Genomic DNA, 72,089 nt, shown 5'->3' on the forward strand with positions numbered 1-72,089 from the left:
GCTGTGAGAAATTTATTTGAAATCCCCATAAAGGCAAACCAACCTGTTGGGTTTTACAATCAGTATGTCCATTCCACAAGCTGTACTGGTTTGATCATTCCTTTGTTTTTCAGTCTCCTGCCTCTACATTTGCAAGTAAGGCTAATGGCACTGGGCGGGCCTTGCAGAATCAAGGAATTGCTTCCTGGTCAACATGTAAGGTGGCCTTGCTTTCTTTGATAGTCATGTGACCTTCCTGCAAAACTTCCGGGTATTTAACTAGGACTTCACTCAGGCAGCCAATTTCAAATCGAAACATATGGAGCCAATCAAGTTGATTCTTTTTCAATTTCACCCTATCAGGCTTCAGCCAAAGCCTTTTACTACAATCACTGATAACTGAGCCAGCTGCTTTTCACAAGAGATCAGAAACGAAGCTGTCCCCTTAATCTGTGAAGGTTTTCTGGTATAGATTCTCAGTCTTAACAAACGTAAGGGATGAAGGCCAGAGTAAATTTTGTTAAACGTAACTCAAAGTGGAGCTGGAGGAACATGGTCGTGACATGGTGGCTCAGTCATTAATACCGTTGCCTTGCCTCACAGCACAGGGGACCTGGGTTCAATTCCACCCTTGGATGACTGTCTGTGTGGAGTTTGCACATTCTCCCTGTGTCGGTGTGGGTTTCCTCTGAGTACTCTGGTTTCCTCTCACAGTCCAAAGATGTGCAGGCTAGGTGGATTGGCCAGGCTAAATTGCCCATAGTGTTCAGGAATGTGTAGATTCGGTGGGGGATAGGGCAATGAGTCTGGGTGATGCTCTGAGGGTTGGTGTGTGCTTGTTGGGATTCTATGAACACAGCAAGCCAGGCAGCCTCAGAGGAGCAGGAAAGTTGACATTTCAGGTCAGAGCCCTTTGTTGAAGATTGGTTCTGCAATCACTGATGCAGCTTTGCTGGCATCAATCGCCATTAGAACTGGGGACCATTTAACCAGATGTTTATTTTGATTAGTTCTGATTTGGATGTTGCCAAGCAATTTAACTGTTCCAAGACAGATTTAATTGGGCTTTTCAGGGTGTGAATTCCCCTGGGTTCCAGCTTATGAAATCTCTTACTCAATTCAGGCCCAGTGCAACTCTTTTGCTGTCTTGGATCCGCAAACCAGCAGCAACTACATTGGCTTGCTGTCCCGGTTCCTGAAGAAAATTTGAACTGTTTGGCCAATGCAGGCTTTGATTTGAGGTTTTGCGGTCGGCTGACCAAGGGTCCCACCGTGCAGGATATGTCCTGAGTGAGGCTTTGCGATTACATTCACTCAGGTGGTGTGCCCCAAGTTCAGTCAGCGTGGTGTGAGTGTTCACTTCTATTGGTGTACCCTGTAACTCATGCTCCACTTGCCACATTTTCTGTTGAGAAAACCAATTGTACTGCCTATTTGAAGTCCAGTTGGGCTTCAGCTAGTAGGTGCTTTTGCGTGGTTACATCACTAATCCCATCCTCAACGTTCATGGAACAATTCCACAGACACCGGTATCCTGTCACCAAGTCACCCTTTACTTGCATGTGCATAGCCCTTGACACCGGTCTGGCTTTTTCAGAGCCAGCTCTGCGAGTGAACAGAATGTCTGACACTCCTGTTTCTATCTGTCAATCAGGGCTCCCTGATTGGACCAGATTAACAGCCCCAATCAAGGAATTCGTATTCTATGGGGTCTACTAACTGAGCTGTTTCTAATCACTGTATGATCTTCCATTCCTGAGGTAACTGCCAATGGATCTGCCTTGCTGAGGTTTTGTTCTTCAGGGGAATGTGCTGCACTTCTTTGTCATCTGTCATTGATGATTAGGCAGACATGAAGCTTAGAAGGAAATCAAATACGAAGAGGAACATTGTGATTCATCATTTTTCTCAATGTCTACCACTCAGTCTTCATCTAATTTCTTGGTCACTTATTCAAAACAAATTCAATAAAAATTGTAAGACACGATTTCCTCATTGACAATGTCATGCTGACTACCCCTAATCTGTCCTTGCCTTTTGAAATGTATGCAGATTCTATCCGTGTCTAACAACGTACCCACCACTATAATAAAATGTGAGGCTGGATGAACACAGCAGGCCCAGCAGCATCTCAGGAGCACAAAAGCTGACGTTTCGGGCCTAGACCCTTTGTCAGAGAGGGGGATGGGGTGAGGCTTCTGGAATAAATAGGGAGAGAGGGGGAGGCGGACCGAAGATGGAGAGTAAAGAAGATAGGTGGAGAGAGTATAGGTGGGGAGGTAGGGAGGGGATAGGTCAGTCCAGGGAAGACGGACAGGTCAAGGAGGTGGGATGAGGTTAATAGATAGGAGATGGAGGTGCGGCTTGGGGTGGGAGGAAGGGATGGGTGAGAGGAAGAACAGGTTAGGGAGGCAGACTGGTTTTGGGATGCAGTGGGTGGAGTGGAAGAGCTGGGCTGGTTGTGTGGTGCAGTGGGGGGAGGGGACGAACTGGGCTGGTTTTGGGATGCGGTGGGGGAAGGGGAGATTTTGAAGCTGGTGAAGTCCACATTGACACCATTGGGCTGCAGGGTTCCCAAGCGGAATATGAGTTGCTGTTTCTGCAACCTTCGGGTGGCATCATTGTGGCAGTGCAGGAGGCCCATGATGGACATGTCATCTAAAGAATGGGAGGGGGAGTTGAAATGGTTTGCGACTGGGAGGTGCAGTTGTTTATTGCGAACCGAGCGGAGGTGTTCTGCAAAGGGGTCCCCAAGTCTCCACTTGGTTTCCCCAATGTAGAGGAAGCCACACCGGGTACAGTGGATGCAGTATACCACATTGGCTGATGTGCAGGTGAACCTCTGCTTAATGTGGAAAGTCATCTTGGGGCCTGGGATAGGGGTGAGGGAGGAGGTGTGGGGGCAAGTGTAGCATTTCCTGTGGTTGCAGGGGAAGGTGCCGGGTGTGGTGGGGTTGGAGGGCAGTGTGGAGCGAACAAGGGAGTCACGGAGAGAGTGGTCTCTCCGGAAAGCAGACAGGGGTGGGGATGGAAAAATGTCTTTGGTGGTGGGGTCACTAGACAGATAATTAAGTGTAGGAAGGCCCACTTTCCCGCCTAACCAACTGAGACCCTTAAGTAGCCTCTGTAATGGCCATTCAAGGGTACTAGCTGACCACTGTTGGGATTAACCCAGTGAGAAGCTTGCATATTATTAGGAGGCATGCGCTATAGTTGTTCCCTTGCAGACAGTTTATCATCTTAGCGGAGGGTGTGCACGGAACTCTTGATCCATGACAATCATTGTCTGATGAAGGGATTAGAAATATAGCTGGTAGCTGTGCAAAGCTCCAACCAACAATACCTACTCCTCTGCAATGACATTACTTACCTTTCTCTTAGTTCACTCTGCAAACCCTGGACTCTGAGTGGGTGTATTTCCAGCAGCAGCCATGTCTTCTCCCTGACATGTCAACCGAACAGCTACAGACCTCTGGTTGGTCAGCAGCTCCCTTCAAGTGAAACCTCTGTCCCCATGCATCAGATTTCAGGGGGAGTTCACTGGTGGCCTTGCCACTGCGTGATTGGGTTGTGATTTGGCAAGCATTCCCTGGAAGAGGCAGTATTAGTGTCTTGATAATAAAATGTGAGGCTGGATGAACACAGCAGGCCAAGCAGCATCTCAGGAGCACAAGTATGAGTGTCTTACCAGCTTTCCTGCAGCAGCTGCTAAAATCCCTGATGCCTTAACAAGTTTTGACTCATACTATGGAAGCAAACAAAACTTAAAAATGAGGAATGGAAAGAAGATTTCCAAATTGAATAAAACCCTTTGAATAATAACTTTGTCAATGGTTTACAAAATAATTATCAACTATGAATTGTAAATGCAGTATTTAATTAGAATGCTTTCAGATACAAATGTCAAAACAAGCTGAACTGCAATTGTATGGTAATTGCATAAAATGGTATTAAAAGCAGATACAAAAGAGGAGCATGCCTTAAACTAAATTTGTTTTATTTTTCAACCTATTGAAAAAGGGTAGCTTGATTCAGAACAAAGAATTCTTGCACATTGAGTGTATTTTGTTACAGTTGTCATTGCAATAACTATTCCATCTATCTTATAATGTAGTATCGTATCTGAGCAGTTGGTAACCACAGGGGAACTGGCAGAGGTTAAGTGAGTGATATGGGAGGTAAGCATGTCAGCTTTAGCGCAATATTAACCCTGAAAATACAGAATTATCGGAGGAAGGTCTATCAGTGACAACAGATTTCAATTCATGTCAATATGTTCAGTTAGCAGCATTCTTGGCTCTTCAGCCAGAAGGATTTGAGAATATAATGCAAGCGGCACCTCAGGACAGTAGTGAGGGAGAACTGTAATTGGTAAGGCTGGTATCTTTTCTCGCTGGAACATAGGAGATTGAAGGGTGGCCTTATCGAGGTTTATAAAATCATGAAGGGTATAGATAAGCTAAATGGCAGGTGCCTTTTCCCTAGGGTTGTGGATTTCAAGGCTAGGGGGCATTTGTTTAAGATGAAAGGAGAAATATTTTTAAAAATAGCACGGGGCAACTTTTTTTGCACAGAGATTGGTTCATATGTGGAATGAACTGCCAGCAGAAGTGCTGGATGTGTGTACAGTTACAGTATTTAAAGAAACATTTGGATAATGCATGAATATGTAATGTTTGGAAGGTTATGGGCCAAGCACAGGCAAGTGGGACTAGTGTACTTTGGGATTATGGCCGGCATGGGCTGGTTAGAATGAATGGTCTGTTTCCATGCTGTACGACTCTAAAATACAGTAAGTACTTCACGGCACATGTTGAGAAATCCCTGTGCCCCCATTCCCATCCCCAGATATATTCCTGACTTCACTCTCAAGTCTTTACCCTATCGAGGAAGACAGAGAATAAGGAAAGCAGCAAGCTTCCAAAGGAATTTTCTCTCTACCCCAACTTCAGGGATTGACAGTTTTTCCAACCAACAATTTATCCTTGCCTGGTGCCCAAATGTCAGATTCATCAGGAAAGGATGTGAGATATCTTCAAAGTGGCTACTGAATGTAGTACAGAATTTCCAAAACATTGAGGTCACAAGGTCAGATTCCGGAGTCACGTCCTTCAAAGCAGCAATGGCTCCTGTGGAGTTTGCTCTGACTTCCAAAAACTGTGAGATACCTTTAATTTTTTTTCCCCTCATTGATGGTGGGTGTGACCCAATGGACAGTTCTCTGAGCCCTACTGTTGCGGCAAATTAAGAAGCCTTAAAAGCCTAAAAACGGGCAGACATTTGAGGGCTTTCTTTAGAGATCCCGATCTTTACATCAACTCCCCCAGTGCTGATTCTTCTCCATGTCCTCCCTCTCAATAACTGAAGTTTCCACATCTCCCAGCAATCAAAGCTCAGCCAACCACTCAAAATCTGTCACACCTTCCCAAATCATCACCTTGTGAAATCTGAGGCATTAAAAATGGGGTCACACTGCAAAAAAGCTCCAGTCTAATGGATCAAAGCAAGAAGGTTAGTTTTCAGACGGTTCGTCACCATTCTAGGTAACATCATCAGTGAGCCTCCGATGAAGTGCTGGTGTTATGTCCCGCTTTCTATTTATCTGTTTAGGTTTCCTTGGGTTGGTGATGTCATTTTCTGCATTGGTGATGCCATTTCCTGTTCTTTTTCTCAGAGGATGGTAGATTGATTTGGAACCAATGTGTTTGTTGATGGAGTTCCGGTTGGAATGCCATGCTTCTAGGAATTCTTGTGCGTGTCTCTGTTCGGCTTGTCCTTGGATGGATGTGTTGTCCCAATCAAAGTGGTGTCCTTCCTCATCTGTATGCAAGGATACTAGTGATAGTGGGTCATGTCGTTTTGTGGATAGTTGATGTTCATGTATCCTGGTGGCTAGCTTTCTGCCTGTTTGTTCAATGTAAGTGAGCAATATCACATCCAGAACCTCAACCTGAGCTACAAATCTTCTCAAAACTCGCTAGGATCAAAGCAATTTACACAAAATGAAGAACTTTGAAATATACTCAGTGTTGTAAGACGGAGGCAAATGTGGTAAAGGTGCAGGATGTGATTGGCTCTGTAGGAGAGTTGAAATAGATGTTGATCCTGAGATGGTTACCTGAGATGGTTACCAGAGATGGAGGCAGAGATGATCCAGGAAGGGGAGGGAGGTATCGGAGATGATCCAGGTAAAGTTGAGATTGGCTTGATAAATGTTAGTAAAGTAGATGAACTATTCAAACTCCACATAGGAGAATGAGAGAGTGCTGATGCAGTCATCAATGTAGCAGAGGAAGTTGTGGGGGCACAGTACCAGTATACCAGTGGAAGAGGGACTGTTCAGTGTATCCCACGAAGAGGCAGGCATAGCTCGGACCCATACTGGTACACCTAGTCACCCCTTTGGTTTGTAGAAAGTGCAAGGACTTAAAGGAAAAGTTGTTAAGGGTAAAGTCAAGTTCCGTTAAACGGATGAGAATGTCAGTGGAGGGGGACTGGTTGGGCTGACAGGAGAGGAAGAAACGGAGGGTTTTTAGGCCAACTGCTGAAGGTCTTGGAATGAGATGGGTGACGTGGGTAGAAACACTGTAAATAATTCAACGCTAACAGTCCATGAGCACCTGGCCACACTGGGTTCGCACTCCTCTCAAGGGGTTGGTCTCCCCCACTCTGGGTTCAACTTTGCCCCTGCTGCAGCCTCGGGCTGCCTGATTCTGCTGCTTTGAAGCCTGCTCCTGCTCTCACCACCAGACGCCTCAGGCTGCCTGTCCCTATTTGCACTGCCACTGCTTCGGCTGCTGATCCCGCTGATGTTGCCTTATATCGCTGTCACCACCAAAAAGAAGATGAAGACAAAAGAGATAAGAAAGAAAAGGTGAAAGAATAATGAGGCTGTCCCAGTGTTGAGGAGGGGTTGGTCTCAGGAGCCCTGAATGCTACCTACTCTGCCACTGTCACCAGCAAGGTCTAAGGTGAGAGGGGAATGATTGTAAAAGGATCTGACGGGTAACGTTTTCACACAGAGAGTGCTGCGTGTGTGGAACAAGCTGCCAGATGAAGTGGTGGAAGCTGGTACAATTACAACATTTAAAACGCACCTCGATGGGTATATGAATAGGACAGATTTTCAGAGATATGGACCAAGTGCTGGTAAATGGGACTAGGTCAGATTGGAATGTCTGGTCTGCATGGATGAGTTGGATTGAAGGGTCTGTTTCCATAGATAATGCAGCATATGGATACCAGGTACATTATGACTCTAGCATCCTTTGTGACTTTCTTCATAAGGAAGGCTGTTCTCAATGGCACGTTTGCAATTTACACCTACTTAAATCACCTGCCTATCATGTCCAGGTGGTACCTCTGTATTTTGGGAAACAATCTTTGGAGCAGATAGTGGCAATTTGTGGAAATTGCCCTGAAGTGGCGTATGGTCAGCGCTGAATTTTACATTGTCCCTTGGAAGTAGATATTGATGAAAATGTTCACAAACAAAGACAATGGCCAGGCACTCTTTGTCCATCTGAGTGCAATGGTTCGATTTGTGTCAATTCCCCAAAACCAGATGTAACACATTGTCCTTGCTGCATTAGGATTGCACCAAGTCCTGTCCCACTAGTAGTGAGATGTGGAATCTTGATACCAAGTGCAGTCTCTCCCCATCATATGTGCAGTTCAACTCTTTCAAGTATGGGCATGGCAGAAAGCAAACTGAGCATCAGAGAGCAGGTTATTGTTGAGCAAGTGTTGTTTGATAGCTATGTCACTTTGTTAAGGATTGAGAGTAGACTGAAAAAGGCAGTGATTGGCCCATGGTTTGATCTGTGCTGTGGTTTGTCAGCTGGCTTCCAGTATGCCAATTGCCAAGGGACTTGGCAAGTTCCGGAGCAGAAGTCTTCAGTCGCATTGTTTGTATGATGTCAGGGCCGATAGCTTTTATTTTATCCAGCACTTTCACCATATTTTGATATAATGTATATTGAGATCTTCAGAGAATTGAATCCTTTTCAGACATTTTCTGCTCTGTGGAATGTTTTAATGCCAGGTGAGTGGGACATACATTAAACCCATCAGCATATTCAGTGTAATTGAGAAGGGAAGATGTGAAATTAATTTGATTCTTAAAATTCTCCATTTGATACATGTAAATAGAGCAATCCAAAAGAAACTGTTCTGCAATAACACTTCCCTGACTTGGGGGAAGAATATTTTTACTAATGAGCTCAGTAACAAAGGAATATTTTAAAATAACAATTATTATAATATATAATTATTAATATTATTTCAGCAACATCTGAGAATCCATCAACTACAGCATTCAGTCACTGTACTGATGTTTGGTTTGGATCATTTTTGGACCCGAATGCACTTGTCACCACTCTCTGTGCATTCTGTGCAATGTCATGCAGCACAGCATTCAGCAGTTTGTAGGTCATAAGGAATGATGACCCTGCTCCAAAGATGGGACCAACCACTGGGACGATGTAAAGGGCGAGCTCGGTTGTTGAGACGGTGACAGCAACAACTCCCCAGGCCTATCTGTTCATGACATTGGGAGTTATTTCTCCCACGACCACGGGAGTTGTTACCACTGCTTTCAGATCCTCCACAGGTTTCCCTGCCCTTTTGGCCAGTCTTTGAAGAGAAAAATCATTCAGACCCAGACAGTGACAGAAATGTATTATTCCTCCAGTCAGTATACCTAAGTCACTAGCAAGGGAGACTCCAGGAATTGGCACTGTCCCGATTTCACCAGAAAGCGTCGCCAACATCCAGACTGTTTCTTTAGCTCTTTCCTCTTCTTCTCCGCAATGTCCAAGTTTAAGTTTGGAAGGGCCAGTACGTGGGCACACTTTTCTTTATATGTGGAAGGTCATCTTCAAGAGCTTTATCTAAGAGTCTAAAATCATACCAATCCAGTTCAAAGTTTGAAATCAGAAACACTCTGGGTGAAGGGATCCCTGCCTCTTGCAGCTTGCTGACATAGTTATTTCTGATCTTCACCAGTTCTTCCTCTTCATTAACTCTCATCCCTCTCCTCATTGCAGCAAGATCCATATCAATTTTAGAATGAACGAAATAGAAATTCTTCCCTAGCCGTTTGATCTCTTTGGCAAGTATTACATCATTTTCTGTGAATCGACTGTCTGAGATAATGATGAAGAAATCATATTTTTTAAATTTCATTTCTTTCAGGTATTCATTCACTGGGAAACGTATGGTTCCAATTCCTGGTAGATCCCAGAAACAAACATTTGGCAGGTTGGGATGTTTGTATCTGGTTGGCTCCATTGTGCACATGACGGAACTAACTTCAGCTGCTCCTTCATCATTGAACTGAAGTCCTCTCATCGCATTGATGAAGGAAGATTTCCCTGCACCTGTTTTTCCTGTCACTGCAACATTAAGTTCTGTCTTGTCCAGTTCAGTTGCTTTCTGCTGTAACACTGTTTTAGCCTTTTCCACTCCACCCGTTTCATAATCAGACTTCAGTTTGTTAAGCTCTTCCTCAGTGAAGAATGAAGAGTTTGAAGATTCCACTGTTTGATTTTCCAAACAATTTGAAGCTTCAGCTTCTTGATCTCTGGAAGAAAATAAGTTTAAAATAATCCTTTCTTGAACTTTCAGAGCCTCCCAACACACTTAATTTCTCATTGATTGTTAAAATGTAATCATTGTTTTAAATATAGTTGAGTGTGATGCCCAGTTTGTACACAAGGTCTTACCATGAGCAAAGAGGTGAATGGCTATCATCCTACTTACTGATGGACCTCTTGTGTTTAGATTCATAGTTACCACATTTGAAAAAAATCATATCCTTTATGTCTCTGTCTCTAGACAGTAGAAACCAAATGTTTATCACCACACCCCAAGTTTTCCTTCACTAGTCTCTGAATCACCTTCCTTCAGTCTATCTAAGCCCTCCCAAGGGGCTGGTTCTCAATTGATGTTAGTGAGGTTCAAGTATTTTGATGGCTCAAGTAAAGTGACAATTTGTTAAGGCGCAAACTAAGGTCCTTGGCTGTTGAAGATACATCTTCCTGTTTAAGGATTGAAGAAAGAGAGAGTTTAATAGAATTCAGGAGCTGTATGAATGCCAGTATACGTTCTTTATGAGCAACATTGAGCAAATATAATATGTTGCATTGATAGTTTGTATTCTAGTAGCAGAAGCTGAAGAAACACTTCAGTTTAGGCATGGCAAGACAGCTTGCTCACATGTTGTGTGGGTCCTGTTGCATATGAGAAGACATGGATGCTGCCACGGACATAGCCAACCATATGTGCATGTGATGTAACCAGCCACAGAAACCCGAGCTCTGGGTTTTGCAGGTTGATTGGCAGCTAATGTCACTATGATGTATCTGTGAGGCTGAGAACAAGGGTGGGTAGCATGTTCAGAGAGGCAGTTACACTGCAGACAGAAAGGAAATGGGTGTTTATCAAAAAGTCCAAGAGAACCAGGAAGAGAACCTTAAAGTTCCACTTGCTAATTGGTATTCTAGCTTGGTGAGGGCACTGCCTCCTTAGAGAACTGCAGTCAGCACCAAGTTCATGGAAGGGGAACAGGGAGCTGAGAAGGAGGTCAGATTTGACAGAAGTGAAATGGTAAAAAATTAGAAAAGTCAAAGGCAAAATTAGAAGACAAGTAGCAAAGGTGAGCACCAAATAGGATCAGAATAAAGAATAATTAAAACAAAGTCTGAATTAAAGCTACTGCATCTGAATGCTTGCTGTGCAGTATTCACAAAAATGTTAATAATTTTACTGTACAATTTGAGGTAAATGGATATGATTTAATTTATATTACAGAGATGTGCTTCACGGTGACTGAACTCAAAAGATGAATATTCAAGGATATTTAGGATTTAGTAAGGACAAGCAAAAGTTTTTGCTAAGAAATGAAATCAGTAAATTACTAAGAAAAGATCTTAGATCAAAGGAGCAAAATGTAAAATCAGTTTGGGTGCATAACAGTGAACATTGGTGGGAGTTGTTTATTGGCCACCATAAGACATAAGATGATAAGGTATAGGAGCTGAATTAGGCCATTAGGATTGCTCCATCATTCAACCATGGCTGATACATTTGTCAACCCTACTCTCATGCTTTCTCCCTGTAACCCTTGATCCTTTGACGAATCAAAAACCTATCTGCATCTTAGATACACCTTATATTTTGGCCTCCGCAGCCTCCTGTGGCAATGAGTTCCACAGATTCCCTCCCTCTGGTTGAAGAAATTCCTCCTCATCTTCGTTTCTCTTTACTTATTCACAGGATGAAGGTATTGCTGGCCAGGCAATATTTATTGCCTAGCAGGCTGTTAAGAGTCAACCACATTGCTGTGGGTCCAGAGTCACATGTAGGCCAGACTAGGTAAGGATGGCAGTTTCCTTCCCTAAAGGATATTAGTGACCAGATGGGTTTTTCCAGACAATCGACAATGGATTCATTATCATCATTGAACTCTTAACTCCATATTTTGATTGAATTCAAATTTCACCATCTGCCAATTACAACCAAAGATTCCCACAGGGTCTCTGGGTTAACTGTCCAGCGATAGTAAAACTAAGCCATCTGCCTCCCCAGTTCTAAGGGGAAGTCCCTTCACTCTGAGGCTCTGCCCTCAGGTCCTAGTCTTTCTTAGTAGTAGAAACATCTTCTCCATATCTATCCAGGTTTCTCAGCATTCTGTAAATTTCAATGAGATTCCTGCGTCCTCTTTCAAATCTCCATGGAGTGCAGACCATGAGTCCTCAACCGTTCCTCGTATGATAAGTTCTTCAATCCAGGGATTATTCTTGTGAATTGCTTCTGAAGTCCCTCTAGGGCCAATATATCCTTCCTTAGATTTAGGGCACAAAACTGCTCACCATCTTCAAAATGCAGTCTGATCAGAGTCTTATACAGCCTCAGCAGTACATCCCTGCTCCAGACATCTTGCAATGATTGCTAATATTGCATTTGCCTTCCTAACTGCCAACTGACCCTGCATGTTAAACTTATGAGTATCCTGGAATAGGTTGCCTCAGGATTTCTGGAGCTGTTCCCCATTTAGAAAATTGTCAATGCATCTGTTCTTCCTACCAAAGTGCATAACCTAACTCTCCCACATTGTATTTCATCTGTTACTCTCCTGGCTTTTAAAAGTCCTTCTGTAGTCTTCTGCCCCCTCAATCACGACCTGTCCCTCAGCCTTTGTGTTATCTACAAACTCAGCAATAGTGTTCTTTCTTCCAGATTGTTAATGTAAAAGTGCAAATAGTTGTGGTCCCAACATTGAGACTTACAGAACTCCACTAGTCACCAGCTGCCATTCAAAAGAGACCCCTTTATCCCTATTCTCTCAATCTGCCTGTCAGACAGTCCTCTCTCCACGGCAGCACCTTGTCCCTAACACCTCGGGCTTTTATCTCACTTAGCAACCTCCTGCACAGCATCTTATTCAAAGGCTTATCAAATAGATCATATCCACTGTCTCTCGTTTATCTAACTTGTTCAATACCTCCTCAAATAATTCTAACAGATTTGTCAGATATGACTTCCTCTTGATGAAATCATGCTGACTCAGCCCTATTTTATCACGCCCTTCCAAGTGCTCTGCAATATCATCCTTAATAATGGACTCAAAATATTACCAATGACCAAGGTCTGGCTAACGAGCCTATCGTTTCCTGACTTCTGCTTCCCTCCCTTCTTAAAAATGTGCGTTACATTTAGCTATTTTCCAGTCTTCTTGGACCCATCCTGACTCCTGTCACTCCTGAAATATCACCACCAATGCCTTTACAATCTCCACAGTTAACACATTCAGAGCTCTGGGGGCATAGTCCATGAATTCAGGTGATATGTCCACCTTCAGACCTTTGAGCTTCCCCAGCTTCCTTAGTGATGGCTGCTAAACTTAGCTCTGACTCCTGACTGTCTTGAAGTTCTTGAATGCTGCTGGTGTCTTTCACCATGAAGACTGGTGTAAAGCACCCATTCAGGTTCCCCAGTATTTCCTGTTCCCTATTATGATTTCTCTAGTCTCGTTTTTGAGCAATCCATTATCAACTTTTGCCACTCTCATCTTTTATATAACTCAAGACTCTTGCAATTTTCTTCAGTATTACTGGCTAACTTACCCACATTTTTCATCCTCTGTCTCTTTTACCTACCCGCTTGACTTATTGCTTTTTTTCAGACATCCTCTGTTGGTTATTAAAAGTTTTCCAATCCTCTGGCTTCCTGCTCATTTTCATCACGTTGTGCACTTTTTCTTTTGCTTTTATACAGTACTGATTTTCCCTTGTTTTGTTCACCCTTTAGTATTTTTCTTCTTCCTTGGAATGAATTTCTGTTGTTCTCCAAAATTACCCTCAGAAACTCCTGTCATTGCTGCTCCAACGTCTTCCCTGCTCAACCTCCCCTTTTAATTAACTCTGGCCAGCTCCTCCATTATGTCTTTGTAGTTAGCTTTGCTCAATTGTAATTCTGTTATATCTGATTCCAACTCTGTCTCTCAAACTAAAGGGTAAATTGTATTACATTACGCTCACTGCTCCTGAGACCATAAGACCATAAGACATAAGAAGTGGAATTAAGGCCATTCGGCCCATCAAGTCCACTCTGCCATTTAAATCATGGCCGATGGGCATTTCAACTCCACTCCCCTGCACTCTCCCCGTAGCCCTTGATTCCTTCTGAGATCAAGAATTTGTCGATCTCTGCCTTGAAGGCATCCAACATTCCGGCCTCCACTGCGCTATGCGGCAATGAATTCCACAAGCCCATCACTCTGGCTGAAGAAATGTCATCTCATTTCAGTTTTAAATTTACCCCCTCTAATTTTAAGGCTGTGCCCACGGGTCCCAGTCTGCCCGCCTAACAGAAACAACTTCCTAGCGTCCACCCCTTCTAAGCCATACATTATCTTGTAAGTTTCTATCAGATCTCCCCTCAACCTTCTAAACTCTAATGAGTACAATCCCAGGGTCCTTAGCCATTCATCATACGTTAAACCTACCATTCCAGGGATCAAACGTATGAATCTCCGCTGGATACGCTCCAGGGCTAGTATGTCCTTCCTGAGGTGTGGGGCCCGAAATTGGACACAGTATTCTAAATGGGCACTAACTACAGCCTTATAAAGCCTCAGAAGCACACCGCTGCTTTTATATTCCAACCCTCTTGAGATAAATGACAACATTACATTCGCTTTCTTAATTACGGACTCTACCTGCAAGTTAATCTTTAGAAAATTCTGGGCCAACACTCCCAGATCCCTTTGCACTTCTGATTTGCGAATTTTCTCACCGTTTAGAAAATAGTCCATGCCCGTACTCTTTTTTCCAAAGTGCAAAACTTCACATTTACTCATATTGAATTTCATCAGCCATTTCCTGGACCACTCTCCTAAACTGTCTAAACCTTTCTGCAGCTTCCCCACCTCCTCAGTACGACCTGCCTGTCCACCTATCTTTGTACCATCGGCAAACTTCACCAGAATGCCCCCAGTCCCTTCATCCAGATCATTAATATATAAGGTGAACAGCTGTGGCCCCAACACTGAACCCTGCGGGATACCACTCGTCACCGGTTGCCATTCCGAAAAAGAGCCTTTTATCTCTGCCTTCTGTCAGACAGCCAATCCTCAATCCAAGCCAGTAGCTCACCTCGAACACCATGGGCCCTCACCTTGCTCAGCAGCATCCCGTGAGGCACTGTATCAAAGGCCTTTTGGAAGTCTAGATAGATAACATCTACTGGGTTTCCCTGGTCTAACTTACTTGTTACCTCTTCAAAGAATTCTAACAGGTTTGACAGGCATGACCTCCCCTTACTAAAACCATGCTGACTTGTTTTAATCTGACCCTGTACTTCCAGGAATTTAGAAATCTCATCCTTGACAATGGATTCTAGAATTTTACCAACTACCAAGGTTAGGCTAATCGGCCTATACTATTCCATCTTTTGCCTTGATCCTTTCTTAAATGAGGGAGTTACAACAGCAATTTTCCAGTCATCTGGGACTTTCCCTGACTCCAGTGACTTTTGAAAGATCACAACCAAAGCCTCCACTATTTCCTCAGCCACCTCCCTCAGAACTCTAGAATGTAGCCCATCGGGGCCAAGAGATTTATCAATTTTTAGACCCTTTAGCTTTTCTAGCACTTTCTCTTTTGTAATGCCTACCGTACTCAACTCTTCCCCCTGGCTCTCCCTAATTGTTGACATACTATTCATGTCTTCCACTGTGAAGACTGACGCAAAGTACTTATTAAGTTCTTCAGCTATTTCCTTATCTCCCATCACTAGCCTTCCAGCATCAATTTGGAGCAGCCCAATATCTACTTTTGCCTCTCGTTTGTTTCTTATGTATTGAAAGAAACTTTTACTATCATTTCTAATATTACTAGCTAGCCTACCTTCATATTTGATCTTCTTCCTTATTGCTGTCTTTGTTATCCTCTGTCTGTTTTTGTAGCCTTCCCAATCTTCTGAGTTCCCAGTGCTCTTGGCCACTTTAAAGGCTGTCTCTTTTTCTTTGATATATTTCCTGACTTCCTTTGTCAGCCATGGCTGTCTAATCCCACCCCGGATAATCTTTCTTTTCTTTGGGGTGAACCTCTGTACTGTGTACTCAATTACACCCAGAAACTCCTGCAATTGTTGGTCTACTGTCTCTTCCTGAGAGGTTCCTTCATCTTAAGCTCCCTAATCAAGTCTGCCTCATTACATATCACCAAATCTAGAATTACCTTCCCCTGGTGGGCTATACCATAAGTTGCTCCAAAAGAAATCTCATAGATATTGCATAAATTCCTTTACTTAGGATCTGCTGCCAACCTGATTTCCTTAGTCTACTTGCATAATGAAGTCCCACATGTTTTGTGTAATAGTGCCTTTCTTACGTATCTTTTCTATCTCCTGAGTTATTTTTTCCCCCACATCCTGGCCACAGCAAAGGAGCCTGTACTTAATTTCTACATGGGGTCCTTTTCAATTTGCAGTTCCTTAACTCTACCCATCTGGCTGATGGCTGAGTTTGAATTCAATAATAATCTTGAAAGAAACCATTAAAACCATGAAACCATTGTCAATTGTCAGGAAAAACCCGTATGGTTCAGTAATGTCCCTGAGGGAAGGAAATCCATCGTCCTCCCCTGGTCTAGCCAACATGTGACTCCAGATTCCCTGCAATGTAGTTGATTCTTAGGTTATATACCCAAGGCCCCTGAGCTTGGCAACATTCCACTAGACCTTACCATTATAAGTCCTGCCCTGATTTGCTTTAACAAAATGCAATACCTCACAGTCATCTAAATTAAACTCTACCTGCTACTCTTAAGCGGTTAGAAGAGATTTGGAAACATGATGAAAGCTTCCAAAGTAATAGGACAGAGAGTTTGGAAAGGGTCAGGAATCTTAAAAAAAAGGCAGATTGGGAGACTCCTATGAGAAGAGCATGTCAATGCATTGAGGATGTTGTACTTAAAAGCATGCAAAATACAAAACAGTTCAGCTAGTGGCACGCACATCCGGATGAATAAAAGAGAAAAAGATTCTACATCTTCTCACTCTGTATCATTTCCTGATGTTGATTAAATTTAATTTCTTACTGACAAGGCAACTCTGTCCCTATTGTTTGTCTGCCTGTCCTTTCGATAGTACAGGTGTCCCTAGCAATTTAGGTCACAGCCCTTATCTCCTTGCATCCATGTCTCCGGTGATACACACAACACTGTACCTGCCAATTTGAATCTTAGCTACAAGCTCATTTAATTTGTTTTGTGTTTTGCATGCTTTTAAGCACAACATCCTCAATGCACTGACATGCTCTTCTCAGAGGAGTCTCCTAATCTGTCTTTTTTTTTTAAGATTCCTGACCCTTTCCAAACTCTCTGTCCTATTACTTTGGAAGCTTTCATCATGTTTCCAAATCTCTTCTAACTGCTTAAGAGTAGCAGGTGGAGTTTAATTTAGATGAATGTGAGGTATTGCATTTTGTTAAAGCAAATCAGGGCAGGACTTATAATGGTAAGGTCTAGTGGAATGTTGCCAAGCTCAGGGGCCTTGGGTATAGGTTCATAGTTCCTTGAAAGTGGAGTTGCAGATAGAAAGAGTAGTGAAAAAGGTGTATGGTAAGCTTGCCTTTATTGGTTTGGAAATTGACTACAGGGGTTTGGAGGTCATGTTGCAGTTGTACATGACATTCATTAGGGCAGTTTTGGAATTCTGTGTGCAACTCTGGTCTCCCTACTTTTGGAAAGATGTTGTTAAACTTATAAAGATTCTAAAAAGATTTACAAGGAAGTTGCCAAGGTTCGAGGGTTTGAACTATACGCAGAATCTTTAGAGGATGGAGCTTTGGAAGCTGAAGTTTGATCTTTTAAAGCTTTATCAAATGATGAGGGACATGGAAAGGGTGAATAGCTAAAGTCTTTGCCCCAAGATAGAGGAATCCAAACTAGAGGCATATGTTCAAGGTGAAAGGGGAAAGATTTAAAAGGAAAGGGGCAAATTTTTCATGCAGTGTGTGCTGCGTGTATGGAATGACCTGCCAAAGGAGATGGTAGAAGCTGGTACAAATACAACATTTAAAAGGCATCTGGATGGGTATATGAATAGGAAAGGTTAAGAGGAATATGGCCTAAATGCTGGCAAATGACAGATTAATTTACGATATCTGGTCAGCACAGACGTGTTGGACCGAAGGATTTGTTTCCATGCTGTATGTCTCTCTGACATTAAAACAAATTTAAAATCCTTGCAACCACTCAATTTATCCTTTCCTCTAGGATCCTTGTCCCAGATCAGTTCAGGTGAAGGCTGATCCAATGGTACCATATTCCTTTCTGTCCAAATTCTAATTTTGTTTACTTCCCTAATTTTGTTTACTTTATGCAAATATGCACATGGCTTGGGTAATAATCCAGAGAATGACTGCCTCACTTTTAGTCACACCATCCTGGTCCTGACCACTGGCCAAATTTGAAGTACTCAACCTATAGGGTGTGACTGCCTCTAGAAACACTGGTAAATCTCCCCCTCCCTGATGTGTTGCAGTGATCAAAGCTCAGACTCCTTCAACTCTGATTAGCAAACTGTCATGGTAATATTAGGCATGCTATAAATCATGAAACTATTGACTCATGTAGCATGGTAATACAGAAACAACAGATCACTTTAATTTACACACAGACTGGGTGAATCCAAACAGCAGTAGTGCCACTGATGATGTATTAGAGCATATAGAAGCAGTATATTGAGGAACCAACTAGGAATCAGGCTATTTTGGACAAAGGTTGCATAGTGTGTAAGAGCTAATTAATAATCTTGCTAAAAAGGAGCCTTTTGGAAATAGTGACCCAAATTTGAGGGAATTTTAGATTTGATTTGAATGCAATAGAACTCATTTTGAAACTCAGGTTTTGGATCTGAAGAAACAAATTATGAAGTTATGAGGAGCCGTTTAGTTGTGGTGGAATGGGAAAATCCCTAAAAGACTTGATGACAGGCTATGGTTTATACTTTAAAAAGTAAAGATGTACAGTTTGTATCCATTTCTGTAAGGCACAAATAATCTAAATGGAAGAGTAAATCATACATAGTTAACAAAATAAATCAAAGGTTGCATTTTTTCAAAGGAATTAGCTTATAAGGATGCAAGAAAAAGTTGCGAGCCTGACAACTGGGAACAATTCAGAACTCAGTTAAAAAGGACCAAGAAAATACTTAAAAATGGTAAAAGAGAATAATGAATGCAAACAAGCAAGGAACTTAGAGATGGGCATTAAAAACATCTTCAGGCATGTTAAATAGAAAAGAGACTAGCCAGGACAAACATGGGCACATTACAGTTGGAGATTAGAGAACAAGGTGTAGAAACTGTGTCTGCCTTCACAGAGGATACAGAAAATCTCCCAGAAATACAAAGCGACCAAGAGAGTGTGGAATGAAGAAACCAAAAGAAATAAGCGTTCTTAAAAGAGTTAATGCTGGAAAAGTTAACTTGATTGAAGGCTGATAAATTTCCTGGACCAGACTGCCTTCAAGTGATAATGGGAACTGCAGACGCTGGAGAATCCAAGATAATAAAACGTGAGGCTGGATGAACACAGCAGTCTAGGCCCGAAACATCAGCTTTTGTGCTCCTGAGCCTGCTGTGTTCATCCAGCCTCACATTTTATTATCTTGCCTTCAAGAGAGAGTGCTAAAGCTGATGCCTCAAGGGATACTGAATATATCGGTGATTAACTGTCAAAATTCTTTAGATTCTGTAAGCGTGCCTATAGACTTAGAAAAGCAATGTGACACCACCATTCATAAAGGGAAGAAGAGGGAAAACCACAGTGGTGTTAGTTTAACAACACTCATCGTTAAAATCTGTAAAAGATGTAAGAACAGGCAATTTGGAAAAGAAGGATAAAAGTGGTCAGAGTCAACATAGATTTGTGAAGGGAGAATCTTGTTAACAAATACATTGGTGTTTCTTTGAGGTTATTACTTTCAGCATTGATCCAGGAGAATCAGTGGGTGCAGTCATTTGAACTTTCAGCTACCTTTTGATAAGGTCACACATGGGTTAGTGAATAAAATTAGAAGGCACGGAATTGGGCTAAAACATGCAAGTGTATCTGAGAAGTGGTTAATAGTCAGAAAGCAGAAATTAGGTATAAATAGATAATTGTTAAATGCTAGACTGTTTACCAGTGGGATATGGTAAGGATCAGTACTTGATCCACAGCTGCTCACAATATACATAAATGATGTGGATGTGGAGACCAATTGTAAGATTTCCATGGCCTCTTAATAATTGGATCTATGAATGATTCATTATTGAACACCTTTTGGAAACTGAAATCCAATATATCTTGTGCTTCCTGTTGATCCATCTGGCTGGAGGCCACCTGAACAAATTCTAACAAAATGTGTCAGGCATGATTTCCCCTTTAGAAAGCATTGCTGATATTGCTTCATTAATTAGACTTATTGACATTTTCCCAATGACAGATGTTAAAATAGAATATAAATGTGAATAAGTGTAAAGTTCTCCAATTTGGAAGAAAAATCAGAAAAAGCATAATATTTTTGAATGGTGAGAGGTGAAAGGGACCCAGTTTCCTTGTTTACAAGTCAATAAAAGCTAGCATGCAGCAGCAACAATCAATTAGTAAGGCAAAAATGTGGGCCTTCATTGCACAGGGATTTGAGATCAGGAGTAAAGATACACTTCCATTGAGCCTTTTCAGGATCTCAGTTGACATACTGTGTACAGTTTTAGTGTCCTTCAAACAAGCCATATAGTTTCATAGATGGAGTGTAATGGAGCTTCACCGGAATAATCCTGCAATGGCATAATTGTCTTGTGAAGAGCAACGGAAGAAACTTTATTTTGCAGAAGGAGTGACTGCATTATATCTGATAAAATTCTGATGATGCATGAAGGAGTTGATACATTGTGCATGTAACTATATATATATATTTACATATACTGTATATCAACTCCATCATGCACCATCAGAATTTTATCAGATAGAATGCAGTCACCCCTTCTATATCTAAATCTATATAAGATGTTTCCCCTGGCATTTGAGTCTCCAACCAGTAACATAATCTCCAGAGAAGAAGGAGGCAATTTAAACTGAGGAGGAATTCCTTCATTTAGATGGAATTCCTTCCTTCGTTTAGAATCATTGGAATTTGCTGTCCAAGACAGGCATAGATGCTCAGATCAGCCATGATCTAGTTGAGCATATTCATGACAGGTATCAGTTAAATTCTGGCTAACAATGACATGGTGATCTTGCATATCAGCCATGATCTGGTAGAGAGACTCTGTGGGCTGAATGGCCTACTCCTGTTTCTATGTACCTTTGAGCCTATGACAGAATACCAGGAGTTTCTTGACCAACCTAGAGACTGCTTGTCCTGTTCACCTCCTCTGTCTCTCACTGTTTTCCCAGTCTGATGCAGTTGTATATTATCAGCCTCCCCACCCCAATGGAAACCTGGATGTTGCCGACTGTCAATGATCTCTCTTCATTTCCCTTCAATGACTCTATTATCTCTCGACTTATATTTTGAGTTGCCCCTTATTACATCAATAATCCTTTCTGCACCCCAGCATGCTGTCTCCAATCCTCACTATTTATTTCCCAGCACCTGTTCCCAAATCCTTAAATTTTAATGAAGAGACCTCCAGGACCATTCATGGCCCACTCCCTTGACACCCCTCGCTGGAAAGCCTCCAACAATAAATGGCAAATTTTGTGTACACAGAAGATACGCAGGGCAGATGTAATAAGGGGTTGGCATGATGCCATAATGCATTGTGACCATGCCCTTGGTAGATTACTACTAGTGACAAGCTGCCTGCTTTTGTGTCTACATCGGAAGGTAAGGCAAGACAGAGGTAGCTTTATTTTCTTGCTGAGGGAGCAGAGTACAAAAAGGCAAGGCAGGCATCCTCTGAGCCTTTGATGTAGGCATAAAGTGATTGACAGCTAAAAGAGCTGGCATGCAGCCCTGAGCTGCACCATAATCCAATCCATGCCTGTACTCAGACAGCAGCTTTGCAATGAAAATGCAGAACTAAACTGTAAGTGGATCAGAGATCTGCCACGAGGGTGTGGTGAAGTGGGATGGGCCAACTGCCAATTATGTGGGTGTGGGGTATTGTGGTCACTGTTTATGCAGCATGCCCGGAGATAGTAATCATGTGTGTTCAAGGCAAAGGTCCAGACAAGCAAGTGGTGAGATGGAGTCACCGGCAACTGCACAGACTTTCACATCAGGAATTCTCTGCATCCAGTTTGCATCAGGTAGGCGGAAGAATAGGAAACTGCATTTTAATATGGTGTGAATAAGTAATAATGAGAGTGTTAAGGAGTGATTATGCATGCTAACAAGCCTCTTGCTGCTCTCCAGCATGAATCTCACCTCAACATTCAGCATCTGCTTGGAAAATGTGGTTTTTGGCTCTCGGTGTCAAGAAGTTCTTCACTGGACTTCTCACCTGATTTTCCCAACTTTCTCACCAAGGCTCATCTTGTTCAGGAGCTGGTACGATTGTGGCCAAAAGGGCTGAATGGCCACGTGCAGTATTGGATGATTCAAAAGTTCTACGAGCAGGCAGATTTTTTTGGTGCTACGTTAAATGAAGTGAATGGTCTGGGTGCTATGTGTGTGTAAAATCGATTGGGGCTCTCCTAACCTTCATACCCCTCTCTCTTCGTTCACATTACGCCCAGGCAAATTCATTCTTCAAACACTGATGCATGGATTCCTTCCCAGAAATAGACAGAATATTTCCTGGAATGACTCCACAAAAAGGGGATACTGCAGAGGGTAATTTCTGTAAGCCTTTAAGATATCAGCTAAAGCACTGACTCACCGGATTGATTCAGTTTCAACTGCAGCTGTTATCACTCTCTGTGCATTCTCTGTAAGGTCATCCAGTGCAGCGTTCAACAACTTGTAGGCTGCAAGGTATGATGACCTTGCTGCAAAGATGGAAGCAACTGGGATTGTGGCAAAGGTCATCTCCACTGCTGATATGCTGTTGACACTGAGCCTCTCTCTTATTCTTATTATATAGGGAATTATATCTGACCCAACTAGTCGAGTTGACACCACTGCTTTTAGTTTTTCTACAGGTTTTCCTGCAATGTTGGCCAGTCTTTGAAGAGAGGCATTGTCCAGACCTAGGCATTCATGGAATTTTTTTATTGTGTTAATCAGTATCGGAATATCACAGTCAAAGAACTGTCCAGGAGCTGAAAATGCCCCGAATGCCCCGCAAACTATTGCAACCATCCAAATTTGTCTTCTTAGCTCTTCCCTTTTCTTCTCCACAATCTTTGAATTTAAGTTTGGAAGAGCCAGTACGTGTACACTTTTTTTAATATTTGGAAGATCACCTTCAAGAGCTTTATTTAACAGATTAAAATCATACTGATCCAGATTGAGGCTTGACATCAAGAAGACGCTGGGTGATGGGATCCCTGCCTCTTGCAGCTTGCTGACACAGTCCTTCCTGATCTTTTCCAGTGTGTTCACTTCATTAAATCTTCCTCCTCCTGTTCTCTCTGAATGAAGATCATTATCAATTTTAGATCGAATAAAGTAGAATTTCTTCCCCAGCTGTTTAATCTCTTTGGCAAGTATCACATCATTTTCTGTGAATCGACAGGCTATGATAATGATGAAGAAATCATATATTTTAAAATTCATTGCCTTCAGGTATTTACTAGCTGGAAACTTTACCGTTCCAATTCCAGGCAGATCCCAGAAACAAACATGCGGCAGGTTGGGATGTTTGTAGCCAATTGGCTTCATTGTGGTTTCTGTGGTCCCAGTTTCAGCTGCTCCCTCATCATTTCGCTGAAGCCCTCTCATTGCATTGATGAAGGTGGATTTTCCTGCACCAGAGTCTCCTGTTACTGCAACATTCAGCTCTGTGTTGTCCAGTTCATATAACCTCTTCTGTATCAGTGGTATAACCTTTGTGACTCCATGTTTTACAAAGGTATTCTTCATTTCATTAATCTCAGCCAGACTGAAGTATGAGTAGTTTGAAGACTGATCCATCTGATCTCTAAAAGAAGCGTTTTATAAAATATATATTTCAGCAGCAAGCTGTTACATTGTCAAAACATTTCTTTACTCTCACATCAAATTAATAGAGTGATGAAGCACAATAACTGTTGTTACGCAACAGATTGTTTCAGCGAATTCATGGACTGCAATGTCCAGATCATGGTATGAGTGATCAGCTAGATTGTCTGTTCTTGAAGCCAATCAGCCTTCCTTAGAAACTTTAAATCTGTGTCCTGAGCTACAATAGCAGAGAAAGCACATTGACTGTTTTTCATATCAGCAGTGACTCCCCGTCATTTGCTTGTCCAAAACCCTCCCCATTAAACGTTCTCAATGCATCTCCACATCATCTTTCCTCAATCTGTCTAAACTCTACCAATTGGATGTCTCTCCAGTGTTCTCCACAAGAATCAGTGAAATGATGTGTTTGGGGAATTGAGCGTTGGACGAAGTCTAAACTGAGGGCCCTGGTTCGTGAGACTAATGTCCCTGAGCTGAAAGGATGAAGAAGACGGGAGGCTAATGAAGGTATGTCAGCAAGCACACTCTCACTACAAGTGATGCCACTGAGCAATGGGCATGTGTTACAATCACAGGCTGAGCTGAAGCAGGAGTAACTGAAAAGATACAACGCGAGGAGTTTCATGACCAACCTGGAGCTGGATCCTCCCATCCTCCGTCTCTGTTTCTCACTGCTTTCCCTGTCTGACTGCCCAATGATTCAAGAGAGCCCTCCTCAGAAAGGGGTAGAGGCCAGAGGCTCGTAGCTCCTCCTCTGATGTCACTTCTTTGCCTTCGTTTGTGTTTGGTTTTCTCCTGTTGGAGGAAAATAGAGAGTGAGAGTGGCGGCACTTTATTTACCATCCAATAACTCGCAAGTCTGGTGTGAGGATTCATCCTTTATCAGAGTGAGGGCAGGAACAGGAGACAAGAAAATTTATCCCAGAGCTTTTTACATCGTGGAGAGTGAGGTTCAATTAAAGTCTTGAGTTTGATGAGACTTCCTCAGAAGAAGGATCTCTTCCAAAGAACAGTTACACTGGACTTGAAATGGTACATTTGTTATTCTCTCCATTAATGCTGCTAGACCTGCTGAACTTCTTGAGTACTTTCAAGTCTTATTACAGAATTTACCAAAGTTGTTTAAAGGGAAAAAAAATCTTGCTACTTGAGTCCCTCGTTTACATATTTAATAGCTTACTGAAATCTGACCAAGATTATTCATGAAAGCTGAATAGATGTTCTATTAATATTCAAGATGGACATCTAGTCAAGAGCAGGAAATTGATATGTGCTTCTTTTCACGTGCTTCAGAAAATCTGAATTACTGAGAAATACAGCACCAATCTACATGGGTCATGTTGAACGGCCCATTGATTCTTACAGAATAGTTCTCATGGCTAACCTCTGATTTTAAATCTGAAAAAATTACTGAACTGTCTCATTTTAATATAACTTTGAATTTTCCATTCCTAGGTATATTTCCTAAATAGGCAGTGCTATTCCAATGCATGTTTTTGATTGTTGCATGATCATCTTTGTGTGCTGTACCTGCACAAAGTGTAGATTCAGGTTACATCAGAATAATTTACACATATCTAAATATTTTTACTTCATCAAACCAAATGGCGTTCCATTCATTAGGAGCCTGTATGATTCTGAAAATTTCCACTGTTGACATTTGTCCATCCACAGACTCAATAACTTCCCTTTTCATGTCTCATAAATTGTCAACATGTATTGACAAAATGAATAAAACGTCGACTTCAGAGATAGTAGGAACTGCCGATGCTGGTGAATCTGAGATAACAATGTGTAGAGTTGGATGAACACAGCAGGCCGAGCAGCATCAGAAGAGCAGGAAAGCTGATGTTTCGGGTCTGGACCCTTCTTCAGAAATGCAGTCAGCGGGTATGGCAGAGAGAGTGCTAAGCTGTTTACTAAGATACAAAGCTGCTGAAAAATCCACTTTGGGAACTTGCACTTACACTGAAATTAAAGTAATAGTGAAGTTAGATTGCAGATTGTCTTTTGGTTTATGAAATGGTGTTACAAGGTGGAGGAAAAGCATCAAGTGATTTGTTCTGAGTACTGACTGAATATATAGACATTGACTCTGTGGAAACCAAATGCAACCATTACAGACTCAGCAGCAGGTTTTACACTGAGAGATTGGTTGTTCTTCATTGGGGTTTTGGTGTTTATAAAGATACTGCAAGGATAAAAACAATAATGTGAGTTTGAATACTTTTCTGATGTTTGTAATGCAATATTTTAAATCTTTTTCTAGTGTGACGTAGAGTTATACAGTCTAACAGCACAATAAGAGACCTTTTGATCCTACTTGTCTGTGCTGACCAAATACAGTAAACTGAGCAAGTCTCACTTGCCACATTTGGGCCATATCCCTCAACCCTTCCTATTCATACTCCCATCCATATGCCTTTTAAATGCTGTAATTCTACCAGACTCCACCACCTCTGTTGACTGCTCGTTCCAAACACACACCTCCCCCCCCATGAAAAAGCTGTCACTCAGGTCATTTTTAAACTCTCATCTTAAACCTACACATTCTAGTTTTGCACTCCCCTACACGGGGAAAAAGACTTTAGCTCTATCCACCCTTGATTTTGTAAATCCACCCCTCAGCCAACAATGCTCAAGGTAGTTGAGTTTTTTGTCTTGTTTAATATATGTTTGATTTTTGCATTAAAAGTACAGCAGCAGGCTTTTATGAATATGATCATAACTGATGTCCATGATTCAAAATACAAGTGATGTCAAGTCATCTTTCATTCTGGGATCTGACTGATCCAGTGTTAACATCATTTGAGATCACAACATGTACTTGCCTCCAGCTTTTACATGTGGAAGTGCATCTAATTCGATGAATTTGTTCCAGGTCCAGACTGAATAATTGTGATGACAATACAAAGTTTTGTTGTATTTCCTCTTCACTTGAAATGTGTTTAATCATCCCTCTACTAATCCAATGTTCATTATTTGATCCCTGCACAGGCCCTGATACTCCTAGGCCTCTGACCCTCCTTCGACCTCTTCATCTCCAACTGCTGTTGAGCCTCCTGGACACCACTCCCAGGCCTCCTACCCGCCCTTGACCTCTTCATCTCCAACTGCTGTCGAGACATTAACCGCCTCAACCTCTCCACTCCTCTCCCCCATTCCAACCTCTTCCCCACAGAACAGGCAGCCCTCCGCTCCAACCCCAACCTCACCATCAAACCTGCAGACAAGGGAGGCGCAGTGGTAGTATGGCGCACTGACCTCTACATCAACGAGGCCAAACGCCAACTCTCCGACACCACCTCCTACCACCCCCTTGATCATGACCCCACCCCCGAGCACCAAACCATTATCTCCAATTCCATCCATGACCTCATCACCTCAGGTGACCTCCCACCCACAGCCTCCAACCTCATTGTTCCCCAACACCGCACAGCCCGTTTCTATCTTGTTCCCAAAATCCACAAACCCGCCTGCCCTGGCCGACCTATTTGTCTCTGCCTGCTCCTGCCCCACCAAACTCATCTCCACCTATCTGAACTCCATTTTCTCCCCTTTGGTCCAGGAACTCTCCACATACATCCGTGACACCACCCACGCCCTTCACCTCCTCCAGAACTTCCAATTCCTTGGCTCCCAACACCTCATTTTCACCATAGACGTCCAATCCCTGTACACCTGCATTCCTCATGCAGAAGGCCTTAAGGCCCTCCACTTCTTCCTGTCCCGCAGGCCTGATCAGTCCCCCTCCACCGACACCCTCATCTGCCGAGCCGAACTCGTCCTTACCCTCAACAACTTCTCTTTCGATTCCTCCCACTTCTTACAGACAAAGGGGGTGGCCATTGGTACCCGCCTGGGCCCAAGCTATGCCTGCCTCTTTGTAGGTTATGTGGAAGAGTCCCCCTTCCGCACCTACACTGGCTCCAAACCCCACCTCTTCCTCCGTTACATTGATGACTGTATTGGCGCTGCCTTTTGCCCCCAAGAGGAGCTCGAACAATTCATCCACTTCACCAACACCTTCCACCCCAACCTCAAGTTTACCTGGGCCATCTCCAATACATCCCTCACCTTCCTGGACCTCTCAGTGTCCACGTCAGGTATCCAGCTAGAAACTGATGTGCATTTCAAGCCCACCGACTCCCACAGATACCTAGAATACACCTCCTCCCACTCAACCCGCTGCAAAAATTCCATCTCCTATTCCCAATTCCATCGCCTCCACCGCATCTGCACCCAGGAAGAGGCATTCCACTCCCGCACATCCCAGATGGCCGCGTTCTTCAAGGACCGCAACTTCCCCACCCCACCCCCCCGCCCCAGTGGTCGAGAACGCCCTTGACCGTGTCTCCTGCATTTCCTACAACACATCCCTCACACCTGCCCCCACAATAACCGCCCTAAGAGAATCCCCCTCGTCCTTACATACCACCCCACCAACCTCCGGATACAACGTATCATCCTCCGGCACTTCCGCCATCTACAATCCGACCCCACCACCCAGACATTTTTCCATCCCCACCCTTGTCTGTCTTCCGGAGAGACCACTCTCTCCATGACTCCCTTGTCTGCTCCACACTCCCCTCCTACCCCACCACACCCAGCACCTTCCCTTGCAACCGCAGGAAGTGCAACACTTTCCCCCACACCTCTTCCCTCACCCCCATCCCAGGCCCCAAGATGACTTTCCATATTAAGCAGATGTTCACCTGCACATCTGCCAATGTAGTATACTGTATCCATTGTCCCCGGCGTGGCTGCCTCTACATTGGGGAAACTAAGTGGAGGCTTAGCAGAACACCTCCGCTCGGTATGCAATAAACAACTGCACCTCCCAGTCGCTAACCATTTTAACTTCCCCTCCCATTCTTTAGACGACATGTCCATCATGGGGCTCCTGCAGTGCCACAATGGTGCCACCCGAAGGTTGCAGGAAATGCAACTCCTATTCCGCTTGGGAATCCTGCAGCCCAATGGTATCAATGTGGACTTCACAAGCTTCAAAAACCTTCCCCTCTGCCACTGCATCCCAAATCCAGCCCAGTTCATCCCCACCTCCCTAAACTGTTCTTCCTCTCACCTATCCCCTCCTCCCACCTCAAGCCGCACCTCCGTTTCCCACCTACTAACCTCATCCCGCCTCCTTGGCCTGTCCGTCCTCCCCAGACTGACCTATCCCCTCCCCACCTTCCCACCTATACTGTCCTCTCCACCTATCTTCTTCTCTATCCATCTTCGGTCCACCTCCCCCTCTCTCCCTATTTATTTCAGAACCCTCTCCCGCTCCCCCTCTCTGATGAAGGGTCTAGGCCGAAACATCAGCTTTTGTGCTCCTGAGATGCTGCTTGGCCTGCTGTGTTCATCCAGCTTCACAGTTTGTTACCCTGGATAACCCTAATATCTTTAGCTCTCATTGTCACCCTTCAGAAACACGTCTATTAACATTTGATGATAAACATGATCAAATGTTTCTTCATTGTCCATGAAGCATCAAAGGTGTTCTCATTCACTTTGCAATTTTTATTGATGTTTCTTCTTTGGGTAAATAGAACATAGAACATAGAACATAGAACAGTACAGCACAGAACAGGCCCTTCAGCCCACAATGTTGTGCCGACCATTGATCCACATGTATGCACCCTCAAATTTCTGTGACCATATACATGTCCAGCAGTCTCTTAAATGACCCCAATGACCTTGCTTCCACAACTGCTGCTGGCAACGCATTCCATGCTCTCACAACTCTCTGCGTAAAGAACCTACCTCTGACATCCCCTCTATACTTTCCACCAACCAGCTTAAAATTATGACCCCTCGTGCTAGCCATTTCTGCCCTGGGAAATAGTCTCTGGCTATCAACTCTATCTATGCCTCTCATTATCTTGTACACCTCAATTAGGTCCCCTCTCCTCCTCCTTTTCTCCAATGAAAAGAGACCGAGCTCAGTCAACCTCTCTTCATAAGATAAGCCCTCCAGTCCAGGCAGCATCCTGGTAAACCTCCTCTGAACCCTCTCCAAAGCATCCACATCTTTCCTATAATAGGGCGCCCAGAACTGGACGCAGTATTCCAAGTGCGGTCTAACCAAAGTTTTATAGAGCTGCAACAAGATCTCACGACTCTTAAACTCAATCCCCCTGTTAATGAAAGCCAAAACACCATATGCTTTCTTAACAACCCTGTCCACTTGGGTGGCCATTTTAAGGGATCTATGTATCTGCACACCAAGATCCCTCTGTTCCTCCACGCTGCCAAGAATCCTATCCTTAATCCTGTACTCAGCTTTCAAATTCGACCTTCCAAAATGCATCACCTCGCATTTATCCAGGTTGAACTCCATCTGCCACCTCTCAGCCCATCTCTGCATCCTGTCAATGTCCCGCTGCAGCCTACAACAGCCCTCTACACTGTCAACGACACCTCCGACCTTTGTGTCGTCTGCAAACTTGCTGACCCATCCTTCAATCCCCTCGTCCAAGTCATTAATAAAAATTACAAACAGTAGAGGCCCAAGGACAGAGCCCTGTGGAACCCCACTCACCACTGACTTCCAGGCAGAATATTTTCCCTCTACTACCACTCGCTGTCTTCTGTTGGCCAGCCAATTCTGTATCCAAGCAGCTAAGTTCCCCTGTATCCCATTCCTCCTGACCTTCTGAATGAGCCTACCATGGGGAACCTTATCAAATGCCTTACTGAAGTCCATATACACCACATCCACAGCTCGACCCTCATCAACTTTTGTAGTCACATCCTCAAAAAACTCGATAAGGTTTGTAAGGCATGACCTACCCCTCACAAAGCCGTGTTGACTGTATTTGATCAAGCCATGTTCTTCCAGATGGTCATAAATCTTATCCCTCAGAATCCTTTCTAACACCTTGCAGACGACAGACGTGAGACTTACCGGTCTATAATTGCCGGTCTATAATATTCCCTCATTTGCTGCTACTCCCAATGTAAGTGCAGTCAGTGCTTTCCCAAACTCTGCATCAAATGTGTTATTTCTTTCCATTATGATTGTCACGACCACTTTACTGACATTAACCATTAAAGTTAAATTCCAAAATGATTGTACTCAATTGTCATAGGTTTCTAAGGTAACAATGAATATTGGATGTCTCCGATCAATTGAAATGTATACTATTATGTACATTTGATCACACATTTCTGTCATCACTTCTAATTGTCATTCTCCAAGGATTTTTAGCTGTTATTTTGTTATGTCATCAATGTTATGAGCTTTTCCTGGACTGAACAATTTCAAAACATTCATTACTTCTGATGTCATGATGTGGTGTCCGTTGTTTGATTCTCTCAGTTTGGATCATTGTGCAGTTATAATGAAGTCCTCCAGTTATACCACTCCATTCTTTACTACTGAGAAAGTCAGCATTTATGACTGGTAACGCTTGTGGAACTGACAGTTCTAGAAGTTGCAACAATCAATTCTGCCGAGCATTAGATGAGCAACGTATTGAAGATTATCAATGGATCACTCAGGAGAGAGTGGAGTTCACTGAACAGGAATTTAAAGGAGTCAGAGACACAGCACTGAAGGAGAAAACCAGTAGACTGTATGGTCAATGAGTATGAGAGCTTGGAGTGGGGGTGAAGGGCAGGGGTAGGGTTGAAGTGAAAGGGAGGAGAGTCATTGGAGTAGTGGCGAGGTGTGAGTGTGAGGATTGAGGGATGAGTGGAGGTGGGGTAGGAGCGAGGTGTAGGAGAGGGTGTGGGGTGGATTTGGGGGCCAATGGTGGGGTGGTTCGGAGTGAGGTGGTGAGGTGATGGTGCAGGTGTGGAGTTGCAGTGGAGAGAAGGAGTAGGTGTGGTGTTGGAGTTAGGGGTCAGTCAGAGGTTTTGTTGGAGTGGGGGAATGAAGTGTGGGGGTGATGTTGAAATGAACAGAGGTGTGGGCATTGATTTGATTTGGAGTGGTCAATGGTGTTGGAGTGCAAGAGGTGCGGGTTTGATTGGCGTGGGGAGTGGAGATGAAGTTGAGGTGGAGGTGCAGGGGTGGGGATGGGTTTGGAGCAGGGATGTGGGGGTGGAGTTGGAGGGGCTTTGATTGGGTGAGATTTGTGTTGAATTTAGGAGAGGTGCAGACTGGGAATCTGAACGATCCATTGAGTTACAATCCTCCCGTATATGCTTAAACTGAGAGCAGACAGTACAGCATAACCCTTGATAATAAAGTGTGAAGCTGGATGAACACAGCAGGCCAAGCAGCATCTCAGAAGCACAAAAGATCACGTTTCGGGCCTAGACCCTTCATCAGAGAGGGGGATGGAGTGAGGGTTCTGGAATAAAAAGGGAGATAGGGTGAGGCGGACTGAAGATGGAGAGAAAAGAAGATAGATGGAGAGGAGAGTATAGGTGGTGAGGTAGGCAGGGGATAGGTCAGTCCAGCGAAGACACACAGGTCAAGGAGGTGGGATGAGGTTAGTAGGTAGGAAATGGAGGTGCAGCTTGGAGTGGGAGGAAGGGATGGGTGAGAGGAAGAACAGGTTAGGGAGGCAGAGACAGGCTGGGCTGGTTTTGGGATGTAGTGGGGGGTAGGGAAGAGCTGGGCTGGTTGTGTGATGCAGTGGGGGGAGGGGCGAACTGGGCTGGTTTTCGGATGCGGTGGGGGAAGGGGAGATTTTGAAGCTGGTGAAGTCCACATTGATACCATTGGGCTGCAGGGTTCCCAAGTGGAATATGAGTTGCTGTTCCTGCAACCTTCGGGTGGCATCATTGTGGCACTGCAGGAGGCCCATGATGGACATGTCATCTAAAGAATGGGAGGGGGAGTTGAAATGGTTCGCGACTGGGAGGTGCAGTTGTTTATTGCGAACCGAGCAGAGGTGTTCTGCAAAGCGATCCCCAAGCCTCCGCTTGGTTTCCCCAATGTAGAGGAAGCCACACCGGGTAGAGTGGATACAGTATACGCCATTGGCAGATGTGCAGGTGAACCTCTGCTTAATGTGGAAAGTCATCTTGGGGCCTGGGATGGGGGTGAGGGAGGAGGTGTGGGGGCAAGTGTAGCACTTCCTGCGGTTGCAGGGGAAGATGCCAGGTGTGGTGGGGTTGGAGGGCAGTGTGGAGCAAACAAGGCCTTCCTCAACACCTGCCTACGCGACCGGATCATCCCCATTGGACTACAGTCTACGTTCAAGCCTTCCCAATTTGGCTCCAACCGTGACCACCTCTACACCCAGAAAATTCAGACCCTTCAGAAGTGTTTCCCCCTGCGAGTCCTGAAACAGACACTCGCGGCCATGCGCCGGCACCTCCAGGCACTGCAATCCAACCTGCCCCAGCTCAGAGCCTCCCTCTCCCAGACCTGCAAAGGACCTCTGCTGTTTTTTATCCTCTGCAGGATTCACAGACTGAACACGCAGTTCTACTCAGAGATAATGGGAACTGCAGATGCTGGAGAATCCAAGATAATAAAGTGTGAAGCTGGATGAACATAGCAGGCCAAGCAGCATCTCAGGAGCACAAAAGCTGACGTTTTGGGTCTAGAACCCAGTTCTACTCAGCTTTACTGGACACCAAAAATCGTAAGTACAACAAACTCACTGGCCCCTGCCACCCACAAGAGGATTCCTGCACCTCCCAAATCCCGAGCCTGTCCCTGCCCCACCCCCATCATGCACCCGCCACCATTAACCACGAGGACACTGCCGGTGACCCCACCGATGACATCACATCTGCCACCGCCGGGAACACCACTTTCGGGACCACGGACACGACCGCTGCTGCAGTCACCGCCTCCACTTCCAGTTACAACACCACACACACCACCATCACCGCTGCTGCTGCCGCCAACCCCACTCCTCCCACTGCCGACGCCGATGGAACCCCGCCCACGGCCGACAACCTCATCACTCCGCCCACAACAGCCACACTGAGCCCTGCCGAATCTTCACCATCCCTCCAGACCTCCCACTGACTGAGGACGAACGGTCAGTCCTAAGCAAGGGGCTCACCTTTGTTCCCCCACAACCACACATCAACAAATACCAGTCATGTTTGGACATAGAGCAGTTTTTCCACCACCTTCGCCTTCACGCTTACTTCTTCAACAGGGAACCTAACCCTCCCTCCACTGACCCCTTCACCCGCTTCCAACACAAGTCCTCCTCCTGGACACCACCCCCAGCCCTCCTACCCTCCCTAGACCTCTTCATCTCCAACTGCCATCGAGACATCAACCGTCTCAACCTCTCCACCCCTCTCACCCATGTGAGGTTCTTAATCTCATGTATAAGTGTAGAGTGGAGGATTTCTGTTATTATTATATGTCAAGTTGTAGATACAATAAACACAATTTATTGTCATTCAAAGAAATCGTACGAGTAAACCTGTTCATCGGTAAGCTAATTATTTTACCGATCTTTGTTGTGCTCAATTGAGATGACACGAAAACCATTGTATTATTTCTCACCTGCTGTAGTTCCTGAATTGATCACTCATAATCTCAGCCTTTTTTCTCCCAAATGTTACTGGTTTTGAGTGGTTCTGGATATACACCTCTCACACTGCAAAATATTCTACATCCTGAAGTGTTGTCATTTTACCCAACACAGGTAAGGAATTGAACCCACTTGGATGGTGACACAGGTGGAGTGTACACCACATAGTACTCATATCAGCAGCTAGAAACTCTACGCGATAACCATCAAATCTCTCACGGTCCCTGCATGTTACACTGTACTGTGCCTCACAGTGTCCTCCCTCATGCTTAGAGTTACATGCCATGGGGCAGTTCCAGAGAGGAAGAGGAAGGAAGGTGAAAAATAAAAAGATACCACAAATAACCCGTCTCAAATATGATTAGAATTTTCAACGTTGTCACCCAAACATTGGGGGCATTCAGGTCCCTTTAAGCTTCAACAATGCAATTACTGTCCTTTGCGGAAACAGAGACAGTATTCCCCACTCATGGAATATCATCATAGTGGTCACATTGTGTAATCCTGGGTCAATTCCAGTGTCACTCTGACATTGAAAAAAATCTGGAACTTAGCTTCAGTAACAGGGAGATTATTTTGCTGTTGTTTGAATGTGATTTATTGACATTATTAGAGCATTGTTCAATTGACTGTGATTGGTACAATTTGTTTCTGACATGGATTGAGAGAATCTTCAATTAAATGATCTTAGGTTTTTGGTTCATATCAAAGAATCAGGTCAGTCTAAAACAAAAACAGAAAATGCTGGAAAAAGTCAGCATGTCTGGGGCACCTGCAGAGAGATATTGGAGTTGACGTTTCAGATCCAGTGACCCTGCCTCAGAAGGAATAGATTGGTCTCGAGATTCACTGACAGTTGGTTGTGAGACTTGAAAGGAGGGGGGAAAGCTGAGAGATTGGCTGTGATCATGTTCACAGACAGGGTAAGTGACCAGGAGTGTGTAATGGGTCAGTCTGTGATCAGTAGCAGTTGGGCATTTTAGAGAGGCATGGCTGATAACTTCATTGCTTTGATCTTCAAATATTGTCATGTGATGTTTTTTCTTGTGCTCATAAAGACTGAACATATTTACTTGAAGATCTTACTTACTGATAGAAAGGACATCTCGTGGGATCATTTATTGATCTGTAAAGCTGCCTATGGTGTTTAATTAGCTATAATTCATAGAGGATGTAACTCTCTGATGAATCCATCGGCAAACACTTAACCTCTTTCTTTTTGATAGTCCGTGCCTTTAATAAAATTTAAATATAGTGATGTGTTTGTTACTTCATGTCACTTGGTTCACAGTTTTGTCCTTGTACATTCCTTCCTTTCCTTCTACTTAACTCTGTCTTCAATCTTTGAGAATTCTAACATGTTTCGCTTAGTGTACGTCTCTGTATTTAAGAAATATAAGGACTGTTGTAGCAAGTTTCAGCCACAAGAAAAAGTTTGCAGAAAGTACGTCTTTGGCTCCAAATTGGAGGAAACAAAATAGCAGTACCAAGCAACCAGTGCCTACAGGTAAGCATCTTTAGGTTAGGAAAGGATGCAAGGTTGGAGGCATTGCTATGTGACACCATTGCCTTCCCAATGTTGGACCCTCAATAAGGGACTTTGAAAGAAGGACCACTCCTGTCTACAATGTCAAGAAGACAGGAAGACAAAGAAAAGAGAAAAAAAGAGAAAGAAAGAAGACAAAAAGGGTATGGAAAGGCAGGAGAAAGTGGCTACCTGGAGCAGACATGCCCAGGAGCCCGGACACTGCCTACATTGCCTGTGCTGGTATCTTGGCACATTGCACTGTCAGAACTGAAGGCTCATACCACCCTCTGTAGAGAGTAATCTGCATGCCCTCTCGTTGGGTGGCAATCCCTGTGCCAAAAACACACAGCTCTCCAAGTTTCATAGAATCCGTACAAAATGGAAACAGGCCATTCTGCCCAACAAGTCCACACCGCCCCTCCGAACAGCATCCCACCCAGTCCCATTCCCCTTTCCCTGCTTTCCCATGTCTAACACAAACATCCCTGGACAGTATGGGCAATTTAGCACAGCCAATTCACCTACTGTACACATCTTTGGGCTGTGGGAGGAAACAGGAGCATCCGAAGGAAGCTCACGCAGCAACGTGAATTCCACACATAGTCGTCCGAGGATATAATCGAAGCTGGGCCCCTAGCGTCGTGAGGCAGCAGCACTAGCCACTGAGCCATCGTGCCGCCCATTTAATGCGGCTTTTTTCTCTTCTACCAGTATCATTTTAACTCACGCCTATTAAAACCAACTAATCGCATTTAGAAATTAATGTTCTGAACACATCCAGAACGTGAACAGCGTTGAAGATTGAGAGACGAGAAAGCGCTCGGAACAATAATTAAAACTGAGCTGTAATTTAGTTTAAATCATGGACGTGATTTTCCCTCATCATTCCACTAACTCCTTCCTGAATGTTATTTGATTCTTGGTCCTTACTTGTGCTGCTTCCTTCAGGAGGCGAGTCGATCAGTGAAGTTCTCCCAGTGTCAGCTCCTTAATGCAGTGACTGCTTCACTATCTCTCGCTCTCTCTCACACAGCAGCGACATTGAGCAAGTGGACACCAAACAGGAACTGATATATTCATTCATTTTATACGGATTACTGTGCACTGTCCAATGGAAATCACGCATCATGAATGCGCACTTGCTGCCAGGTAGATTATATTTTTGTAGGTTGAGATTCTCAAGTTTTTTTTAACTTGTTCTAAGCTTCGTCTTCATTCTCAACAGCAATGGCAACTCTCTTTGACAAGCAAAGAACAATTATTATTCCTTAAGAACATTAAAAATCAGAAATTTTCCATTGCAAGGTGCAGTAATTCACCACTTTGTACGTCTATTAAGATATTGATTCTGTAAGACCATGAGAGAGGAGCAGATTAGGCCATTCAGCTCATCGAGTCTGCTGTGCTATTCAGTCATGGCTCAAAGGCTTCTTAAAAACACACTTCTGCATTCTCACCAAACGGTGAAAAATACAGGCACATCAATGTCAACCTTCACCCCAGATACACTCATTTATACCTGTGAAGCCAGAATGGTGAAACTATCAATGGTTGTTATTTAAACCCGATTAACCCGTTTCTAAGGCTAACTGTGTATATCTTTCCTGTAATTCACTAAGGAAAACAAATAAAAGGCTATTAAAATTGATGGGACTTAACAATTGGCTGCAGTAGGTACAATTAATTGCCCTTCATTTCCATAAAATTGCAATATGAAAGATGCCAGCATGTAGTTCTAAAGATACATTTTCTAACTTTCCTTTACTTGGCTGGATTTTATAAACTATAGCATGTCCTCCAAACTTTGATCTGAATTTGAGTTCTGTGATTATGGTAAAATAGTTTCTTTGCATTGACCCCTGCCTGACTCCTCACTGAATTACCCTTTTCTCTCATTCTCTCACATTAATCTCTGCTGCTTTTTCTCCTATACTGATTCGATATAGTGTTTATTAACCTTTTTAGTTAGTTTAAACCAACTCCACAGCTCTGATTAATTAATTAACTCTTCTGATATCCAATCACACCACATTAAACTACAGTTTATAAAGCCGTTCTCTTCTGAAACTCCCGTAACTTCAACGGGATCAGGTTGAATTGGAAAGGGAGTGTCAGGTATGAAGGGTTGGGTCAGGCCAGAAACTTTGGTGTTTGGAGTGGGCAGGGGAGTTGGTCTGTTTGAATTGTACCAAGACTGAGTCAGGGTTCAGTTTAACATTTAGCTTGAAATTGGTGCAGGTTTTAATGCTCTGGCTTTTCATAGATCACTATTGTCCACTATTTGTTCCACACAGAAGCAGATCTTTCTGTCCAATTCATCTATGCCAATGAGATGCTTTTTCGGTGGTGTTGCCTCCACACAGACCGTTAAAAACGATCCCAGACATCACCATCACTGAAGCCAAGCCTCAGCATGTAAAAGCGCCACCAAGTGTACACACTTGGTATAACACACACTTGAGATATCCTAAATGAATTTAGCCCCATTTGTTAACATTTCCACCATGTCCCTCTAAACCCTTCCTTTTTATGTACTCATCCAGATACCTTTTTAAACGTTGTAATTGCACCTGCCTTCACCACTTTATCTGGCAGCTGATTCCATACACACATCACCTGTCTAGTGAAAAAGTTGCCCTGAGGTCCCTTGTAAATCTTTCCCCTCTCTTGTTTGACCTATGCCCTTTAATTTTGGACTCCCATACACTGGGGGAAAAAAAGACCTGGGCTATTCACCCTATCCATGCCCTCCTGATTTTATAAACCTCTCTTAAGGCCACCTGTCAGTCTCTGATGTTCCAGGGAATATAGCCTCAGGCTATTGACCCTCAACTTATAGTTCAAACCCTCCAACCTGGGCAACATCCTTGCAAATCTTTTCTGAACCCTTTCAACACTTAATGCATTCTGTTCTACAGTAGGGAGAGCAGAACTGAATCCCAAAAGTAGCCTATCCAATGTCCTATACAGCTGGAACATGACCTCCCAACTCCCATACTCAATGCACTAAGCTAAGTATGTCAGAGCACTCCAATCTAACGATAAGGGAATATTTTCCATAGAATTCATGGTGTAGGGAATTGCCCATTAGAATTTTTAGTTTCCCTGAAAATCGTTCAGTCAGTGGCATCACATATTCCACAAGCTCCTGATACACAACTCCAGTCTGTGCAGCTTCAATAACTATGTGGCCAAGGGGAAATTCTGAGTAGCAAGAAATCTCATTCCCTTTAAACTGCCAGGGTAGCTGTTGAATTTCCCTTCTCCCCAGAGTTTGAACCAGTAATTCTGACTGGGAATACATCCTGAACAGTTGATTTATCTACACTTACGAGAAGTTCACAGTGCAGTCACATTGTGTAATCCTGGAATAAACCCAGTTTCACTCCACCCCTGAAAAACATATAGAATTTAATTTCAGTCAAAGGGAGATTATTCTGCTGTTGTTTGAATATGATTTATTGACTTTACTATTGAGGCATTATTTGATCGGCTGTGATTGCTACTAACTGCTTAAACACTTCAAAGGACAACAGGACAAAAAGACACTCCACAGGCCTTCACAGAATGACCATGATCAGGGGCTGAAGTGGTCTCACTATCTTGTCCAGTTCAATGTCCTTCCAGCACCAAATGTGTCATGAGGAAACAGCATTAAATCCAGCTCAGAGACTGTGTTTAAATATAAAAGAACATGGGTGTCTACTTGAAAATCCATTGAAAATCAATGTTTGTGGAAAAAAAAAATGCAGATATATTATTGGAAGTGCTACGTATTCCTGCAGCAATATCAAACAGTCATATAAATGCAGCTCACCAATGCAATTTGGAGACAGACAACAAGCTAGATCTGTCTTTAATGATCACATTTACTGACAGAATTTGTTAAAATGTATAACTTAAGGCAATTTATAGCTTTGGATAATTAAACCTAAAGTGAAGGAGAAGTAAACATGAGGAGAATTGCTTAATTTTGCTGAATTTGGGGCATTTCCAGTAAATTTACTGTCTCTATATCGATGGTCTATATCTTTATCCTGCAGGCAATCTGCACATCCTGCTTTTGATAAACATTACCTCCTATTTGGATAAACATCACTTCCTCTTCTGATAAACTCACAGCCCTCATTATTTTCTCAACACCCTTTTCCTGCAGATTGTTCCCATGAAACATTAATTTCACAAGGACAATTTTAGAACTCAGAATAAAACTCCATCCTTTCAGAAATGAGTGCTGTGAATACAGCCAGAACTTGAAGCAAAGATGAAGGCAATGAAGAAAGTTATTGAGAAGAGATCAGTGATACACTCATGGATTAAGGGCACATGAAATGCTGGCCAATTAAATTTTGAAGATCCTTCATTGGCTTCAATTGGACTTTCATGCACAGTGAAAGAAATCACCATCTGGCTCACTGTCCTCCGTACATAACTATTCAGACATGACTCTGAGAAGTAGACTGAGGTCATCTAGTTCCAGGACCAGATCCCTCCCCACCCCAACTGGCATCCACTTCTCTGTAGTGATCTCTGCCTACTCATCTGGACTCCGCATCTGCTGTAAAGTGACCCTGTCCAAATCATCATCTCCTCTACTTCCCTGTTCAACTCCACCCACATAAATATACACACTTGGGATAAGATTGTAAAAGTAGCAGGTACTTAAATCCTCATGATCTGAAGGTTTCTTTCAGAAACTTTTCCCCGGGGTGAAGAATTCAAACAATATTCTAAATTCTTGTCCACTGAGAGGAAACCAGCCATTTAGCAGAGTGGGAGATAACACAGTGTGGAGTTAGAAGAGCACAGCAGGCCAGGCAGCCTCAGAGGAACAGGAAAGTTGATGTTTTGAGTCAGGGCCCTTCTTCAGAAATGGGGTTAGAAGAAGGGTCCTGACCTGAAAAGCCAACTTTACTGCTCCTCTGATGCTGCCTGGCCTGCTGTGCTCCACCAGCTCCACTCTGTGTTACCTCTGACACCAGCATCGGCAGTTCTTACTATTATTTAGGAGAGTGGATTCCATCTAGTTTTAAATTTTCAGCTGATTTCTATCATAGTCAAGGTGTACTTACAGATCCTGATACAATTCCTCAGTTGAGAATTCAAGTCCAGCTCACATCTCTGGCTACATGCTGCTGCTTGTCTGACCAGATCATTCTTTATTCAGATCCTGATCACAAATCTTGATACAGAGCTCCAGACAGCCAGAGACCAGCTGTACACCAGTAGGAACACATAGGAGCCCCTTTGAACCTTTGTGGATTTATTGTGAAGAAATTGTCCAAAATCCCTTGAAATGTCTCCAGACGTGACTACGAGTCAGAGACTTCCACAGCTCCTGATCTATTTACCAGGGTAGTTACCCAGGAGACTGGGTTGATATCTAAGTTTCTCCTGGGAAATTGTAAAACTGACTTAACCGCTTCCTAATCTGATAACACCCTGACTACCTCCATGTACTTTCAACTCCTTCTCTTGGCCTTTCAAACTCCCCAGTCCCCCAATGCCTTCCCTTACCTTCAACTTCCCTCTAGCTCTTCACCCCTTGCTAATCTGAAGCCACTATGAGCTTCCAATTGTCCTCCGGGCCCTCCAATACATGGCTATAATCCTCTTATTCAACTTAACCCTCACAAAACCTAGGCCTCTGATCCTTTGATTTTCCTGACCCTCTGATTCACCTATCTCTTTGACCTGCCAACTCAACCCTGTCCCACTGATGTCCCACATCAATACTCAGAACTGGCCTGTCCAACTAACCCCCCAAAATCTGACCTCCCCCAACTCTCCTCCAAAACTTTGACTCCCTCCACAAGCCCACTGCTGCAAGCTAATCTGACCCTGAGCTCATCAATACCCTGCCATTCTGCAACATCACTCACTTAGAGTCATAGATTCATACAGCATGGGAACAGACACTTCAGCCCAACTAGTCCCATTTGCCTGTGTTTTGCCCATATCCCTCTAAACCTTTGCCATCTATGTACCTGTCCAATGTACCTGTAATTGCACCTGTCTCTACCACTTCCTCTGGCAGCTCATTCCTTTTATGTACCATTGCCTGTATGACAAATTGACCCCTGAGGTCCCTTTCCAAACTTGTCCCTCTCACTGCAAACCTATGTCCTCTAGTTTTGCACTCCACAAGGAAAACGACCTTGGTTATTGCCCTTATCCGTATCCCTCATGATTTCTCTATATAAGATCACCCTCTATAAGTTCTCGCCTTAGCCTCTTACACACCAAGGAAAAATGTCCCAGCCTATCCAGCTTCTCCTTAGAATGCAAATCCTCCAGTACCAGTAGCATCCCTGTCAATTATTTTTGCAAAATAAAAACCAAAAGAACTGTGGATACTGTAAATCAGGAACAAATCAGGAAGGGTCACCGGACCCGAAACATTAACTCTGTTTTCTCCTTCACAGATGCTGCGAGACCTGCTGAGCTTCTCCAACAACTTTGTTTCTGTTGTTGTTGTCAATTATTTTTGCAGCCCTTCCAGTATATTAACATCGTCCCTATAGGACAGAAACCAGAACTGTACACAGTACTCCAAATTTTGCCTTACCAATGTCTTGTACAATTGTAACATAACGTCCCACTGCTGTACTCAGTGGTCTAAACAATGAACTCAAGCGTGCCAAATGCTTTCTTTGCCATCCTGTCTATGTTTGATGCCACTTTCAAGTAAGTATGTACCTGCACCCTAGGTCTTTCTGTTTGACAACAGCTGCCAAGGCTGTACCATTAACTGTGATCCTGCAGTTGTTTGTCTCACCAAAATGAAACACCTTGCATTTATCTGAAGTAGGGCAGCATGGTGACTCAGTAGTTAACACTGCTACCTCGGAACACTTGGGACAACCTTAAAATCAATCTCCCATTCGTTGGCGTATTGTTCCAGTTGATCAAGATCCCATTATACTCTTAGATAACCTTCTTCACTGTCCACTGTACCACCAAATTGGTGTCATCTGTCAACTTATTAACTATGCCTCCCGTATTCTCAGATTGTTTATGTAAATAACAAACAACAGTGGACCCGGAACCAATCATTGTAGCACACCGCTGGCCACAGGCCTCTGAACAGCAGCCCTGTATTCATCACCCTCGGTCTTCTATTGCCAAGCCAATTTTGTTTCCAATTAGCTAGCTCTCACCTGATCCCATGTGATCTAACTTTACCAAACAATCTACTCTGAGGAACCTTGTCAAAGGCCTTCCTAAAGTTCATGTAGACAACATCTACCACTCTGTCTCCAACTATCCTCTTGGCCACTTCTTCAAAAAATTCAATCAAATTAGTGAAACACAATTTCCCACTCATTATTCCATGCTAACTATCCTTATTCAGTCCTTGCCTTTCCAAATGCATGTAGATCCTATCTTTCAGTAGCCCCAACAACAGCTTACTCACTATGGACATTCGGCTCACTGGTCTTTAGTTCTCTGGCTTTTCTTTGCAACCTTTCCTAAATAAAGGCACAGCTTCAGCCACCCCCCAGTTTACGGTAACTCTCCCTTGGCTATTGATGATAGAAATATCTCTGCTGGGGCCCTGCCATTTCTGCGCTAGCTTTCCACAATTTTCTTGATATGCACTTAATCAGGTCCCAGGAATAATCTACATTTATGCACTTTAAGACCTCCAGCACCTCCTCTTCTGGAATGTTAACACTTTTCAAGGCATCACTATTTACTTCCCAGAGTTGTCTAGATTCTATGTCTTTCTCTATGGTAAATAGTGATTAGATTAGATTACCTACAATGTGGAAACAGGTCCTTTGGCCCAAGAAGTCCACACCGTACTTTGAAGCATCTCACCCAGACCCATTTCCCCTATAACCACACAACCCTGAACACTATAGGCAATTTAGCATGGCTGATCCACCTAACTTGAACATCTTTGGATAGTGGCAGCAAACCGGAGCACCCAGAGGAAACCTTCACAGACGTGGGTAGAATGTGCAAACTCCACACAGACAGTCGCCTGAGGTTGGAATCAAGCCTGGTCCCTGGTGCTGTGAGTCTGCAGTGCTAACCACTGAGCCACCATGCCACCCCAAATACTGATGTGAAATACTTGTTTAGGAGCTCACCCATCTCCTGTGGTTCCACACAGAGATGTCTTCATTGAATTTTCAGCTTATCTCTCTCACATCCATTCACTGATCCACGGAAAGATATATCATTATCTGACCATTTAACACATGCTTGGACAGAAATGTGAAACTCTGCAAATCACAAAAACTTAAGGGCAAAGAGGTAACCTGATAATACTTGCCTATCTTCAGGGTTTTGGACACTTGTCTCTGTCGTGTGACCAGAATATTTCTTCACTCACCCACATACCATCTTACTAAGACAGTTTTACACTCCTGTTATTTTTGGATTACCAGTTTTCAGTCTCAGAGACTGCAACAGTGTTTTGTACTCTGCATTTAAAATTTATTTAGATTGATGCAGCTGTTATCACAGCAAGGGTAATTTCTATTTTAATTTCACGTCAAGGAACTGTCAATTTCATGTTTTTTTTCATAAGCTCATATTGTGTGAGCATGAAAGTAACTCCTGACATGTTAATACTAGGCACCAGCTTCAAGATGATAGGTTAGACATTTATGTTGACATTGCGTTATGTGTGGATTGCCTCTGCCCAAGTTTCTTACAGTATTATCTCAACAGCAATGCTCATGCTGTAGAAACTGATTCATGACACCATTTCCCACAACCTTTGTTATACATATATTCACCTGGGCAGACAATATTGTATTCTGATTTAGAATAATTTATGGTATAATTATGTATTCATCAGTTTCACTTGGTCAGATTCCCATCATCTTGTTAGTAACAGCAAAAATTACACTAAGACTGAGCTTTTGTTCATATGAAATTATTGTTAACAAGAATTTATATGTACGGATGCTTGTTAGTGAAGTTCAATTGGTCAAAATAGCTTCCAGCAAAGCAGAAAGTAAAAGTAATGTATTTGACAACAGTCACATATACAATACTGATAGTGTTACAGCAGTAACATTAATCCATTTTTTATATCAGTAATTCCCCAGCTCAGTATTTGCATTGGGCAGATGTACTCACTCCCTCACCTCTTCCCCCAGCAGTAACTGCTTTTCAGTTGCTGTTTCTTCCCAATCATTTTTCTTTCCCTCTTCCCAGCAGCTGAAACTGACATGTTGGCCATCATTTTGACACTGAACATCACTCACTGTAATGACAGGAATCAGTGGTGGGCCATCTGGAGGACTACATTGAATTATGGAACATCCGCAATCCACAATGCTACAGAATTCCACCGATCCACAGCCCTAATGGACATTCAAGGGTCTTAGCCGACTGCTGTTTGGATTCACCCAGTGGCAAGCTGCCATGTTTCTATGCAGTGTGCAGTATAGCTGTTCCCATGCAGACAGCTTATCGTCTTAGGAAAGGATGTGTAGGGATCTCTTGATCCAAATCAATCAGTGCCTGATCAATGGATTTGATGTCTAGCAAATGGATGTTTGCTCGTAGTTTTGCAGAACCTGAACCAATGATATGTACTCTCCTGCCATCACATCACTTCCCTCTCTCCTAGTTCACTCTGCAATCCTTGGTCTCTGCATGGGTGCACTTCCAGCAGCAACCATGATGTCCTCCCTGACATGTCAACAGAAGAGCTACTGGACTCTGATTGGTCAGCAGCTCCCTCCAAATGAAGCCTCTGTCCCCATGCATCTGATTTCAGGGGGAGTCCACTGGTGGCCTTGCCACTTCACAATTGGATTGTGATTTGACAAGCCTTCCCTGAAAGAAGCAGTGTTAGTAGCTCACTAGTTCTCCTGTAGCAGCTGCTAAAATCCCTGGTTGCTTAAAAAGTTTCAGGTCGTACTAGGGAAGCAAACAAAACTTAAAAATGAGGAAGGGAAAGAAGATTTCCAAAATGATTAAAACCGTTTGAATAATAACTTCATTTACACAATAATTATCAATTATAAATACTGGATTTACTTGGGACACTTTCAGATGCAAATGTTGACATAAACTGAATTGCGATTGCATGGTAATGGCAAAAAGATTAGATTAGATTCCCTACAGAGTGGAAACAGGCCCTTTGGCCCAACAAGTCCATGCCCTCCCTTGAAGCATCCCACCCAGACCCGTCCCCCTATCACCTACACACCCCTGAACACTATGGGCAATTTAGCATGGCCGATCCACCTAGCCTGCACATCTTTGGACTGTGGGAGGAAACCGGAGCACCCGGAGGAAACCCATGCAGACACGGGGAGAATGTGCAAACTCCACACAGACAGTCGCCCGAGGTGGGAATCGAAGCTGGGTCCCTGGTGCTGTGAGGCTGTAGTGCTAACCACTGAGCCACCGTACTACCCTGGTGGGTAAAGTTGTAATAAAAACAGATACAAAACAGCAGTATGGCATAAAATAAATGTAATCCTATTTTTCACCCTCTTGAAAAAGGGCAGCTTGATTCAGAACAAAGGAGTCTTGCACCTTGAGTAAATTTTGTTACAGTTCTCATTGCAATCACTACTCCATCTATCTGAAATTATCTGAGCAGTTGGTAACTGTGGGAGAACTGGCAGATGTTAAGTGAGTAATATGATAGTGGAGGTAAGTGTGGCAACTTTACCACAACATTAACCTCCAAAATGCAAAATTATCAGGAGGAGGGTTTACAAAGTACAATGCAGCACAGAAGCAGGCTCTTCAGCTCTTGAAGCCTGCACTGCCAGATTCTGCCCTTCCATACTAAAACTGTCTTCACTTACAGGATCCATATTCCTTTATTCCCTTCCTTTTCGTGTTTTCACCATGGTGTTTCTTGAGTGCTCCTTTACGTTTGCTTCCACCATCTCCTTTGGAAAGGATAGCAAAGATGATTCTCGATAGGAGTGAGAGAGACAGGGTAGTTGTCATGGGGGCCTTCAACTTTCTAGATATTGACTGGGAACACTATAGTTCGAGTACTATAGATGGGTCAGTTTTTGTCCAGTGTGTGTAGGAGGGCTTCCTGACGCAGTATGTAGATAGCCAACAAGGGGCAAATCCACATTAGATTTGGTACTGGGTAATGAGCCTGGCCAGGTGTTAGAATTGGAAGTAGGTGAGCACTTTGATGATAGCGATTACAATTCTGTAATGTTTACTTTAGTGATGGAGAGGGATAGGTATATACCACTGGGCAAGAGTTATAGCTGGGGGAAAGGCAATTACGATGAGATTAGTCAAGATTTAGGGAGCATAGGATGGGGAAGGAAACTGCAGGGGATGGGCACATTGGAAATGAGGAGCTTATTCAAGGAAAAGCTCCTGTGTGTCCTAGATAAGTATGTACCTGTCAGGCAGGGAGGAAGCTGTAGAGCACGGGAGCTGTGGTTTACGAAGGAGGTGGAATCTCTGGTCAAGAGGAAGAAGAAGGCTTATGTTAGGATGAGATGTGAAGGCTCAGTTAGGGCGCTTGAGGGCTACAAGGTAGCCAGGAATGACCTAAAGAGAGAGCTCAGAAGAGCCAGGAGGAGATATGAGAAGTTGTTGGCGGATAGGATCAGGGTAAACCCTAAGGCTTTCTATAGGTATTTAAGGAATAAAAGAATGACGAAAGTAAGATTAGGGCCATTCAAGGATAGTAGCGGTAAGTTGTGTGTGGAGTCAGATGAGATAGGGGAACAGCGAAATGAATATTTTTCAACAGTATTCACTCTAGAAAACGACAATGTTGTCGAGGAGAATACTGAGATACAGGCTGCTAGCCTAGGTGGGATTGAGGTTCACAAGGAAGAGGTATTAGAAATCCTACAGAGGGTGAAGATAGATAAGCCCCCTGGGCCGGATGGGATTTATCCTAGGATCCTCTGGGAAGCCAGGGAGGAAATTGCCGAGCCTTTGGCATTGATCTTTAATTCGTCATTGTTTACAGGAATAGTGCCAGACGACTGGAGGATAGCAAATGTGGTTCACCTGTTCAAGAAGGGGAGTAGAGACAACCCTGGTAATTATAGACCAGTGAGCCTTACCTCAGTTGTTGGTAAAGTGTTGGAAAAGGCTATAAGGGATAGGATTTATAATCATCTGGAAAAGAATAAATTGATTAGGGATAGTCAGCACGGTTTTGTGAAGGGTAGGTCGTGCCTCACAAACCTTATTGAGTTCTTTGAGAAGGTGACCAAACAGATAGATGAGAGTAAACCAGTTGATGTGGTGTATATGGATTTGAGCAAGGTGTTCGATAAGGTTCCCCACAGTAGGCTATTGTACAAAATGCGGAGGAATGGAATTGTGGGAGATCTAGCAGTTTGGATCGGAAATTGGCTTGTTGAAAGAAGACAGAGGGTGGTAGTTGATGGGAAATGTTCATCCTGGAGACCAGTTACTAGTGGTGTACCGCAAGGGTCGGTGTTGGGTCCACTGCTGTTTGTCATTTTTATAAATGACCTGGATGAGGGCGTAGAAGGATGGGTTAGTAAATTTGCAGACAACACTAAGGACGGTGGAGTTGTGGATAGTGACGAAGGATGCTGTAGGTTTCAGAGAGACATAGATTAGCTGCAGAGCTGGGCTGAGAGGTGGCAAATGGAGTTTAATGCAGACGAGTGTGAGGTGATGCACTTTGGTAGGAGTAACCGGAAGGCAAAGTACTGGGCTAATGGTAAGATTCTTGGTAGTGTAGATGAGCAGAGAGATCTCGGTGTCCATATACACAGATCTTTGAAAGTTGCCACCCAGGTTGACAGGGCTGTTAAGAAGGCATACAGTGTTTTAGCTTTTATTAATAGAGGGATCGAGTTCTGGAACCAAGAGGTTATGGTGAAGCTGTACAAAACTCTGGTGTGGCCGCACTTGGAGTATTGTGCACAGTTCTGGTCACCGCATTATAAGAAGGATGTGGAAGCTTTGGAAAGGGTGCAGAGGAGATTTACTAGGATGTTGCCTGGTATGGAGGGAAAGTCTTACAAGGAAAGGCTGAGGGACTTGAGGCTGTTTCATTTGAGAGAAGAAGGTTGAGAGGTGACTTAATTGAGACATATAAAATAATCAGAGGGTTAAATAGGGTGGATAGGGAGAGCCTTTTTCCTCGGATAGTGACGGCGAGCAGAAGGGGGCATAGCTTTAAATTGAGGGGTGAAAGATATTGGACAGATGTCAGAGGTAGTTTCTTTACTCAGAGAGTAGTAAGGGAATGGAATGCTTCCTGCAATGGTAGTAGATTCGCCAACTTTAGGTACATTTAAGTCGTCACTGGATAAGTATATGGACGTACATGGAATAGTGTAATTAGGCTTGAGATTGGTATGACAGTTTGGCACAACATCGAGGGCCGAAGGGCCCATTACTGTGCTGTAAGGTTCTATGTTCTATGTTCTAGTATGTTCCAGGCAATTACAGACACACACACACACACACACACACACACACACACACACACACACACACACACCTTGAAAATTGTGTCCCCTAATAATTGGCACCTCCATCACGGGAGAAAGTCTCATACTTTCCACTCTATCCATGGTGTTCACAATCTGATAAACTTCTATCAGAGATAATGGGAACTGCAGATGGTAGAGAATCTGAGATAACAAAGTGTGGAGCTGGATGAACACAGCAGGCCAAGCAGCATCTTAAGAGCGAAGATGGATAGAGGAGAAGAGAGGTGGAGAGGAGAGTATAGGTGAGGAGGTAGGGAGGGGATATGTCAGTCCCAGGAGGACGGACAGGACAAGGGGGCAGGATGCAGGGTTCCCAAGTGGAATATGAGTCGCTGTTCCTGCACTCTGTGACTTTCTTGCCAGTTAAAGGACTAGGGTTAGTCCTCAAAGGCACTTTAGTTGAAATAACAAATGTGTTTCATTGTGCAAATATATTTTACAATTATCTGTGTTTAATATCAGGGAAAATAGCCAGATCTGCATAAATATTCTTGACTCCAATTTGAAAACTGGCCTACAAACTATTCCTACTTACAATTATATCGCAGAATTGGGCTACTTACCCGAAATAGCCTGTGCTGGTGTTTACTCCTTACCCCACCCACCTCCCTACGTTCTGCATATAAACTGATGTTTTCCCAGCCACCATCAGCTCTAACGTTAACTTTTTCTTCTCCTCCACATCCATCGTGTCAATACTGGTCATTAAGCATCTATCCATTTCAAGCCCATTTTCCAGCACTTGGTCCATTTCATCCAAATACCTCTTAAATGGCATGATGGTTCCAGCCACTTTTTACCTCTACCCTTTTAGATAGTGATTTCCAAATAACCACCAGCTTTTGCATGAAGAATAATTGTTACCACATAGTCTGCCACTACACATCCCCTGTTGTTAGTCATTAACAGTCCCCATTAACAACTATGTGGAGTCAGGAAGTTCCACCAATACCTTTACAAATTTGTCATAATAATGGACCACAAACCCCTGCTAGGTCTTTTGAAAGAGGACAAGGCAGTCCCACCTGGAGCTTCAGGCCGAATTCAGCGTTGTGCTTGAATACAAAGTGAGAATAATTACAAGTTGGAACACCATTCAGGTGGTCAAGTAGCAAATGTGGATGCATTGTGCCACCTTTGGCTGGAGATATACTGCAATTGGAACTAGCTGAGTGGGAATCATGTTCAGTATTGACGAGTTTGGACCAAATATCCTGTTTCCAAGCTGTATTACTCTCTGATTTTTATGACTCTAGTAAATATGATGATATTATCCAGTCATATTTACATGATATTCTTTTCTCCTAGCTGCAATTACATCCTCAGATACCCTTTATGATTACTGAAAGTCAGGGAGCATGCTCACTGACAATGCAATCATAGTGCCTTTGATGTCACTGCCGGTGATAATGTTGGAGCTTGCTACTTCAAAGAACAGGACCATCTATAATATGGAACAATATGAAGATGTATTGATGAGTGTAGCACTGCTGAAATTTGTTTTTGAACTGAAATCAATTCAATTCAAATCTTGGGACTGTCTGCCCAACTCACTAGTTGCAACTCTCCTGATCCCTCAGTGCTGTCTTCCACTCAATACTCTGTTTGCTCATTATCTACGCTTCCCGTTGAGTGTTGTAGCGGGGCGTTGAATGTGAAAAGCAGGGACATAGTGATGGGTTGAGAATGGGATAGCCAGGGATGAAATGATTGATGAAGCAAGCACACATTGAGGGGTGAGGTGGTGAGCAGAAAGATGAGTGGAAGGCTGAGAGGGGCACCATGTGGGGGCATCTGGCCAAACGTTCATTGAGCACACAGCACCACTCGTATCCATAGATGCAGTGTGTGTGAATATTCAAATTAAACGCTCAGTGAAAATATCCGTGGCACTGATTTGCTGTCCCAATGCACTTTCAACAGGTGAGCTGATCCTGTAAATTTGCAGTAAGTCTGGATTCTGCATCTCTGCTTTTCGCTATGTTATCCATGGTATGATCTGACACGTGATCACCAAGTGTCTGAGGATTACAGGCTGCATAACAGATCACTCATCTATTGTCACGATATAAGTTCACACATGCTGACTTCAGCCTGGAGAAGAGCATCAATCTTGTCATAAATGCCTGCCCAAAAGGCTTAGGTGTGGTTCACGTGTAGAATACTGGTCAGTTAAAACACTAATCATTGCGATAGCAAGCAGACCATTGATGCCAGTCCAGCAATGTTATTCAAACAAAGAGCAATGCACTCTCAATTACTTTCTACCTCCTCTTCTTGGTTATATGTGAGATGCACATCAATTTTCTTTGAAGCAATAAATTAATTGAAGTCACAGGTCATGCCACCTGTGTCATAATGTGTTCCAACGATCTTCATTCAGAACCATAAAAAGCTGAATATTAAACTTCAACTGAACATGAATAATCACGATCTGTATTTATTGAACATTTAAATCAGCAATCTTTTCATCCTCTTCTTTTTGTTGAAAACTAATCTGAGAGATACAGATATTGCAATGAGTCCTGTAGAAGGAAACAAAGTATTTCTTCACCAACTGCGTCAACTCACAGACAATTTGTAGAAACCGACTCCCTTCCTGAAGGAACTTTGATAATTCCATGGTGATTTAATGTATTATTTTTAGAACACATACCCTCAATGACGGTTATATTCATCATGCAACACAAGATGAGATGTGGTTGCAGCTGTGAGCTCATTGCAAACATGGTGAAGACCTTGAAGTGTGCAAGCAATGTCTTTTGTACATATTCTTTCAAAAATATCTTATCAGTTTTGAGATTCCATAGCTGTCATATATAGCAGTAATGTTTTGCTCCTTCTGATATCAGTTAATATTCATGCTGACATTGCTAAGATATTGATCTGCAAGCGGTTTTCTCACAAGCTTTTCTCTCTCATTACTTTTAACTCTAATAATATCCTAATCAATACATGGGTAGTTCAAGGAGCTGATATCACCACACTAGTTCTTGTACATCTCTGTGATTTCCCTGCAGATTTGTTCCACTCTCTACCTCTGAAAGAATATTCACTGTACGCACACATCCCCTTTTTTGATACTTCATTAGATCCTCAAATAAATCTTTCCAATGCTCTTATCTCTCTTTCAATCATTACTGCTATCTCATCCTTTTCCTCTGCACTATGTTGTTCTGAATATTTAGGGTTCATTAATATTAAGCATTTTGACATGAACTTTTTTTTATTCCACATTTCCATTTTAGCCACTACATATCTCCAAATTTCCACAATGCTAGTGGTGCTCACAATCAGTAGGTTGCCTTACCTGGACTGACCTATCACCATTCCACCTACATTCCCCAGCCCTAACCCTCCTTTGTCTATTTATTTCTGAGGTCCCTTCCCCTTCCCCATTTCTAAAGAAGGTCCTTATCTGAAACATCAACTTTCCTGCTCCTCTGATGTTGCCTGGCCTGCTGTGTTCCTCCAGCTCCACATTGTGTTATCTCTGATTCCAGCATTGGCAGTTCTTACTATCTCTAAGTGAATTATAACCCCACAGTGATACCTCATCTAGGGATGCCACCTTGAAGAAGCTAATCTCCTCCCTCTGGAAAAACCTCAGTGGATCTCTGTCCCACTGCAACCTTCTGGTAGTCTCCCTACCGGCACTCACTTATCACCATCCCACCTACATTCTCCAGGCCCACCCCACCTCTCTATTTATTTCTAAGCTCCCTCCCCCCTCCTCCATTTCTGAAAAAGGGTCCCAACCCAAAACATCAACTTTCCTGCTCCTCTGATGCTGCCTGGCCTGCTGTGTTCCTCCAGCTCCACATTTTGTTATCTCTGACCCCAGCATTGGCAGTTCTTACTATTTTCAATCTTGCCAAGGTGTTTTGGCAATTTACACACACATACACACATGCGTGCACACATTTGCTCGCACACAGACGCTCTCCGTGATGGCTTCTTCACTCAGGAACTAAAGGTTCAGGCATTCATGGTGGCTCAGTGGTTAGTACTGATGCTTCACAATGCCTGGGAGCCAGGTGTGATTCCAGCCTTAGGTGACTGTCCGCTTGGAGCTTGCTTATTCTCCCTGTACCAGTGTGGGTTTCTTCTGGATGCTTTGGGTTCCTCCCAAAGACATGCAAGTTAGGAGGATTGGGCATGCTAAATTGTCCACACTGATCAGAGAAATGTGGGGTTATAGGGATGTTGTGGGTCTATATGTCGCTGTTCGGATGGTAAGTGTGGCCTCGATGGGCCACATGGCTTGCTTCCACACTGTAGAGATTCAAAGATTTCTTTATTTCTAGATGATGACTGCTGGATTCATTTAAAGTAATAAATTAAACACCAACTGATGATTGTAGATAGTGAATTAGTCTGTTCTTCAGACAAATGTCAAGAATATTCTGGATTTAAGTTTCAAATAAATTTGGGCTGGACACACGCTTACCTATTAACTTGGAATGTTGATTGCTGTTCTGTGTTCCAATGTTAAATCCCGACTGACACAATGACTTGAAAGTATATCATTAAAACTCTTCAGAAATCAAAGGAGTTTTAGTTCTGTGATGCTTTTCATTGGGGATGTCAGTTAGGTTCATGAGATTAGATGATGTGGCTCTGGTTGAAATCCAGAGTTCACTTTACGTGCTAGTTGGTGGCTGTTAGCCCCTCTGCAGACATAGTTATCATCAGATCTCCTTTGTTACGTTCTATGTTTGGAATTCGAAGATTTGTAAGCTCCCAGCGTCTTGCTATGCTCACGAAATTAAGATATAAGGAATTCCACTAGAGCAACCTACTCAGGTTTGTCATTTTAAATGCTGTTAAACATTTTGGACAGTGGCTAAATTTTTGAATCATGCAATATTATGTGTATTTTAAAACTAAACAAGAACATTTTAAAAAAAGGTCACTTTATGTTTTGTCAATGTTAGATTCTTAACTTTTCATTTTTAGCTCCTGTAAATCTGACCATCTCACCTCATGGCTGCCCCTCTCTGTCACTAATATCAACATGTACGATTACCTCTGGCACCCTCTACATGATCTTCTTCACATTGGCACCAGGGATGCGATTTGTAATGACGTTCTGAGGAAAGGTGACCGGATCCAAAACGTTAACTCTGATTTCTTCATCGCAGATGCTGCCAGAACTGCTAAGCTTTCCCAGCAACTTCTGCTTTTGTTCCTGATTTACAAAATTCACAGTTCTTTGTGCAAAGTGTAATGGCAGGCTTGCAATGATGGCAACAGAAATATCTGTCTCACTGATCATGAAATATCATGTAACAACTGCATTTCTTGTTCAGCCTGTGCTCAGTCTCTGCACTTTTGATTCCATGTTGTGAACTGTACTCCTTTAAGGAGGCAAGATTCCCAGCAGCCTCCAAAGTTGAGGCTTGTTCCCCATCTCTCCGTCACTCTCTCCTTCACACTAGGAATTAACCTGTCACTAATGAGAAAATGAAACCTTTCCAGTGGTGAACCTCTCAAGCACCTTATCCTGCCTATACGCTCTGCAGTGTACCTGGCGGATATCATTCAATTAATAGTTCTGGCTGAACGCTCTGTGTGGCCTCTTGTCTTTCCAATTCTGTGTCACCAAGCCACATGTCTCAGAATGCAGATTCGAACAATGGTGACCACTTCCTGCCACTACTCACGTTCCACTGACCCGGCACCACTCATCAGCTACAGACACACTGTGAATGCCATGTCCTCCCTGCAAACTCCCAAATCCTGGATGAAACAAGTTAGTTCTTAACAGCTTTGATAATGGTCCATTAAATCTGTGACAAACAGCAGCACAATGCTGTGATTATTTCTTGATGATTTGACTACAGCAGTCTTGAGTGGGAGATCCAAAACATTCACCTTCAAAATGAGACCATTGTCGAGCAAAGTCCCCATATTATTTGCAATTGCTCTGACTGTGGCTATTCACCTCACCAAAGACCAACTGCTCTCTATTGTGAATACTAAATACTATTGAGATGGACAACTCTTTAACCTCTGTTCCCTCAGTACATTGAATTTGAAAATTTGACCTCTTGTAATTCTACATCCAAGAAACTGGGACGATTCCCCTATTGCAGAGGGACCTGGACTGGAGGTGAGTGATGCTTAAGAGCACCAGAGAAATTCAACTCTGTTGCATACTCTAGATTAAGAGGGCAGAGATTTTGTCCAGAAGGCTGTAATTGTATCCACCATCAAACCTTGTTTCCTTAAGTCTCATGGCAGGCAAGTAGGAAGGAAAGTGAAACAGTTTGTGCATTCTGATTCCGATGACCAGGCAGAACATTCTGAAATCTGAGATATATTTGTACTCACACTTCCATCACAGCAGTCAGTCTGCATTTTTTAAAGTTTACATTGTCCATAGTTTTCAAGCATTGTGCGTGTTTTTCAATTCAGACTCAAAAATCAGATATGGGGCCAAAGCTGTTCACAGTACACCAGATGTGCCCTTATATACATTTAGGTGACTTTGCCCATCATGTGTGTTCTACTATTCAACATGGCCCTGAATGTTCTTCTATTTGAATGACATATTCCTGCTTTCTCTCCATACCCCTTGAAATCTTTAGCCTCTAGAGGCCTATGTCTTCTTAAAAATTTCAGTGACTATGCCTCCACAGTTTTCTGTAGTAGAGAATTCCACAGGTCTTCCAACCTCTGAATGAATAAAGTCCTCCTTATCTCAGTCAGAAATGGCCTACCCAGTTTCCAGAACCCCTAGCCAAGAGAAATATGATTCTGTGTTCTGTGTTCAGTCCTGTTAGAATTATGTATGTTTCAATGAGAACCTTCTCGTTCTTTCACACTCCAGCCAGTGCAGACCAGTTGATCCAAACTCTCCTCAAACAAGTCTTGCACTATATTGGATGATGGATAAAATGCTGCCACTCACACTGTCTACTTTCCTCTAACAGGAAAAAATCGAACACAACTAAAGACTAAGAAGTAACATTGGGGGAGGAGGTTTGAGCCTCTGGCCTCTCCTTGCTTTCTAAGAAAGGCTCTCTGGAATCACTGGGCAGTCAGACAGGGAATGCAGTGAGAGACAGAAAAGGAAGATGGGAGCAGCCAGCTCCAGGTTGGTCAAGAAACTCCTTGTATTATGTTCCTTCAGTTCCTCCTGCTCCAGCATGGCCTGTCATTGTAACACATGCCCCTTGCTCAGTGGTGTCGCTTGTGGAGAGAGTGTGCTGGCTATTCTTCAGCTCATATACCTCCATTAATCTCCCCTCATCTTCAGCCCTTCAGCACAGGGGTACCTACTCTCTCCCCATTTCAATAGCTAAATCTAACCACACCCCAATGTTGCAATCAAACAATACTCCAATGCTGCTATCCAGCTCTCTTCCCAACCCCTGGTAAATGATTCACCAATATCCCATGCACCTCTGGACCTTGGAGATTTAATGCTTCCCAATATTGATTTTTAAGTCATCATATTCACTGAAATATCAAGCTCCATAATACCTGATATTCTTTTTAAAAATTATTCCATGGCTAGGACAGTATTAATTGTCCATCCATAACTATGTTGGAGAAAATGATTTCAGTGATAGTAGGAACTGCAGATGCTGGAGAATCTGAGATAACGAAGTTTAGAGCTGGATGAATACAGCAGGCCAAGCAACATTAGAGGAGCAGGAAGGCTAACATTTCGGGCCAAACCCTTCTTCAGAAAATGGTGATGAGCCACCAGACTAAACCTTTGATTGTAGATATACCCATAATGATGTGAGGGAAAGGTTCCAGTATTGTGACCCAGCAGCAATAAAGAAATAGTGACTATTGTTTCAGGTCAAGATGGTGTGTGACATGCAGAAGAAGTTGCAGTTAGTGGTATTTCCATGTGCTTGATGGCCTTATCCTTTGTGCTTGTAGAGGATGCAGATTTGGGAGGTGCTGTAAAAGGACCCTTGGTGAGTTGCTGCAGGGTATCTTGTAGATGGCACACATGCATTGGCAAATGCAGGGTTACAGGGATAATGTAGGGGAGTGGGTCTGGATGGGAAGCTCTTTAGAGGGTCAGTGTAAACCCAATGGGTTGAATGGCCTGCTCTCACACTGTAGGGGTTCTGTGCTTCAGGTGGTGAATTGGATGTCACTTAAGGTGTTGGGCTACGCTCATCCAGGAGAGCAGACAGCATTGAGTTGGAAATGGCATGACCAGGGTTTCTACTCCCATAGTCTAGTCTGCTTTACATGCCTGATCTGGACATTTCCAGCTCCTTCATTGCTTATTTGATTGATCTGTTGCAGTTGACCAGTGATCTAGACATAGCCATGGTAAAGTCATTCCAACTGTTTATTTTCATGTTATATATTACTACAGTCCTCGTCAGTACTATGTCTGTTTGGAAGCAGTCTTCTTCTGAGCCTGTTACACTTGTTTCCTGCCTATATGACCATTGACTAATTTACATTAATCCTTTATTCCACCAATTATCCACTGCGCTCCCACATTATGCCTTCCAGATGCTTGCCAACCAATTTGGTATCAGTGAGTAAGTTAATTACCTTAACCTTTGCCCTGTCCTTGCAGCCGTTATATTTATATAGTTGGTCCAGTTAAGTTTCTGGTCAAAGGAATGGCCTCTGAGTGTTAATAATGGGGGATTGAATGTTAGTGGGAAATGTTAAGGGTGGTATGTGTGGGGAGAACAATGCTGCCCACGATTTCATTACTCCTGGCTGGTACTAACAGCCTATTCATTTTACAGGGAACACCCAAATTTAACAAGAAGAGGCTTTAGAAGCTGTACTATTTTGCTTGAATTTTGGTGGGAATGTATCACCCAGTTATGAAATCACCCTGATATGTCCTGCCCACGAGAAGCAGGGCCAACAGATATGGTCAGTTGAGATAACAAGATGTAGAATTGGATGAAACAGCAGGCCAAGCAGCATCAGAGGGACAGGAAGGCTGACGTTTCGGGCCTAGACCCTTCTTCAGAAATGAGGGAGGGGAAGGGGATTCTGAAATAAATAGGAAGAGGGGGGAGGCAGATAGAAGGTGGATAAAGGTGAATATAAGTGGAGAGGAGACAGACAGGTCAAAGAGGCAGGGATGGAGCCAGTAAAGTTGAGTGTAGGTGGGGAGTTAGGGAGGAGATAGAGCCAGTAAAGTTGAGTGTAGGTGGGGAGTTAGGGAGGAGATAGGTCAGTCCAGGGAGGACGGACAGGTCAAGGGGGCTGGATGAGGTTAGTAGGTAGGAGATGGGGGTGGGGCTTGAGGTGGGAGGAGGGGATAGGTGGGAGGAAGGACAGGTTAGGGAGGCAGGGACGAACTGGGCTGGTTTTGGGATGTGTTGGGGGAGGGGAGATTTTGAAGCTTGTGAAACTTTTGTATGATCTCTCCTTATAACTTAACTGCTGCAATCCAGGTATCATTTTTCTAAACATCGACTGTAACCCTTTCAAAACCAATATATCCTTCTTGAAGTGTGGTGCCCAGATATGCTCACAGTACTTTCACTAAAATGTAACCAGCCTGTGGTTTGATTATTTTCGCTTTAGATCATTAAAATATGTAACATCTCCTTACTGCCAACAAACATGGAGAAATTAAAAGCCAACACACTCCCCACCACAGCCAGAAGAACCAATTTCTTTGCCCAATCATCCTCTCAATGGCCTTGATGAACCTGTTTGCCCTTGTGAACCACAAGAAAGCAGTGAAATACAATCACTTAGTACAGGTTTAATCAAAGAGATCAGTCAGGATTTCAAACATGGTGAATAAGCTATTCTCTATCACCAAGGTGATTATCTCTACCAGAAATAATAGGAACTGCAGATGAACACGGCAGGCCAAGCAGCATCTTAGGAGCAGGAATGTTTCGGGCCTAGACCCTCCATGATACTGTTTTTCTATCTTCACATTGGGAGAAAATGCAGACTGACTAAGTCAAATTGCAAACAGTTGTTGGATAAGGCTGAAGATACTGATAAGAGCTTTACAACGAGCTATTACATGAGTGGAATTATGTGAGTCATTCAGGTCTGTTAGAAGCTAAGATTGTAGGAAATCAGTAAGTGCTGTCTCTCCCAAATAAGGACAAAACATTTGGGACTGGTCACATGCAGAGATAATTCCAAGTAAGGCATACACTCGGCACAGAGGCCTGTGTGTAAATCAGCCTGAGAAAATACTCTTTTTCAGCATAACTTCAAAGATTAATTCTGCAGAAGCTACCCTGCATCAGGAGGCATGGTGAAAACACCAGAGTTCCAGCGTGGCCAGCTGCCAACTCTCCCAGTTAATAACATTAGGGCTTAGATATAGAACACAGGGTAGTGAAATGTAGTGATTGAGATACCTCTAGTGCTTAAAACAGTGTGTTATTTGTTTAAATATTTAATAAATTAATTGAGTTTTATGCAGCTCTAAGTGCTTCTGCTACATCTTCAACAACGTTTATACTATTGTCTCTTAACGACAGGCAACAGAATCCATTTGGGCATTGATAAGGTGTAGCTTTTAGTTACTCCCACACTGGACCTGGTAACCTCTGATTTTTCCAAAACTCTGATGGAGGGTGTGAGTGCAGGAAGGAGAAGGTGGAAATTTGGTAGTCAGAGAAAGACACAAAAAGAGCAGTGGACACACTAAAGAAGTTACTGCTAACAAGGGGCGGCACGGTGGCTCAGTGGTTAGCATTGCAGCCTCACAGCGCCAGGGACCCGGGTTCAATTCCCGCCTCGGGTGACTGTCTGTGTGGAGTTTGCACATTCTCCCCGTGTCTGCGTGGGTTTCCTCCCACAGTCCAAAGATGTGCAGGTTAGGTGGATCGGCCATGCTAAATTGCCTGTAGTGTTCAGGGATGTGTGGGTTATAGGGGGATGGGTGGGATGCTTCAAGGGGCAGTGTGGACTTGTTGGGCCGAAGGGCATGTTTCCACACTGTAGGGAATCTAATCTAAAAAAATAATGGTGGGTCCAGGATACTCTGGTGGAAGAGAATTTCTCCAATAGTGCATGGCTGGGAAACTGTGAGTATACCATTACAACAGATGCAAGGGGAGGTGTGTATATAGGGCCCAGATGCAAAGCCGCAGGCAGAGCATGGTTTCCCCAAACAGGCTGAAGGTGATATAGAAAAAGTCGTGCAAAGTTTGTTAGCACAAGGGATGTTAATGTGAGTCATGTCTATGAGCAATTCTCCTATTTAGCTGGGAGGAAAAAAAGGTGGGAGTTGCCGACTGACTACTGATTGTCGAGAACTAAAGAAAGTAATACCCTCAACAGCATCCATTGTGGCTACTAGTCCCAAAACCATATTTAAATAGAGTGAATTGTCGCAGTGGTTTATGGTGCTGGGTATAAATAATGGATTTTGATCAATTCCCTTGACCATGGAGTGCCATTATAAATTTGCATTTACCTTTAAGTGACAGCAATGTACTTGAATAGCTTTGTCACAGGGATTTCAGAACTCCCCATAAACATTTCATCAATGGTAAAGCAATGGGGTGTGAATTTCTCTAGGCTAGAGTGCCTGATGCAGCATGTTACTGATTTGCTTTTACAAACAGCAACCAAACAGGAGTTTTACCAGCTCCCAAATGAGTTGTTGCAATTGCTCAAAGGAGTTTGGGTTAAAAGTGATTCCAAGAAAGGCTCAGATAATGAGGTAGAAAGTGAATCATTTAGGACTGGTGTTAACACCAGGAAAAAGAGAGATTGACGAACAACAGTTGAAACAGGTAACACAGTGTGGAACTGGAGGAACACAACAGGCCAGGCAGTGTCAGAGGAGAAGGAAAACTGATGTTTTGGGTCAGGACCCTTCTTCAGAAATGTGGGAGAAGGAAGGGGTCTCTGAAAGAAATAGAGAAAGGGATTTGGGGCTGGGGAAGGTAGGTGGGATTGTGATAGGTGAGTGCAGGTAGGCAGTCGTGGGGATCGGTCAGTGAGGTGTCAGGAGTGGATAGGTGGGAGAGAAGACGGACAGGTCAAGGAGGCGAGGATGAGAGGGGCTGGGGAAGGGAAAAAAACCTTGAAAGTGATTTCTATTTCAAGCCCACCAACTCCCACAGCTACCTTGACTACACCTCCTCTCACCCACCTTCCTGCAAGAATGCGATCCCCTACTCCCAATTCCTCCACTGCAACCGTTCCCAAGATGAGGCATTCCACTCCCGAACATCATAGATGTCCTTGTGTTTCAAAGACCACAACTTCCCTCCTTCAGTGGTCGGAAATGCTCTTGATAGCAGCTCTTGCAGTTCTCGCGCCTCTGCCTTCACACTCCCTCCCTGCAATATAAACAAAGACAGATTTCCACTTGTCCTCATGTATCACCCCACTAAACTCTGGATTGAATGCATCATTCTCCGCCACTTCAACCACCTGCAATTTGACCCCACAACCAAGGATATATTTCCCTCCCTACCCCATCTGCCTTCTGTAGGGACCATTCACTTCATGACCCCTTCATCGGCTCCATACTCCCCACCAGCCCCATCACCCCCAGCACCTTTCCCTGCATCCACAGGAAGTGCTGCGCCTGTCCCTACACCTACCCTCTCAACTCTGTCCCAGGCCCCAAGAAAACCTGCCACATCAGACAGATGCTCACCTGAGCATCTGCTAATGTGTTCTATTGCATCTACTGCTCCCGATGTGGACTCCTCTACATTGGTAAGACCAAGCAGAGGCTCAGAGACTGCTTTGTAGAGCACCTGCGCTCAGTTCGCAACAAACAACACCTTGCAGTCGTGAACTGTTTCCGCTCCCCGGACGACATGTCCATCCTGGGCCTCCTCCAGTGTCACAATACAACCAACCCTGGAACTGGAGGAACAAAACCTCATATTCCGCTCTGGGAGCCTACAACCCAACGGTCTCAATGTGGGTAACAAAGTGCGAAGCTGGATGAACACAACAGGCCAAGCAGCATCTCAGGAGCACAAAAGCTGACGTTTCGGGCCTAGACCCTTCATCAGAGAGCCCGAAACGTCAGCTTTTGTGCTCCTGAGATGCTGCTTGGCCTGCTGTGTTCATCTAAGCTTCACACTTTGTTATCTTGGATTCTCCAGCATCTGCAGTTCCCATTATTTCTGGTCTCAATGTAGACTTTACTAGCTTCAAAATATTCCCACCCCCAGCCTCATCCCATGACTAACCCTCCCTCTCATCTCCGCCTCCTTGAACTGTCCATCTTCTCTACTACCTATCCACTCCTCCCACCTCACTGACCAATCCCCATCACTGTCTACTTGCACCTATCACCTATCCCCACCCCATTTACCATCCACAGGCCCTCTCAACCCAGCCTCCTTGAAGTGTCTGTCTTCTCTCCCACCTATCCGCTCCTGACACCTCACTGACAAATCCCCACCACTGCCTTCCTGCACTCACCTATCATCATCCACCTACCTTCCCAAGCCCCACCCCCTCTCTTTATTTATTTCAGAGCGCTCTTCCCCTTACCCTATTTCGGAAGAAGACTCCTATTCCATAACATCAGCTTTTTCTGCTCCTCTGATGCTACCTGGCCTGCTGTGTTATCTCAGACTCCAGTATTGATGGTTCTTACTATCTCTCAGTTTGAAACAGGATCTAGACTTCCCAATCCTGTAGATGTGAAGAGATTAAGATTGTTTTTGGGTTTGAATGGATATTGTAGAGACCATATTGAAGGCTTTGCCACAAAAGCATCACCACTAATGATGTTATTAAGGGAAAAAAAACCCATGGGAATGGATGCCAGAACAAACGCAAACAATAATAGCTTAAAACAATGCTTGGCGAGTGCTTCTACCCTTAAAAATATACCCAAGCCCTGCTGAACCATTTTTCTTGGAGATGGCAGCATCGACTCCACAATATTGGTGATCTTGTTGCAGGAAATGCATGGTCAGTTAAGATCAGTAGCCTATGCCTCACACATGCTCACACCAGTAGAACAGAGGTACCCAGCAGATGAAAGGCATTTAGTGGCAATGTTCTGGGCTTGACAACATTTTATCTACAATGTAGTGTTGAACCTACTGACAATTTTGACGGAACGTATACCCATTTAGATTCTGCTGGGTGGTCTATTAATGATGGCATGGTGAGCCAAAACTGAATTGCTGGATCGACGCTGTTATTACAAGGGACAAACATGAAGGTGAAAAGGGGTTAAAAATGGAACTAGTTTAGCACATCACTTAATTTACTACAGGACACTCCATAAGTGTCAGGTGGTGATAGTAAATGATCCCAAGGGACCATTTGTATCTCAACAAAAAGGAAGGGATACTGATAAAGAGAACACAGCGAATAGCCAATACAAGAGATGGATAGAGACATAAATAGAACTTCAAGGGAATGGTATATTACCCTTATATTTTTGTTGATGACTCTTTATCAGCACAGGATGGAGAGCGGTGAACTGACTGCGACATCTAAATAGAAATTGAACTTGAATGGGAAGTGGGTAGTACAGTCCTCCAAAATGCCAAAGACGATGAGTGCTCAAACAGCTGAGTTGGCAGCCCTGGCACATATAATGAGTCACTATTCAGATTGTATGTGACCCTTGTGGGAAGCAAAAGATTTTGTGTCAGAGATGGGAAGGTCCTATAATCTGCCCCATTGCTGAGGTACATCTTTGAAAAGATGAAAGGGGAAGGGGGTGGAGTGATGAAAATGAGAGGGGTAAAGAAAAGCAGGTGAATTAGCCAAACGAGGGGCAATAGATGAAAAAGAATGGCAGCTGTGGAAAGAGGAACACACAAGGAGAAAGAAGCAGCCCACTGATTTGGCAGGAGAACAACCCTGACACACAAGACTATTAGGAGGGGTCTGGTCAAATCTACAAGTTAACTTTGGAGATCCCCTATCCCAAATACAGAAAGATATAAGTTAAGATACCTTTACCAAATGGGAAGAGGCACTTCCCACTCGAACCAACACTGCTAAAATCAGGGGTCATGTTACTCATTGGGGTGTACCATGAAGTTTTGAATCAGATCAAGGGACACATTTTATAACTCAGGTGATGCAGACACTGCTAGAGATAAAAACAAAGGTTCTACATATCCTACAAACACCATTCCAGTGGGATTGTCGAAAGGTTGAAATGAACATTGAAGAATACACTGGCCAAAATGATGCAGCAGCTTCAGACCATTTGGCTGACTGCGCTTCCGTATGTCCTGCCGATGATATGAAGCACTGTAGTTTCCTTTACATAAGTTAGCCTCTATAGGTTAATGACAGGCTGAGAGGTGCATGGCCTGGAGCCATGGATAGGATTACAACTGTCCGAGTCATAAGTCGATGGAATAATGAAGGATAAGTTGGTACAGTGGCTAGTTGACATAGTTTTAATAAAAAGCAAAATATGTGGCCCTAAATATCATGGGGAGGAAAAAAGACTAGAAAGTAAGGCCCACTTTGACTCCAAGACAAAGGTAATGGACTTGCAGGTGGTCCATCAAAATGTACCTGTAGATCAAACAACATCTTTCCTGGCCCCTAGATTTGCAGAACTAAATGAAATGACAGACAAAGCAAGTCTGTCAGTATACAAAGTGCTAACAGTCCCCAACAAAAATGGTTGGGATCATATTAACCAATTAAAATCATTTGGAGGCAGACAGGATAATTATCATCTTCCATACATAATGTTGGAAGGATGTGATGCCCAGTGCTAAGAAATTTACAGTAGGACTAGCTTTGGAACCTAGATCATGGGTTCGCAAGACCAGAGAAACTTGAACAAAAAGTAGATCCAGCTGGTGTACTGTAAACTCGCAAATTCTTAGGGATCAGATGGCTCCTCAGGCTCACCAATGGAAATGAAAGTGAAAGAAAGAGAAAAGCAGCTCACAGTGGATGAAACATCCACCCTCCAAATGAAACTGATGCGGGAAAGGGATAAAAGGCTGGAATCAGCCCTTGATATACATGAACTGGATGAGTGAGTAAGGAGATTAGCTGAGCAAATACAACAGAATAAACAAAATAAGAGCAGAAACTCTGCCTGTTTCACAGGAAACTAAAAAAACATGATAAAATAGAAGAAATGATAAACTTGGAAGAATTGATGGTCATCATTATTTTCCTTAGAACTGTAATTAGTGTAACCGTGGGATCTTGGGTTGGGTATCCGACGGACTTATATTATAGAGAGAAGGGGATGGTGGCAATTGACTGTGAGAGTAAGTATTCAACCAAATGTTATTGTAACAATCATGCATTGGGATGGGATGTGGGTCTCCTATTTAAATACATTGCAATTAGATACTCATCGTGTACTGGGCTGGGCATCGGATGAGAACTGAGGACAGGGGTGGGACAAAAATACTCCTATATCACTTCAGAAGCCTCACCCCCATGAACCAGGTCTTGAACACATGAAATGATAATAAAGGTTGGCTTTATATTGGTCCAGTGCCTCATATACCCACACATGGGCACAATCTGACACACCCCCTAATGTGAGCTCATAATGTGGGTACATACCATGAAGGAACTTGGATATCAGTAAGTAACCCACCAACCCATGCTATACTTAGATCCAAAAGGTGGGGTGTGAGTTGTCCCAGTGCCACCCAGGGAGAAGCCACTGGGCACATCTGGAAGCAATAATCAAAGAAGAGCTAACTCAGTGTGGATTTGACTGTTATGTGAACTGCTCATTCCTTATTCCCTGCAGGATAGGCAAACCTTCTGGAAATATGCCTTAGTTGGAGACACTTATTATGTTATCACAGCAGCCTTAGGATACCAAAAAGGAATGATATGGTGCACCTTAGATGGACAAGAGTGTGGCAATCAGCAACATGTCATCTGACTTAACCATTAGCTACCAGATTCTGTTTAAACTGGAACCTGATGAAAAACTGCGTATAACTCTATCAGCCCACCCAAATGATAAGAAGAGGATTTACAGCAGTTTGTAGCTACAGAACTTCCACCTGCTCTACATTTCATTGAAGAATGAGTGGAGATCATTTTTGAGGCAAAGGCAGGTTATAATTGGGTTATACACAAGAATGAGACTAAAACTCATGTAGAAGAGACAGACAGGGACTTGCAGATTCCAAGCTCTTGGAGTAAAATTTGGAATTGGGGAATGAACCCTCAGGTCTATCCATGGGTCAGATTGCGTTCCACGTGATTGTTGTACTGTAATGTGTTATATTTATTGTTGTAATAGTCTTATTTTGTTTGTTAAAATGGGAAGTTGAGAAATTAAAGAGACTAACAACAGGGATTGGTCTCAGATACCAAAAGATAGTTCATATAGATGAGGGTTTGTATTGGCTGCGTATGAAAGGGTAGGAACAGTGTTGACATAGTTAGTTCATAATATCTCTTGCACTATGTAGTAAACATAAAACATTTTATTTGCCATGGAACAAAAGGAAGATGAGTAATATATTATTGAGTGTAAGATTTGCTTACACTTATGACTATGTTTTTAATGACTATTATAATCTAAATGGAACTTCAAATAAAGCAAATAAAGTAATGTTTGAGTGAGAGTGCTTTGCTATAAGAAGGTAATTCTAAGATCGCATAGGCAGCCCTAATAGCTCTAACACTCACCACTGTATGGAGGTGTCGTGGAGAATGCAGAAAACACAGTAGGGATGACCATCAGATAAATCTCTAGATTAAAAGTGGGGGAGATGTTGGATAAGGTTGAAGATAATAGGAAATGATGAGAGGCTTTCCAATGGGCTATATGTGACTGGAATTATACTGAGTCATTCAGGTCTGCTAAGAGCTGAGATTGCAGGACATCAGTAATTGCTGTCTCTACTAATTAAGGATGAGACATTCAGGATTGGTCACATGCACAGATAATTCCAAATAAGGCATACACTTGGCACAGAGACCTATGTATAAAGCAGCCTGAGGTTAGATTACCTACAGTGTGGAAACAGGCCCTTTGGCCCGACAAGTCCACACCGCCCCTTGAAGCATCCCATCCAGACCATCCCCCATAACCCTTACAGCTCTGAACACGACAGGCAATTTAGCAAGGCCAATCCACCTAGCCTGCACATCTTTGGACAGCGGGAGGAAACCAGAGCACCCGGAGGAAACCCACGCAGACACGGGGAGAATGTGCAAACTCCACACAGACAGTCACCCGTGGCTGGAATCGAACCTGGATCACTGGCACTGTGAGGCTGCAGTGCTAACCACTCAGCCACTGTGCCACCCTAAATGAGAAAATGCTTTTTCAACAGAACGTTGAAGATTAACTCTGCAGGAGATACCCCATATTGGGAAATGTGGTGAAGAATTTGAGAAGAGCTCCAGCCTGACCAGCAGGCCATTCTTCTGGGTATTAATATTTGGGGTTAGTTATAGAACTCAGGATAGTGAAAAACAGTGATTGAGCTATCTCTAGTTGTTAAAAGCATATGTTATTCATTTAAGTATTTAACAAATTGAGTTTTAATAGGGTCTAAGAATCTCCAGTGTACCTTGGCCTATGTATATACTGTTGTCTCTCAGAGATGGGCAACACAGCTAAGGGTCAAAGTATTTAAACAACAACATCATGAACAATTTATAGGAGCAAACTATGGCCTTGTGTAAAATTGACCTCAAAAACATTGAGTGACTGCAGAACGAACAAAAGTATCAAACAGGAAGGACCTCTTGACTATTTTGATGAAGTATTTGTTATTTTTCCAGGCATGGCTGAATGTTCTGGATTTGACTTCTAATCTGAGGTTTCTGCCCAAAAATTCGTGCTGACTCAGTGTTGTACTGAATACAAGATGACAAAGTGTGTTGCTGGATGAACAAAGCAGGCCAAGCAGCATCTCAGGAGCACAAAAGCTGATGTTTCGGGCCTAGACCCTTCATCAGAGATGGGGATGGGGAGAGGGTTCTAGAATAAACAGGGAGAGAGGGGGAGGCGGACCGAAGATGGAGAGGAAAGAAGATAGGTGGAGAGGAGAGTATACGTGGGGAGGTAGGGAGGGGATAGGTCAGTCCAGGGAAGACGACAGGACAAGGAGGCGGGATGAGGTAGTAGGTAGGAAATGGAGGCGTGGCTTGAGGTGGGAGGAAGGGATGGGTGAGAGGAAGAACAGGTTAGAGAAGCGGAGACAGGCTGGGCTGGTTTTGGGATTCAGTGAGGGGAGGGGGTCAGCTGGGCTGATTTTGTGATGCGGTGGGGGGAGGGGAAGAACTGGGCTGGTTTTGGGATGCAGTGGGGGAAGGGGAGATTTTGAAGCTTGTGAAGTCCACATTGATGGTGGGCTTGAAATGGACATCGGATTCTAGCTGGTTACCTGAGATGGAGACTGAGAGGCCCCCCTTTGTCCATAGGAAGCGGGAGGAATCGAAAGAGAAGTTGTTGAGGGTGAGATTAAAATAAAAACAAAAGAAAGAGAAATTCAGAATAACTTAACTGTTGGAAAACTTAACCGAATATTAGATACTATTATTTCTTAATACTGATCAATATTTTTATATACAACTATTACTAATGAACTGTTCCGTTAGAGTAACATCCCGTAAGCACACCCCTTGGCAAAAATGCAAATTCAGACACAGGCTCTCACATGCAGTTCTCCATGAATGTGGACTGCAGGGTTCCCAAGCGGAATATGAGTTGCTGTTCCTGCAACCTTCGGGTGGCATCATTGTAGCACTGCAGGAGGCCCATGATGGACATGTTGTCTGAGGAATGGGAGAGGGAGTTAAAATGGTTTGCGACTGGGAGGTGCAGTTGTTTATTGCGAACCGAGCGGAGGTGTTCTGCAAAGCAGTCCCCAAGCCTCCGTTTGGTTTCCCCAATGTAGAGGAAGCCACACCAGGTACAATGGATACAGTATACTACATTGGTAGATGTGCAGGTGGACATTTGCTTAATACGGAAAGTCATCATGGGGCCTGGGATAGGGACGAGGGAGGAGGTGTGGGGGCAAGTGTAGCACTTCCTGCGGTTGCAGGGGAAGGTGCCGGGTGTGGTGGGATAGGAGGGGATTGTGGAGTGGACAAGGGATTCATGGAGAGAGTGGCCTCTCCGGAAAGCAGACAAGGGTGGGGATGGAAAAATGTCTGGGTGGTGGTGTCAGATTGTAGATGGCGGACGTGTCGGAGGATGATGCATTGTATCCGGAGGTTGGTGGGGTGGTGTCTGAGAACGAGAGGGATGCTCTTGGGGCGTTTGTGGCGGGGGCGGGGTGTGAGGGATGTGTTGCGGGAAATGCAGGAGACACGGTCAAGGGCGTTCTTGACCACTGCGGGGGGAATGTTGCGGTCCTTGAAGAACGTGGACATCTGGGATGTGCGGGAGTGGAATGCCTCATCTTGGGAGCAGATGTGGCGGAGGCGGAGGAATTGGGAATAGGGGATGGAATTTTTGCAAGGTGGTAGGTGGGAGGAGGTGTATTGTAGGTAGCTGTGGGAGTCAGTGGGCTTGAAATAGACATCGGATTCTAGCTGGTTACCTGAGATGGAGACTGAGAGGTCCCCCTTTGTCCATTGGAAGCGGGAGGAATCGAAAGAGAAGTTGTTGAGGGTGAGGTTAAAATAAAAACAAAAGAAAGAGAAATTCAGAATAACTTAACTGTTGGAAAACTTAACCGAATATTAGATACTATTATTTCTTAATGCTGATCAATATTTTTATATACAACTATTACTAATGAACTGTTCCATTAGAGTAACATCCCGTAAGCACACCCCTTGGCAAAAATGCAAATTCAGGCACAGGCTCTCACATGCAGTTCTCCAATCCAGGAAGAAAATAACATTAAAAAAAATTCAGAGAAAATAGCAGCTAGGAAACACTCACTGAACTTCCCAACTCTTTTAAGACTCCAAAGGTTTCTGCTTAAAACCAAACCTAAAAAGTTAAAACCTACTAGAAAGCTTGGCGTGTGACAACTGGCCACACCCAGGCTGCTTCCATTGGTCCAACATTAAAATAAAAACTCCAAGGTCTCATAAATTGTTTACTTTCTAGGAGTTAGCTCGACTCCTCTGTCTTACAACCTCTTTTCAGAAAAAAGGAGAAAACAACCTGTTAAAGTAACAGCATCATCACATCACAAAAACAGTTAAGGGTGTTCTCAAACACTTGAATACAATTTAAGACACTTGACCATGTGTTTGACCTGTAGAATTACTTACTTGTTGACCATTTAAGTATTATAGGCCTCATTAGCATGATGTTTTCTGGCACCTTTCACCACATTGTGTCAGTGATAATGATCAGTAATCAATCGCTGACAAACAACGCATAATTTGGCTCCTAATAGTAACATGACAGGGACATCATTGGTGAGGGACCCCAAGGTTTCACACATTGATTGAGGGTAACCATGAAGTTGGGCATCCAGAGTCCAGAGCTCGGACGAGACAGCCATAGGTTGGGCATGAGCCAGGGTGTGGAGTCTGTGGGCTAATGGATGCAAGAATAGGGAGCAGGGACCAAGGATTAGCTGCAAGTTAGAGGAGGAGAGGAGCAGGAAGTTGGGCAGGGGTGATGTGTGGATTGAGGGCGGGATTAGCACCTAACCTCAATGTAGACATCTCAATCTTTCCACATTGTGTAGACTTTTCAATCAAATACAGTTTTTACTGTTTGCACCCACTTACTATAATTAACCTGCTGCCCACGTCACAGATGATCCAAGTCACACGGGATATAAGTCCTGAATTTAAGAAGGTTGAGTCTGAAGTCCTTGAGCAGAATGATATAAGAAACAAAGAGGTATTAGGAGTTTTGGTGGATATAAAAGTGGACAAATCCTCAGGTCCAAATGAGTTGAGCAGCAGCCTTCAGTTGTTCAAGTAAAATAAAATCATTATAAAGGAAAACAAAAATACAAGCACAGCAACAGGGATAAGCAGGACATGGAAATTGGCCAAAAAGCAAGGTATACTGGGAATATCTCAGCTAATTCTGCCTGGAGACAGGCCATTTCAAGATTCAAGCCCAAACAATAGAAAAACCAGGGAGATACCAAAACACATTTTCAAACGTGAAAAGGACAGTTCAACATTTCCTGGCAAACAGATCACCCCTAGACACATGGGACAGACTTGCCTCAGTTAGAAAAAAGACAGTTAGAAGTAGAGCTGTTGAAGTTAAAATGCTAAAATTTAATTCTTAGCCTTTGTTATCTTTGAATAAAGTTGCTCCCCTGACTAACCTCATAGTGTTGTCCTATCCCTGATACACACAGGGAGGCCTGGGTAAATTAATCTCACATAAACTGGTCAAGGAGCCCACGTGGTCCTTGAGACACCCTGAAACAAACAACATCGACTGAGTCTGCGGGATCCGAGAGGCATCATGTCCCAGACAACAGTTGTATTCCAGAGATAGTAGGAACTGCAAATGTTGGAAAATCTGAGAGAACAAGGTGTAGAGCTGGACGAAAACAACAGGCCAAGCAACATCAGAGGAGCAGGAAAACTGATGTTTCAGGCCTATACCTTTCTTCAGAAATGAGAAATGACCTTTCTTCAGCTGTATTCCAGATTGCTGTGAGAGATGAGGAAGAAAATTGAAGAGACACAGATCCAATTTTTTAATTCCTCTCTGGCAACAGGAGAAGCGCTACAGGGCTGGAAAACCGCTAATATGGCTCATTTTTACAAAAAGGGTGTCAGAGACAAACTAGGGAACTACAGGTCAGTAAGTTAAACATCAGTGTTGGGGAAACTATTGAAGAAAATAGTGAAGGAGAAAGCTTATCTCCATTTTGAGAGGCAAGGCTTGATCAGGGATAAACAGCATGATTTTGCCAGATGGAGATCATAAAATATCTGGTAGAATTTTTCATGGCGGTGACCAAACACTTGGATAAGAGAAGGGCAGTTGATGTAGTTTACATACATTTCAGCTGGACCTCTAAAAAGGTCCCACATTGGAAACTGATAAAGAAGGTCAAAGCTCATGGGATCTAGGGTAAGTTGGCAAGATGAACCCAAAGTTAGCTTTGCGACAGAAGACGGAGGATGGTAGTGGAAGTCTGTTTATGTGACTGGACCACAGTGTTATGTGGCATACCACAGTGATTCTTGCTGGCTCTGTTTTTATATTATTCATAAATAACA

The 72,089-nt window shown here is 43.5% G+C and overlaps 1 protein-coding gene across 1 annotated transcript; it reads right to left on the bottom strand.

Annotated features, from left to right (window-relative positions):
* Positions 1-3,872: 3,872 nt before the first annotated feature.
* Positions 3,873-36,642, bottom strand: LOC125458729 (interferon-gamma-inducible GTPase 10-like). Its single transcript, XM_048544261.2, is given in 5 exon segments — positions 3,873-8,815; positions 8,818-9,562; positions 22,361-23,563; positions 24,219-24,381; positions 36,511-36,642. Coding segments are annotated over 4 exon segments (2,103 nt in total). The 5' UTR covers positions 24,239-24,381; positions 36,511-36,642; the 3' UTR covers positions 3,873-8,680.
* Between the last annotated feature and the right edge of the window lie 35,447 nt (positions 36,643-72,089).

This window comes from Stegostoma tigrinum, chromosome 15, assembly GCF_030684315.1.
Source record: "Stegostoma tigrinum isolate sSteTig4 chromosome 15, sSteTig4.hap1, whole genome shotgun sequence".
Taxonomy (NCBI): domain Eukaryota; kingdom Metazoa; phylum Chordata; class Chondrichthyes; order Orectolobiformes; family Stegostomatidae; genus Stegostoma; species Stegostoma tigrinum.